The following is a 71,657-nucleotide window of genomic DNA, read 5'->3' as shown; positions in this document are numbered from 1 at the left end:
TCTCCTCTCTCCTTGTCCCACCTACTTCCTGCCTGGCCACTGGCCAACCAGTGTTTTATTTATTGACCAATCAGAGCAATTTGACATATAGACAGTCCCACAGCATATATTTCTAATTGTACTTATACCGTTCATTTAACAATGTAATACAATTTTCTGATCCTTGAATGTTATTACCAACTATTAGGATATAAAGAAAATAAAGTTAGTAGTTAGACATTACAATGGAACTTATAGTCATATTAGGTATGTTTTAAAAATTGAGCAGATATATTTTAGATAGACAGGTCATTTTCAAACCCTTCAGAGATCTACAAAATATGGCATTTAAAATGTTTTAATAACTTAGAAAATTTTTCTTTTTTGAGACATGTCGGCTCCTGGCAGTACCAATCTACTTCAGAAAAAATATGGGCATTAAAGAAACTGCATATGGAGTTAACTTTCATTGTGGCAAAAGTTAGCCACTGGACAACAAAATATCCTCGAATCAACAGGACAAAATGGACAGACAGGACACGAAACAAAGGACTAGTGATTCTTGCCAAAACAAGTGTGGTTATAGCTTTATCAAAAGGCATCTTCTGAGGCCAGAACAACATGGCACCATCCCTAAAGTGGCCTTCGCAATTCGGAAAAGGTACAGTGCTCTTTTCTTCGAAGGCAGCTGAACAGGCAGTGGGCCAATGGCTTCTGATGTGCAATGGAACAGCAACTGAAACAGTTATTCTTGAAGAGTAACTAAGCTCACGCCTCTCAATAGTAGACTGGCATTTGATAGTGGAGAAGAATGGGATGCTGAGATGAAGCCATATATACACAGCCAAGAAGAATGGAGAGCTAAATTAAAAAACCATCAACAATTTCCAGAATTTAAAATCTTGAATCATGACAAGACACTCGTGGAATTCAGGTGTTTCTGGTGCATGGACTGCTCTCACCCAATGTGAAGTTGAACTGTTGAACTTGTGTACATCCTATTTCACAAATGAGTCTGTCAGATACACTAAGCCTATAGGCTAAAGATGATGTCCCAGCACTGCGGAGAAACCTCAGGTGACTGTCTAGGCAGCTGGCTGTTTCTGTCAACTCACAAATTTTTTGAAAGTTGCTTACATGCACTTCCTGTTTTTATTTTTGTTAGCTAATATTATTTCCTCCTTTGGTCTCTGAGGGAGTTGAAGATTAGTTAGTTATAGTTGAAGGTTAGTTAGTTATAGTTAAAGATTAATTAGCATAGAAAGTGAATTAGAAGCCGGGCGGTGGTGGCACACGCCTTTAATCCCAGCACTCGGGAGGCAGAGGCAGGTGGATCTCTGTGAGTTCGAGGCCAGCCTGGGCTACCAAGTGAGTCCCCGGAAAGGCACAAAGCTACACAGAGAAACCCTGTCTCGAAAAACCAAAAAAAAAAAAGAAAAAAAAAAAAAAGAAAGTGAATTAGATACATTTTGGATTTACCAAAATAGGATAATGAAGTTATTTTCTCTGAATTTGTCAAATACAAATGGACTAGTCATTGTTTAGGATTTATTGTTTGTATATATTGTATATAGTTATTATACTTTGGTATATAGTTTTTCTTTTGTTTTTTTTTTTATTAAAATAGAAAAGGGGAAATATGGTGGTATTTTATTTGTACTGAAATGTGATTTTATTTGTATGTTAATAAATAAAGTTGCTTGGGGATCAGAGCTAATAGCAAGCCATTGCAGAGCTGGGCGTTCGTGGCACATGCCTTTAATCCCAGCACTTGGTAGAAGAGCTAGGTAGATATCTGTATGGTCAAGGATACAGCCAGCATTGGAGACACACGCCTTTAATCTCAATACCATAGAAGACCTGGAAGTCTCTACAGACAGGCAGTGATGAGCAGTCATATGTTTGGGTTTACAACCAATGAAAAGGCAGAACAAAAAGACTATATAAAGACAAACACACAGGAAATAGGTCCCTTTCAGAGAGGTCTCTTGGCTTAAGAGGCTAGCTGCAGCAGGTGGTAAGGCTTTTAGCTCTGATCTTTTGGCTTTCTTCTTTGCATTGGTTCTGTGTTTCTTATTTAATAAGATGGTTGGTTACATCTACATATAACAATACACTATAATAAAATGTTACTTAAACATGGTTTCTCTATCTCCCTGCCCATACTTTCTCTCAATATGTTTCCATGTAATATTTTAAGCCTAAAGTTGACCATGGGCAACTGAAACCTCAGAAAGAGAATCCACTTCTGGAAAGTGGATTCCACAGGGGAAATACTATCAGTCTAAAGATAGGAGACATGGAAGGGAGGGGGGAAGGGAGGGTGGGAGGGAGGGAGGGAGGGAGGGAGGGAGGGAAGGGAACAGAAAGAAATGAATGGCAGAGCCATCTGATGGTGTCTATCCCAAGCTGTATCAGGAAACAGATGACTGTATTTTCGTTTCTGTTGTTTTTGTAGGCCCCAACCTAGAAAATGTCACCAGCCTGCGACATCCCAGCCTAAAAAGCGGGCATGCTCTCTCTGTGCACTCTCTTTCTGCACTCTCTCCTTCTGTATTCTCCCCCCTCCGCGTGGTCTCGGTGTCTCTCTCTCTCTCTCTCTCTCTCTCTCTCTCTCTCTCTCTCTCTCTCTCTCTCTCTCCCTCTCCCTCTCCCTCTCCCTCTCCCTCTCCCTCTCCCTCTTCCTCCCTCTCTCCCAATAAAGCTCTAGAAAGGTAACCAGAGCTCCTGACTCTTCCCTCACCAATACATCCAGCACTCTCCTCCATTGGCATGGCTGCTGCGGGTGGTGGCCAGCCATGAGCACAACAGTTTCTAGCCCAGGGAGTGTGCCCATTAAATATGTTTTATTGGTAAATAGCCAGAGACCTGAATGCTGTAAGGACTTCTCAAACCCGCGTGCCGTCCTCCTTTCTCAATTACTAGGGTGCCTAGAGAAAAGCAGAGAAGTGAGCCCCAAACTGGGCCACATGTGCCTTCTCTGGCTGCCCTGGAGTAAGACTGCTGGCCATATCCCTGATGGGCATCTACTCAAGGCCCAGCTTCTGGAACAGAACTCCTAGTGCACCCATTCTGTATCTCTGCCTACTGCAAGTTAGATTTCATTGCCAGAGGTTTAGCTTCCAGCCAACCCAGCCAGCGACCTACAACTAGGGAGGGCAAACACACCCTAGTGCGATGAAAGGACAATAGCCGTGAACTCCAGTTTAAAAGCTATGAGTTGACCATAAAGATTAGCTGCTTCCTCTTTAGGACTTCAGGATGTCTGCCCTGCCCAAAGTCATCCCCTCCCCAAGCCTAGAAAGGTGGTGATGACTTGGGAAGATTTAGTTTAGTCCATACTCAAGAGAACATCTCTGCATTGTCAAACCTGTCTTCACACACCCAGGAGGGCTTAGCCAAGGGAGCCTGGAAAAGAGAAGAGGGAAGGTGGAGAAAGAGCATAGTGTTGCCGCAATCTGATTAAAATGTGATCTTAGTTAACTATATTGGAAGGGAGAGAAACATAAAAAAAAGAAAATTAACATTTTGCCAGAGGGTGTAGCAGTTGGACACTTGTATGTTATACACACAGCCCTGGGTTCCATCCCCAGCATGAAAAAGAGAAATGAGAAAAGAGGAGGGAGGGGGATGATTAGATAGAAAAAGAAAAGAAAAACAAAATCACCACCACCCCATATCCAAGAGACAACCATTTATGAACTGAAGTTCTCAGAGCTGGGATGTAAGAGGTTTTAGTTTTAGCAGCACTCTTACCCTTCGAGAAAAAGTCAACACAACAAAAGCCACTTACAAGAGTTTTATTAAGAAAAGGAGAAAGGGACAGATGTGGTCAGGTCTGCTGAAAAGACACGTGAAGAGGAGGGGGAGGGGACATGGGATCCTGGGATCTGCCTGTTAAGGACTACTCTTGTGCATGCACACACAGGTCCACATGGCTACTCCATGCATGCACATAGATCATGTGGTCATGTGGTCACACAGCACGAAATTTACGTGACCATGCAGCACATGGGTTATATAGGATGTATGACCCGGAAATGACTAAGTGTCGGAACATGCACGATCATGGGGGCGTGGCTGGAATTCCTATCAACAGGTCCAGAGATAAATTATCTTATGCTCTTAGCCGCCTAAATCACCACATCTGAGTTTGACTCGATAGCCTTGTGACATACAGGTAAAAATCACTTTTGGAATGAACAAAGAGACTTCTACCTTCCAGTAACCCTAAGGCTAATAATGTCTTCAGATAACATCCAGGGACCATAGCAGAGGCTTCCCAGCTCTGCTGTAACCACCCACTTGATGTTTCCACCAGTGTGTGTGGAAAGCATCTTGATTCATGATTTTCTTTCTTCCATTCCTATAAAGCTTCTTTATAGGAATTCCTATTACCACATAGGAATGTGGTACTTGGGCACCCAAATCTGTGTTTCTGGGTATAATCATTCACATTTGCTTCCAGTATAAACTCTCTTATGCCCTTTTTGTGTTGACAGTTTTAGATGTCCAATGTGGGGTGCCAAAGAAGACTCATTTTCACTGGAGTGTTCATTCAAGTTGATTCCAGGTACCATCATAGGCCTCTGTTGTCCACCCATCCAGTACTGCCTTGTTGAGTGGATGTTGTAAGTTCTTTCTAGGACTCAGACTTCCTTTGGTTTGATCAATGGTGCATTTTTTTATTCTGATATGGTTGTTAGGATCCTGTTTTGGTATCTTTCATTGGTCCCAAAATGACAGTGCTGGTGACATTGTCTTAAACATAAGGACTTTGGCTGGGTAAACAGAAGGATTGTTATTGGGTGATCAAGTAGATCTCTTAAGGAGGTTTCTGTTCACCAAGAACCACCCTTAATCCTCCAGGAACACCCCTTAACCCTCCCCCACAGATCAACTTCCTCTGGCAAGGGCACCTGGTTCCAGTCAGCCTGTATTAGCTCACTCAGATCACTACCCTACTGGCTGCCAAACAAAATCCGCTTGCTTTTCTGACATTTTGCTCTTCACTCTGACCCCCCAGCCCCTACTCCTGCTGACCCACCCCCACGATATGGTGTTAGTGATAAATCTTTCTTGCTGCCTATAGATTTGTCTACTTTGGCAGTTTCTCTGCACCATCACTTACAGGTTTCAGAGCATTTAGCTTAAGGTGTTTTATTTTGTTTCTTCATTTTATGTGTATGGGTGTTTTCCCTGCCTGTATGTCTGTGCACTACTTTCATACCTGGTGCCTGGAGAGGCCAGAAGAAGGCATTGAATACTCTGAAACTGTAGTTACAGATGACTGTGAGACACCCGGTGTGAGTACTGGGAATTGAACCTTGGTCCTCTGGAACAATCACCGGTGCTCTTAACCAGTGAGCTATCTCTCCAGCCTGGAAATTATCCATTCTGTTTGTTTTCAAGACACACATACAGTTCCATAGCATTTGACTTATTTTTGTTTGTTTTCAAACTACTCGGTTTGTTAATTTGCAATCTTCTGGCCTTTTCCTCCTGCCACTCCGCCAATATCTATTTCAAGGAAGGAGGAAATGGACAAAATGTGCCATTGGTACTCCAGCTGGCTTTATGTTTGATAATTGCGTTAAATCAGCTTACAAGTGTTTGGAAAATGGACATCTAACTAAAGAAAATTTGGCTTTAAAATTCCTTCAATGGAGAAATTTGATCCAAATAGATTCTTTCTTTACACACCAAACTGAAAGACCTAAGCAATAGAATTAAAAAATAGAATCCAAATGAACAGGCAGCCAGCTTTAATTAAAATTTTAAACATCTAAAGAAAAAATGATAAAACTGGCAATTTATAAAATTAATAAGCATTGGAGAAACTAGATCTTAGTTAAAAGGAATGGTAAAACTGAATTGAAAATTAATAAGAAAAACTTAGAGGTTATGTCAGAAGAAAAATAAATTACACACACACACACACACACACATGCATGCATAACTCTTATCAACCACTCTGCTCTCACCTGACCTTGTCTCTTCCTTCTTCATCTCCAAGAAAAACAAAATTCATGTCAAAGGGAAACACTGTCACAACCTGTTCTTGTTCTAGAATAAAACTTAGAAGGGAAAAGGAGATCCTATACTGTATTACAAATGTTCCCTCTGTGAAGGCAAGTCTCTGTTAATTGTTAAATAGGGAACAACAGCAATCTAATTCCACACACCAAGCCTCATCTTTGGCCTTTTCCCTTTCATTAGACCTTTCTTACATCTCAAAGACACAGAAATGTGACATTTCTTTATTTTACTAAGACATACACTCTGGTTGTGTTATATGTGGCATTTCTTTGTTTTAGTAAGATGTAAGTTCTGGTTGTGTTATATGTGCCCATGATAACTATTTTCATATAGAATAAATCTCAATCTGTCTCTAAAATTCCTAAAAGTACCTAAGCAACAAAACACAGAGTCACCTAATTTTACACTTTTTTAAAACTGGTTACCTACTGCAATCACTGTACTTTGTCTAATTTAAGATATGTATTTATATAAATACAGACATTATAGGATAGACTTTACCAATAGATTTAAATATCTTAAGAAGTTTGAATGTGCCATAAGGTCTTTCAGCATTTTTTTAATTTGTTGTTTCTTATCTTTTTTTTGTTTTGTTTTGTTTTTTTGTTTTTTCGAGACAGGGTTTCTCTGTGTAGCTTTGTGCCTTTCCTGGAACTCACTTTGGAGACCAGGCTGGCCTCGAACTCACAGAGATCCGCCTGCCTATGCCTCCCAAGTGCTGGGATTAAAGGCGTGTGCCACCACCCGGCAACATTTTTAATATTAACAGAAACATAGTAATCCAACCGGTTGGGTCCAAGTAATATCTTCCCCCTTATTCTTAGTTGGGAGAAGCTCATTTATTTGGGGCTTTGAAGGTACAGGTTTAAAATGGAGCTGCCTCACAGATGGACCTCCTTTTCATCTTCCTAACATTCTATGTTATAAGACAACATCTGACCTCCTACGTACAAAGTATGATGTATGGCCAACAGGAAAACTGTGAACTGAACTGCCCCCCAGAAGAATTAAGCCACATCTATGATAAATCTTCTACACAGCTGAAAGACTGATGAGCACTTCTGTGATTGTCTGTCACAGGTCCAGACACACATTCTCTTGGGATACCTTAGCCCCCTAAGGAGTTATTTCCTGTCCCCCACTGACTGCCCTAACAGCCTGTGACTATCAGGGAGAGGTTTGGGGTATACCGTAGACCCGTTTCCACCAACTCCCTGTTTTGCTGTGACCAGCCTCTCTGATGCTTCCATCAGTTTATTTGAAAAGTATCTCAATTCGTGATTTTCTTTCTGCTGTTCCTATTAAAACTTCATAAGAGTGTCCCCACCTAGAACATAATATTTGGAAGAACCCAGATCTGTGTCCTGGCCATGGTTTCTGGTACTTGTCATGTTTCTTACCGTCTTCCTTCTATGCTTTCGTCATTTGCTTTGTTGTGATCCTCATCCACAGAAACCGTTCTCAAACTTGTTTCTGTGTCAGATGGAGTACCAGAGCCTGTTTTGGTATCACTAAGTCCATTTTTAAGCAACCACAGGAAAAGGGGAGATTTGATTGATATTGGAGTTACATGGTGGAGAATAAAGACATTCTAGACACCCAGACAAATGTAGTTTGAAATGAAAATTACCTGATTAGGAAAATTAAGAGAAAGATAGGCACTTAGGTATTTCCCATGTGCTGCACTGAATATTTTACTATGTGAAATGTATTATTTTCATAATTCTTGAAACATCTGAAGTGGTTTTTCCACTTCATATATTATGAATAGGTCATTGTTTCAGGGCAAAGAAAAACTGCAGTTATGTTAGTTTTATCATCACTGTGTCAAAATTCCTGAGAAAACTAACTTTTAGGAGGAAAGAATTATTGTGTCCATGTTTTCAGAGACTTCAGTCCACCATGGGGATGGCATGCTGGAGAAGAGCAGTTCACATCACATGGCCAGGAAACAGAGAAGATAAAGACCAAGGACCAGACAAAGTTTTCAAAGGTCATCCCCCAATGAGCTACTCCTTCCAGTAGGCCTTAGCTCCAAAAGTCTCTACCATCTTTCATATTGGCACGAATTAACATACAAATTAACAACCAATCCTGTGGGGGACATTTCATACTCAAACCCTAAGAAAGCCACAGATGGAGTTAGAACTGCTCACTGGCTAATCTGAAGATAGGAAGAGTACACTGGGTTAGGGCAGGCAGGAAGGAGGAGAGCTAGGGAACTGGGAGATGCGAGCAAGGAAGGATGGGCAGAAAGGCAACCACGTTAGGTTTGAAGATAGAGGAAGGACATAGAGACAAACCTACACAGCATCGAGGCAGCATCTCGAAGCCAGAAATAAGTATCTTCCCTGGAGCCTTCAGAAAGGAATGCAGCCTTAGCTCAGTGAGACCAATGTCAGACTTGAGACATAAATAAACCCCCTTGTCACTGCCCTAGAGAGAGGACAGCCACAGACACATGTTGAAAGGCTCTGGCCCTAGCCTTCACCATTGCTATAGTCAAAGGAGCTGCATGCAGTACTAGTAGGAGCAAAGGGAGAACTGTGCCACTGATTCTTTCAAGAGAAATTGCTAACTATATTGCTATTCTGTCTCTAGCTAAGGCCCTGATTTAGTTACAAAGATCCTAGCATAAAGCACATGTGGCCATGTTAGATTCAATTAATGAGGGTAAAGAAAACTGTAAATTGTTGGTGGTTTACTAATGATACCACGTGGGGAAGGAATGTTTTATGTCTTCCTGCCTCAGCATGATGGCTTCTGTTTGCTCCCAAGGCTCAGGGATACTGCAAAAAATTATGCCAATTTGGTGCTGAGGTGATCACAAAGAAACGCTGGATAGATCCTGGTCTATACTCTTTTCAAAGATTAGAAAGAAAGCAAATGGACATTTATTTCATTGATGGCCAATTCCTCTTGCCTGTGCACCTAGAAGGTCAGATATGGTCTGTAGACACCCACACATGGGAATCTGTTCCTCCCTTGCATGCACACTCATGTACAAACACATCGAACACTATAACATGCACACACTGATACATATGCACAACATGAAGTCCACATGTAGATGTACACAGAGGACTCTGCTTTGTATTTGCTCTTTGACTAGCCAGGGGAAAGTTTCCCCCTCTGTGTTTTTTCCACTGAATGAAGCATTCTAATTTTAAAAACACATCAGCTCTGGGGGAATAAACTTAATCTTCAGATTAGTTACTCTGCTGTCAGGAACACAGGACTATACACAATGAAAAAAAAAACCAACTCAATTAGGAAAACACCTTGTGTATTCTGAGGCTCCAAAAAAGTAGCACCCTAAAGGGCCCTGATTGCTGGTGTCTATGATCTCAGAAAAGGGTGTGTGTGTGTAAATGTTCATTGTTCCCACTTGTGAGCTGTGTCAGCATGGGCAAATTACTTTTAAGTACTTTTAAGTACTCTGTGCCTCAGTTTCTCCATTTGCAAGCTGTAGATAACAACAGTTATGGGAAGTTGTTAAGATGAATTACAAATGTGTGTATCTCTCATTTAATAATGTCCTTTATAATTTTTTATTATTTTCTTAGGACTGGGTCTCATTACAGCCCAGGCTGACCTTGAACTCACTATGTAGCTGAGGATGACTTTGGATTCTTCATCAACCTGCCTACACCCCCAATGGCTGGAGTTATAGGCATGTGCAACTACACTCAGCTCTACATTTTGAACACTATTATTCCTAGTTCCATATTCATCTATTATCCACAACACACACACACACACCAGATGAAGGGAAACTATTCACAACTGCCTGTTTGCACAACAGTCTATTTGGAAGCCTACACCCCACATACTAACACACAAGAGAGCTCAAAATGCCCAGCTTTGGTAAGAGTAAACCCTGTGGCACTCTACAATGTGCAAGTGTGTGCACTGAGAAATCATATCTACAGATTTATATGAATAGAGGAAAGTGCCTCAGGCACAAATGAGAAGAGAATACAAAACCTAGACCAGAACTGCAGCAGGAAGCAAGTCAAGGCTCTAACAGTCCCAGGGGTGTTGCCTGGTTATTTTTCCTTCAAATTGATGAAGAAAGTTTTTCAAACTCTTTGTGATGGGACTATATTGATTTTATAACTGAATAAAAACAAGTACATATTGTCCTACAATACCTTCCCTGAGATATGGATTGTTATTGACAAAGCCAGTGTCCCGAGTCCTTTGGCAACACTAAGAAATGGTAACTGTCCCACCTTCTTCTCCCGAGTCAGCTTGTGGAAACAAATGCATGTAGTGGGAAATGAGGAATCTATAGTCAAACACCAGTTGCTGCATTTTCAGTACTTCCTGTTCTGGGAAACTTCCTGTCTCTGAGAGAGGAGAAAGCAGCTGCCTGCTGTCACTGGAAAAGCCAAGTACACAGACGATGCTACCATGATCCCAAGTCAGGCTGACTGAGCATTTCGGCTTAGGCTGCGGCATGGCAGCCTTTCGGCATTGCAGTACAACCTTGTCATCACCAAAGTTCAGGCTCAAGAATCAATCAGTCAAATTATAAAAAAAGAAAGAAAGAAAACCTCAATGTTTTAAGTAAGCTTGGGATTTTGCACTGGGCTGTGTTTATAGCCATCTAGGGCTGCATGCATCCCACAAGCTGCAAGGTGGACGTGCCTAGAGGGCTAGAATGTGTTCTCTGTGCTCATAACTACCTTATAACAAAGGGATTATCCTCTGAATGTCGCTATGAAAATGCTCAGGATAGGCCCCAAACGGGTCATGCAACTTCATAGGGTCACAGCTGGTGACCAGAACTCATGCTTCATTTGTTATTCGCCAAGTCTTCACCAGGCATTGTCTGCCGCTGAGGTGCCATTCTGGTGAACACTGCCAGTGCTCCCTGACGATGTGGAGTCTATGGTGATTAGAAAGAAAATGGCCCCCAAAGGGAGTGGCACTATTAGGAGGTGCCGCCTTATTGGAGTGGGTGTGGCTTTGTTGGAGGAAGTGTGTCACTGTGGGGTGGGCTTTGAGATTTCCTATCCTCAGGATACCTACCACCTAGTGTGACTGTCAGGTGACTTCCTGGTGCCTTCTGGTCAAGATGTAGCCAGCATCATGTGTGCCCGCAAGCTGCTGTGCTCCCCGTTGTGATGATAATGGACTGAACCTCTGAAACTGTAAGCGAGCCACCTCAATGAAATGTTTTCTTTGTAAGAGTTGCCATGGTCATGGTGTCTCTTCACAGCAAGAGCAACCCTAAGGCAAACTCACTTTCTAGTACAGCAGGACAGACAAGTGGAAATCAATGTTGGAGTTCAGAAAACCATACCCCAAAGCTCGATGCTCTGCCATGCTGAGCTGAAGAACAGCCCCAGACACCGGATGTATCCCTTTGGCCTTCTTGCTTCTCCCTGAAATACAGAGTGGGGCCCCTCACTGGTATTCCCCTTCTGAAACAGCTTCTCCTACAGGAAATGCAGTTACTTTAAACTTCTTGGGACTCTATTCCTTGGGAACTGTTAGCATTTCCAGCATCATCTGGCCTACCCCTAGTGTTGTGGGATGGTCTGTAGGTCAAATTGTTCTGATTGGTCAATAAATAAAACACTGATTGGCCAGTGGCCAGGCAGGAAGTAGGTGGCCAGGCAGGAAGTAGGTGGGACAAGGAGAGAGGAGAATTCTGGGAAGCGGAAGGCTGAGGGGAGAGACACCATGACCAGCAGCATGTGAAGTCGCTGGTAAGTCACCAGCCATGTGGCAAGGTATAGATTTATGGAAATGGTTAATTTAAGCTATAAGAACAGTTAGCAAGAAGCCTGCCACGGCCATACAGTTTGTAAGCAATATAAGTCTCTGTGTTTACTTGGTTGGATCTGAACAGCTGTGGGACTGGCGGGTGACAAAGATTTGTCCTGACTGTGGGCAAGGCAGGAAAACTCTAGCTACACCCTAGGGCCCCCAGCTGGAGCCACTAAGAACACCTCCTACGTGCATGCTTTGTCAGTATTCAGGCAGATGTCTAGCCAGCCCAGGGTCCTATGCGCTGCGTGCTGTACAATCTCTGTACGCATGCACTAAGCCCCCTTTAAAAGCGAACTCCTTATATTTTTGGTTGTGAGCCTAGCCTTTAACGGCTGAGCCATCTCTCCAGCCGGGCAGTGGTGGCGCACGCCTTTAATCCCAGCACTCCGGAGGCAGAGCCAGGCGGATCTCGGTGAGTTCGAGGCCAGCCTGGACTGCCAGCCTGGACTACCAAGTGAGTTCCAGGAAAAGGCGCAAAGTTACACAGAGAAACCCTGTCTCGAAAAACCAAAAAAAAAAGAAAAAAAAAAAAAAGAAAAAGAAAAAAAGCGAACTCCATCTGTTCCCCCTCCCTTTCTCCGCCACTTCCCTTTCAGAGGCAAGCGTCCACGAACCCCCTTTCTCCCTTACCCTTTCAATAAACCTTCAACGTAGACTTGTTGTACCTGTGATTCATTCATTCTCCCTGCCACTAAACTACAACAGGAATGATGAACCCTGGGAGAGGAAGCCAAAAGTCATCACCAAACCCAGACAGGCTTTTCCTGGACTCTTCAGAGGACAGCATACCCTGGGAGATTGCCTGGCAGACAATCTGGAGGTGGTGGCGCACACCAGCACGGGAGGCAGAGGCAGGCGGATCTTTGTGAGTTTGAGGCCAGCCTGATCTACAGAGTGAGATCCAGGAAAGGCGCAAAGCTACACAGAGAAACCCTGTCTTGAAAAACAAAAACAAGAGCCCTGCCTGCAGTAAGATCTCTCTTCACCTGTACCACTTACCCCCACATCCATTTTCCTCTTCCCTATGAGGACAAAACGCGTTAGATTCTGACCTTGTGAGTGTTCAAATCGTGGATAGCTCCAGTATGCATGTGCATGATAATATTTTCTCTTGATAATCTGTCTTTTGTTATGAGACTGCCTGCCATGACTTTTTCATGATGGGAAGGAAGGAGGTCACCCCCTTCCTGCCCCTAATGATAGTAATATTTGTTTTTCAGGCCTATGCTTGTGAAGAGTGACTCTAGATGCCCACATCTTGATGCTGCTACCTGTAAATGTGTGCTGTTTCCAAGAAAGGGGGAATAAAAGTCAAAGGTTCAATTTATTTATTCATCTGCTGGTCTGAAGAGAACCTGGATTATTCAGACTGCCCATGTGAGCCCAGGGCAATCACAGGGTTAGTCCTCAAGATGGAAGAGGGAGCAGAGAGTGACTGACGGGATAGAAGGAATAAAGAATGGTCTCTAATTCATCAAGACCAACCCAAACCCAGAGTCTTTCCTCTCCCACCCTGCCTCCCCTCCCACCCTGCCCCCCAGCCTGCCTCCCCCTCCCCATTGACCCTCACCATCTCTTTTACTAACTCACTGTACCTGCCCAACCTCACTCAGACCCTGGAAGATTTATTTCCAATTGAACATTTTTTCTGATTTATTATTTTATTGTTGGTGTTGGGGAGGGGAGAGATTCACCCCCAAGCTGTTGGATCTCACACCCAAGCGTCACCTAGGAAGGCTGGAGCTGCTGTATGTGGAAGAAAACAAGCACAGCCCTGCCCATGCCTAAGCAGACTTTAGCCTCATTTCCTCCCCAGAGAGCTCTAGATTAAACTTCCTCCTTCCTGGTAAGGCTGTTTAATGAGGCACAGGGAGGGTTTATGGCAATCTGTTCCAAGCAGGCAGGCCAGACCATGGGCAGGGCTAAGGAGCAACTGCCCTCCCAAGGAGCCCATGACCTGCCGTGTGACTTCCTCTGGGTAGCTGCATCCAGAGGAGGGCACCTACCGAGGGAAGGCCACAAGCCCTCCAAGAACCAGGAGGTGGCTCTGTCAGCAGCCAGGCCAGGCAGGCAGTTGGTGGGGCCAGGACTGAAGGCATCATCAGCTGATTCATCACCCCTTCTCCACCAAGGTAGGGAAGAGTGAGTCCTGAGCCTCAGGTGCGTACATCTCTGCCAGACTGGAGAGGGCTTTACCTCTTGATCCACATTTTTTAAAGAATGATAGAAGCGGGGGTGGGGGCTGGAAAATGAAGAATAAGCATGCCTGGGAGAGAAAGTAAGAGGAAAAGAAAAAGGAAACTGCATAACTGAAGAAATTTCTGAGACTACACTGAGGAGGGGAATGAATACACTTCATCTGAGAAGGTCTAGCCCAGCTGACAATCAGCCAAGGGGAGAGTTAGGTTAGCACTCAGCGCAGTTCATGCTGTGATTGATTAGTTATGCCTGCTGTGGGTACAAAGATAAGATCTAGGGTTCAAAAGCCTGGGATTTGAAAACCCACACTGTAGATATTACCCATTGACCGCAGAGAATCTCTGCATGTATTAATTCACCTGTGTATACGTGTTTTTAAAAGAGAAAAATATATTCTAGATGAACATCAAGTTCTACAAGTATTTGAATAATGAGTAAAGAGGGGCAGGATGTTCTCTGGCCACAAATTTCATTTATCTCTGAAAAGATTGACCTGAAATGTTAGACAAAGGTACGTGGTCAGGAGAGATTTTCTAGCAATGCATTGTCAGGCTGACCCCTCTACTAAGATCTGTTTTCCTCATCTGTGAAATGGGAGTGAAGGGCTGAATATCTCAGTTCAGTCCCTTCATTTCTTGCCCATTAGACAGACATCTGTGGGAGGAATCGAAAAAGCACAGAACATAGCACCTACCAGCTGCATGCTAAATGTTCTCCGTGTGGTATCCTCTGTGAGGCCATTCCTCATTATTACTCCCACTCTGAAAATGGGGAGCCTAAGCACTGGGAGTCTTCATTCGCCCAAGCAGAGTGGTTGCAAAGTCTGTGCCCTGGAACTATGCTACAGTGCCCGGTGATACAGCAGGGAGTGTCCCTGCAGATAGTTCACTCACAGAATATTTGTTAAGCACTTCCTGCAGGACAGGCAAATACATCACTGTTCCAGCCAGAAAGCAAAAAAACAACCTGCAAGGATCGTCATTATCAAATTTTGTCACATGCTGTACAGATGGCCTGGGAGTTAGGGATGGACTTCTCTCAAGAGGTTACATATGTTAAGGCAGTGTGTAACTCCTGCTCCAGGGGATCTGACACCCTCTTCTGGCCTCCCCATGCATTCTCACACACAAGCACATAAACACAATGATACATAATGCCTTAGTTATGGTTTTTATTGCTGTGATAACATACTGCAATCAAAAGCAACTTGGGGAGGAAAGAGTTTATTTCATCTCATAACTCAAATCGCACTCCATCACTGAGGGAAGCCAGGGCAAAACCTCAAGCAGGGCAGGAACCTGAAGGCAGAAACAAAAGCAGAGGCCATAGAGGAGTGCTGCACATTGACTTGTTTGCACATGACTTTCTCAGCCTGCTTTGCTATGTACCCCAGGACTGTCTGCCCATGGGTGACATCTCCCCCATCAATCACTAAGCAAGAAAAAGGCCCAGAGGCTTACCTACAAGCCAGTCTTATGGAGGTATTTTCTCAATCATGGTTCTCTCTTCTCAGACATGTCTAGATTTGTGTCAAGTTGATAAAAAACCAAGCATTTTTAAAATTTCTCTACAAGACAATAGCAAGGACAGGGTATTATGGGAATAATAAGCGATTTCCTTCCTAAATAAATGTCACTGGGACAAATTGTTCTCACCAGCAGTCTTATTGTTTATGGATTTATTCACTGCATATCTCATCATCAATAATTTCCTGTAAATATCAGTGCATTGGGAGAAGGACTATCCAGGAAAGAATGGTGGCCTCACGCAGGCTATTATTCAGGGTGGACAGAGGTGATTAGAAAATGAAGTATATGGACAACTGGGCCCGGGCCGAGCTTCCTACAGGATCAGCATATGTCCCTCAGTCCCTTAAGAGTCTTAGTTTGCACTCTCAATCCTGTCTCCACCTTGCTCCCATCTTCCTCCCCATGAGCTGTGTCCCCCAGATGCTATCATTGCCCCAGCAAGACTTCTATGTCCCAAAGTGTTCATCCCTAGCAATGAAGCCCTACCTGGCAGGGATGGGAGAACAGGTAGAATCTCCTGCAAGGACAGTGATCTGCAGCCTGTGTGACTCACTCAGTCTGTGAAATGTCCAAGAATGATGTGGAAATAACCAGGACGTAAATTTGCAGAAGCCAAGTGGGTTCTAAAGTCCAGATATGTCCTCTGGGTAGTCTGGCTTGATGGGGAAATGGTAGAAGATAAAAAGAAGGAAGCCATTTGGTGCAGGGAGAAGGCCAGTTTGCAGAAAGCCCTCTCCTTCATTCTCAGCACACCTTCCACACGCCTGGTGCCAGCACTGGGCCATGAATAAAGACTGTCTAGAGGAGCTGCAGGCAGCAGGGGAGCTGGCCAAAAGCTCGGGCCAACCATGAAGCAGTCCAAGAACTTTAATAGAGGGTCCTTGTGATGGCAGAAAGGCTCCAAGAGTCAGGATTTAACAAGTGAAGTTCTCACTTCATTAGTGATGGTGATGAGATGCTCTGACTTGACTTGACTACTCCTTGATAGTTCATCCTCAGCCTAGGGAGAGGCTCTCCTTTCTCTGTCCACCTTGCCTCTAGGTAGATTGTGGTTGGGCTGAAAATCACCTGTGTACAGAGAGCTCAGGAAACAGGAAGAAACTGACATGCTGGATCCTGCGGAGCCTTTCAGAACTGTGGCGATAGAGATTGGGGGTTTAGGGTAGAGCTTAGTATTAAAGCATATGTTTGGCATGCTCAGTGTCCTCGGTTTAATGCCTAACACTGTAAAGAAATAAGGGCAAGGAAATGTCACAAGCAGCCGGCAGAGATGCTGTGGTGATACATTGGTTCCACAAAGAATAAACATCCCTGTGGGAATAATGCCAAGGAGAAACACAAACAGAGCTGAAGAAGTGAGCCCTGTAAGCAAGACAGCATGGTGCTCGCTCTCAGGCCAGCAAAGCCCTCTAGACAGGTTGACCTGCTGCCTGCCCACGTTCACAACAGGCATCACCCCTTTTTCAAAGCCCCAAGAGCTGTATCTAATGAGCCACATGCAGCAAGCCCACGTCTGCCTGACCTAGATGCAGCCTCTTTCTCGGCATCACAAGTTGGCACTGTTTAACTCTTCTATGACCAGGCCTTCACACTGGCCCCACCAGCCCAGACTTATAGAAGCATCTCTTAGCACCTCTCTCCTGACCTCTATATACCCATCAGTAAAGTTTCAGATTGGTCTTGTTTGAGTCACATGCTAACTTCAAAAGCAATCACAAAGGACATAACAAGGCCCCATGTGGCAGGGAAGCATGATGAATGTGCCTCTATCTAGAACAACTTGCAGTCACAGAAGACTTCCCAGGGAAAGTAGATTTACCATAAGCAATTGAGTAAGATTGTTCCAGACTAGACTCTTAGTAACAGTGTTCACACAAAAGACCAGTAAGGGCAAAGTTCAAGGGTGTTTTCGAGTGTGACTTGTCACAGTCATTCCCCTGTCTGGTGCCCAGCCCAGCTTCACACTGATTCTCAGAAAGTGCTTCAGGAATAAAATCCACAATATGCTGTGTGGTCTCTATGAACTTCCACCTCCTTCTCCATGTGGTAGTGGTATCATCCTACCCTTCCAGGACTGTGCAGGGTTTGATTCATCCCATCTCTGAATATATATTGAGCACTCCTCAATGTTCTTGTAGCTCTGGGCCTGCAGGACACAAGGCCTTCTGGAGAGAAGGTGTTTGAGGCTCCTAAATTGATCTGGAGGCAGAAATCAGCAGAGAGTGTGGGAAGGGCAGGACAGTGGGAGAGGCCCAGGACATGGAGGTGCTGGTGGCTCTTGGTCAGGGAGGAAAGGCACAGCTCTCAGCAGCTCAGGCCCTCCTCCCAACCCTTCTTGTATTCCCTCCCCCACACCTTTCCTACCTGCTAGGTATCTAGGCCACCCAGGCCTGGCTGCTTCTAGAACAAGGAGACCTTTCCCCTGCACCTCTGCAACCTGAATGACCAGTTGTGATAAGGAGAAAATGCTTTCCCTCCCTGGGTTACCTGTTCCTGGTATCTTTCCCCTCCCTGCAACCCCCCACCTTCACCAGCAGACCAGTCCTAACCTTTGGCCCCACACGAACGCCTGGCACAGTGCGCACACTGGAGACTCCGGAGACTGAGGAGCTCCTCGGGTGTCAGGTGGGAAGCCAGGGACTCAAGCAGGAGGGACGTTAGGCTGGAGAGCCCATGGCCAAGACACGACCACCCTGCTGCTCCCCACCCCAACCCTGAAGCCAGCTCCTGCCAAGCTTGGTTACCCAGCCAGTCTTCTGTGCCCTGGCCCTCTCTTCTCCTCGAAACATTGCCTGGTTCTTCCGTATCTCGAGGATCCAGTAAGACTCCTTGCTCTTCCCTCTGCCTCCTCCATATCCTTATCACCTTCCATCTCTGCTTCTGCCTCATTTTTTTCCTTCCTCCGCCCACTCCACCCGAATGGGTCAGCTCTGTTTCTTTGCACACTCTGCTACTATTCATGTCTGACCTATTCCAGCCCTACCCTTCTACCCTTTCTGCCCAACATGTACATGGTACTGGGCACAGAATGTCCTTCAGTTCTCATGTGGAAGCCCCTGGGCTACAAGTCACATTCCTAAGGACCCCTTGTCATTATGATATACCTTTTTTTATCTGAAAACAAAGTTGTCATTTGAATCTGAGGGAAGCTAAAGGGTCTACAGAAGCTTTCTTGAGAGGAGATATGGGAGGAAGAAGGGGAGACTACTCAGAAGACCTGGGGGAGGGTAGAGCAGTAGGTGCCCTCCACTGGAGGTTTCCATAGCTGTAACCATTGTTTAAAAGTGAGTACATTCATGAAGACACCAGGGAGGCCAGAGATGCTTGACCTGATACAGAAGGGCATTAGAGCCCTGTGCTGTGTAGCCCTGGCTCACCAAAAAGAGCCTTTGGCAGTTGGACATTGGAGACTGTTGAGTGATGTCTGTTAAGATAGAGTCTTGGGAGAATGAAAATTCTAGGGGGGGAGGGGAGGAGGGCAATGAAATCACAACAGACTTAAAAGCCACTTGCTGCAGGCCTAACACCACCACCCAGCCCTCCCCTCTAATTACCCCTGGCCTCCAGGAAGCTTTCAAAGCTACCACATTACTGGCAACTGTCCAGTGCCTGAGGGCAACACAGGGGGTGTGGGAGTATGACCCAGACCCTGCCTGGGAAGCAAAAGAGAAGAAAATTCTGGTTTAAGCTCTCTTCTGAAACAGAAAGTACTAGAAGTGGGACCCTGAGGGGATGCAGGGGACCCGGTAGCTGCAGCTATGTGTCCAAATCCCTCCTCTCACCTCTCCTGCTGAGTGCCCTTGGGCTTAACCATGTGAGCTGCCCTTACTAGTCCCTGAAAAGATTCTTTTCTCATACAGTGCCGCCTGGCTTGCCTGCAGGATGCCAGGCCAGGCTACTCATGTCTCTATACCTCAACCAAAGTCAATTGTGCTTGTTCCCTATGCTTTTGCTGGCTTGAGAGCCCTGGGTGGGTGGGAAGTCAGGCAGGAGTGGGGAAGAGCTGGAGAAAGGGAGGAAGGCAGGAAGAGGGGTGGGAATAAAGGCCAATCAAGTCTTCCAAGATCCACTTTGTGATCTCTGCATTCACTGGGGGCCTGAGGGAGGGAGGCACAAGGCAGGGGGAGAAAAAGCTGCTCCCCTGCTCAGGAAAGACAAGGATGCCAGACTCAGTTTCAGTACCGTCCCTGATCTTCAGTTTGTAATTGGACTTTCTTCCCTCCACAGGTTAACGCCAACTCCAAGCCATTCTCCTTGGCAGGATGAGAGTGGCAGGTAGGACAGTGCTCTAAGTTCGCTTCTCTATTATCAGTGTGCACCCGTCCCAGCCTGGGGGTGATTCAGTGTCTCCTGTCAAAGGTCCCCAGGAATGCCAGGAGGACAGCATGCAGGAGAGCCTGGGACATCCCTCTGGGTGTGTCCAACCTTTGGACAGTGTGACATAGCATTGTCATCTACAAAGCCCACACTTTAGAACCACTAACGAGTTACTTAAATAAGTAAACAAACAACTAAATAAATAATAAGTGTTGTGTGTATTGTGCATATGTGTGCACAGGCATGCGTAGAGGTCAGAGGTCAATGTCAGATGTTTTCTTGTCAATCTCTACCATATTTTTTGAGACAAGGTCTCTCATTGAACTTGGAGTTTTCCAGATATGGAGCCCCTGGGACCTGCCTGTCTCTGCCCCCCTCCTCCGCTACTGCAGAGGATACAGACACACAGCCCAGCACTGGCTCTGACATATGCTTGGGTCCTTATGCTGGTACTTTACCCACTGAGCCATCTCTCCATTCATTAAAAAAAAAATCTTTAAATGATTTTAACTTTATGATTTTTGTGTTGGGTCACATTCGTAGCCTCTCCTAGGCTGCCTGTGTCCTTAGGACACACCTACAGGCTGAAGGAGCTAAACAGCTACTGCCCAGTGGCCCCATCTGCCTGGATTCCCAGCTTAGAAACACCTGGCTCTGGCCAGAATTCAGACCACGTACCATCCTCAAGGAGGGCTGTTTCAGGCGCTCATACCACAGGCAGCACAGTAAAGCAGAAGTCTTCAGAGCACACCCTCAAATGGACCCCTCTGTACAGGCATTGAAATGGGAGTGTGTGCCATACACATGCCCCACTTATCCTCTCAGGTAACTATGAGAAAGCATGGCACCTGATTTGGGGTCACCTTTCTTGCCTGGGTTCCAAACCTCACTTCTACCAAGTGGTCATGGGAAACATGCGGCTTCAGTTTCCTCACCTGTGAAGTAATACATTAGCAAGCACAAACATTTAATGGGAGCATGAATGGAGACGGTCTGCCTTAAAACTGTCAGTGTAGTACCTGGCACAGAATGAGTGGACTGGGGCCTGAGAAGAATTCTGCTTTGCAAGAATTCTTCTGTACCAGAAGACAAGGAGTATCCCCCAAACCAAATGAAATAATGCGGTTACTCTTTCTGAGCCTTGCAAGGGATGGGTTCTTGGTTCCTTTCCCAGGTAAGGGATTGCTCCCTAGTGATAGGAGCCAGAGTCTGTGAGGCAGGAGAGGCTGGGGAGCTATGCCTGTTCAGAAACTGCTGAACAAGTCCACTGTGTGATTATTTGTGGTGGCTTTGAGATGATTAAAGATATCGAAGACATGCCCAGCTCCCCAAGCCACCAGAATACTACCTACTACTATGACTATAATACCAATAAACTAGGCCATTCATCTACCCATCCATCCATCTATCCACCCACTCATCCATTCTTCTACTCATTCATTATCTATCCATCTATCCACCCACCTGCCATTCCATCCATCCATCTGTTTTTCTTTCATTCATCAAATACTTATTAGTACATGTTCTGTATACAAAATAAAACTCTGGCCTTCAAGAAAGTCACATTTCAGCAAATAGAGTCAAGTAATAACCAAGTAGTGTGATGATGGTATTTGCAAAGAAACAAGATGATGTGAGAGAAGCTAAATGGGGGGGTGGGGTGGAGGCCAGGGACCTCATGGTAAGAGCATTGCCATATTTACTCTTTGGGACTGACAGACTTTAGCTCAGAGAGCATGAACTCCTGCACAGACTCCATGATACATCTCTGTGGGTTCTCTCTAGAAAGCTAACTGGAGCCCAAGGAAGAGCACTTTCAACTCATTCACAATGGCTATTTGGAAAATGCTCACAAAATCTAATCATATGATCTCACTGTCCTACCCCAGCATGGACTCTTATGGACTCAGCACATAGTCTCACAGTGTGGACATGACTTGTACCTACAACAGAGGGTTTTCATAGTGGTATTGTTGCTGGAATATGGCAAGAACTCACATGGACTTTCCACTTGGCTTTGCACTGCAGCCTCCTGTTGGGGTGTGGCGCATGATCAGTCTCTCTACTTGCAGGTCTCATTCGCATCGTGGCCTTCATCTTCACCCTAGTTGCTCTGTGGGTCTTTCTCCGCAGCTATATCAGTTTCAGCAGGAAAACCATTCGTCTGCCACGCTGGCTGGGTAAGTGGAGCTCATGTCCCATAATCTGCAGACCAGGGATAGGGCAACGAACACCTCTCTTCTGGAGTGACCCAAGAGCCAGACAGATGTGCTGAGTTGTGCACTGGCATTGTGCACTGCCAGGAAGTCTGAAGCCATGGGAACACAGAAGTGTTCCAAGGCCCTGGTCTAAGGAAGGACAGAGGAAGAAAAGAAGGAAGTGAAGAAGAAATAATACTGTCTGAGTTTTGAGTGAAGAAGAAATGATACTATCTGAGTTATGAATGGCTTCTCCTACCTGCTGTTCCCTCTGCTTTAAACCCTCTCTGTGCAGGGCCTGCATGACTGCTTCATCTCACCTTCAGCTCTGTGCTCAAACATTACCACTCAAAGGTCTTCCATGACCTTCTCAGCTCCAGCTGTAGCCTGTCCCCTTCATTTACCTCTTCCATGTCAGCCTATTTCTTTCCAAACACCACCTTCTTGTAATTTGTTTCCCTAGTTACTGCCTGACTCTACCTCCTAGAATATAACTTTCCTGAACACAAGGATTTTGTGGCTATGGCAATGCCAATAAGTATTTGATGGGTGAAAGAAAAATGGATGGATGGATGGATCGATGTATGGATGAGTGGATTTGTATGTGGGTGGATAAATGAATAGAAAAATAAATAGTTGAATGGATGGCTATATTATGGTGCACAGATAGATGAATAGGTAGACAAAATGAAAGGGTGGATGTATAGGTGAATGGATAGGTAAGTGAATGAATAGATGAGTGGGTGAGTAGATAGATGGTGGATAGAAGGACAGGAGGGTGGGAAGATCAATAACTGAATGGATAGATGAATAGAATGACAGGTGGGTAAGTGGAAGGATCATTAAGTAAATGGATAGGTGAACTGATGAGTGGATAAAATGGCAAGTAGGTGGATGAGTTAGTGGGTAGATAGGTAAGTAAATGGATAGATGTGTGGGTAGGTGAATGAATGATTGGAGAAGCAAGTATATGGGTAATTTCTTACTGTTTTACCTACTCAGTCTCATTTAAGATGCACAAATACCCTCAGAGAGTGGTCCTTGATATGGTTGTATAATAGACTCAAGCATGATTTGTGGCATGGTTTCATGTGTGTTCTGAGAAAATTGAAAGTCAAGGAGACTTTTGAAACTAACCCAAGTTCTCCCTTAGAGATGTCATAACAGGGATGGAGCCTGGGTATATATATTCAAATCCTTTGAAGAAAGAAGTGAAGGGGTGTATGTTCTTAGATTTGTCTTCTGGGAAACTGAGAACCACTACCATTGACAGAGTTCAAAATGATCTCCAAGGACCAAAATGGCTCCCAACTTCCCAAGACAGTAAGAAAACAGGAACCTCATTTTAGCACAACTCCGAGGTGGAGGGTTTGGATAGCCTTGTGCCATCTGCCTCTTGTCAGCTGAGACACAGAGCCCACACTGAGATTTCATTTATATAGACACTTAGTTGCTGCCATGTCCCTGATCCAAAGATACTTACTGCTTCTACAGACCATTGATGGATTTTGCTGCCTGCTGACCTCAAGGAGATGTGAACCAGGCTATTTTCAGGAGGGTCAAAGTGTCTCATACAGGACAGAGCCACAGTCAGAATGCAGTAGGTAATGCTTGTCGAGATTTCATCCAGTAACTGAACCTTTCAAAGCTCAATTACCTGGGAGCTAACAAACCAGTAACTCACAAGCATCAGGCCGTAAGCTCTGCATAGGATCACAGGGAACCCAAAATAAGGAAGAGGTGACCCCTGCTAACGGTCTAAGACAGAGAAACAGACTTAGTTACAATGCTTCCAAAAAACAGCAGTGTGTTCCCCTAACTCAGAGTCTACAGAAATGCAAGAGGTATGCCCAGTGAGGAAAACAGACAGAAACCCATCATCTGCCCAGATTCATGGGCCAACTTCCCCTCATTTCACAGGCTCCTGCCCTGGGGGACATACCCCTATTTTATGATTTTATGTGCTGATACTAAAGCCTATATATAACAGAACAAATATATCTTATCACTATTATACAGAAAGATGATAATAACTGGTTTCCTTCATAATCCAATCTGGTTTATTTTATGCACTTAATAACTTGAGCTCTGCTGGAGAAGAAAGTGCTAAGTATCCCAAGGGAGTGAGGATGGACTACTCTGAGAAGCTCACCGGCTTTGCCAGGCCACCAAGGCCCACAGTACAGGGATGTGGAGATTAAGAACTCCAGGCTTACCTAGAAAATTAGGCAGGAGACACAGAATCAACTCTAAATAGTTTCAGTATAACAGTGTCTCTTAAGTCTCTTCATTGAGAAGTCAGGTAGAGTTGGTTCCAGGAGTACCACAAAGCCCCATCTTACTCTGTACCCTTGGACTGCTGTGTTTGGAAAACAGTCCCACATAGCCCAGCTTGGCCTCAAAGGGAGAATGACAGTGAGCTTCTGATCCTCCTGGCTTTGCCTCCTGAGTGCTGGGATCACAGATCGGCACCACTGCACCTGGCCTATGGGATGCTAGAAGTTGAACCCAGGGCTTTGTGCATGCTAGGCAAGTACTCTACCAATTGAGCCATATCCCCAGTCCCCTAGGTACTGCCTTCCTTCAATGGGGTAGAAGCTACACTCATGGTCAGCTTCTCTCTAGGACACATGATGGCTACCAGCTGTCCAGATGGCCATATTAGAACTGAAAAAGGCACTTCTTCACACACACACACACACCAGCGCCAAGGGAATACATTAACACAGAGAAGAGCTCTGTCTCCAGAGGATGGATGGTATTGTGGTTGGTTGTTTGCTGGGATAGGACCCAGAAAAGGCACACTCCTTCCCAGACATTTTTGGGTTCTCTGAAGGAACCTGTTCTCTAGGACCCACCACAGTATGGTGGACACCTGACCTAGAAACCCAGAAAGAACTAGGACAAAGTGAGACAAGATACCAGGCAGTAACCAGGATCCCTCAGGCCTAGCACAGATAGGCCTTCAAGAAAGAGATGAGCCAGGGGCCACAGCACCAGCGGCAGCACAATTCTGTCCTTCACTGAGATCCTCAGGGTCTCACTGGATCCTCTCCACAGCCCAGTGAAGATGGATGTGATGCCTTCTATGTGCTGTCAAGTAAACTGAGCCACATAGTGCTTAAATATCACACCCACCAAACACACAGGGTTAAGGCTCATTCTCCAGGTTTCTCACAGCATAGCACAACTTGATTTTAAACATGAATAATTTGTGTCTGTACATATGTATGTTTATGCATGTGTGTTGAATATGCATTTATGTGCATGTATATGCCTGTGCATGCATGAGTGTACATGCATATGCACCAATTTATGAATGGGTGGCAGCACCAAGTAAGAGAAAGCTCCCAGATGTAACAGGAGAGCTAATTCCCATCAGTGGAACCGCATCAAAGTGTGTGTTCCCACTGCCCAGCCCTCAGCCCCCTCCTCCTCCTGCAAGAAGCCTAAGTACCTTTTCACTAACCAGATTCTTTCTCTCAAACAGGGGTGCCCTCCAAGGAGATCCGTGAGTATCTACACAGCCCCATCCCCTCATCTGTCCTCAGGCAGGATGTCCCAAGGTCTCTATTCCCAGTGCTGCAGGCCCCAGAGAAACACAGGTATCCAGAGTCTTCCTAGCCCACTCCTCCAGTGGTGTCAGAAGCAGGGGCAGGGTGGCCCCTCTCAGCCGTTCAGACCAGTAGGAAGGTGGCTCAACGCTTTCCCTTCTGCAATTCCTTCTGGGTAGTCTAGACCAGAGGGCTCCCTGTCTCTTCTAGAATTTCACCCTGTTGTGAGCCAGAATGGAAAGAGGGCTTCAGCAAGGACCAGGGCTCCCAAGGAACAAAGAAGGTAGAGGCAGAGAGCATGGCTGCTACTGACGTTAGCTCGGGTTGAGCCAGATGATGCATTCTGTCCTCACAGGCATCTCATATAAAGCTAACACACCCCCATGCATGTTCCATGAGTGTTTCCCTTTATAAGTAGGAAAACAGGCTCAGGGGAGTGAAATCTAAGGCCAAACAGTTGTAGTGATAAGTAAGGGAGTTAAACACACCCATCCTGCTAGTCCAGAGACCATCTCCCCAACACCTTTTTTTGCATAAGGCCTCCCTGTCAAGTCCCTCAACCCCTAACCCAGCATGGTAACTCCAAAGAGAGCTGAGCTTCAGGGATAGGATTTTATTGACTAAAGAAGGCACAATGCATACAGCATTGCAGAAAGCCAACTACAAGAATGAAGATAAACCATTTAACCCTTGATCTTATCCCTCTGAAGACCCCTTAGTCCAATTCTGAACCAGACCAAAGAGCTATGACATCTTGCAGATATTGTCTACTGAGAGGAATAGAAAACTCAAGCATATATGCTATATTCTACCCTTCCCGATCCCATGGCAGACATTACTAGTCAATTCCCACATCCTCACTCTCCAAACCCATAGCCAGCTTCAAGAGTTTTATCATTAAACCTTTCACAGTAGGTCCAAACTGACATTTAAGAGAAAGCCTTCTGGGGGCTGGAGAGATGGCTCAGAGGTTAAGAGCACTGGCTGCTCTTCCAGAGGTCCTGAGTTCAATTCTCAGCAACCACATGGTGGCTCCCAACCATTTATAATGAAATCTGGTGCCCTCTTCTGGCATGCAGGCATACATGCCAGCAGAACATTGTATATATAATAAATAAATAAACCTTTAGGGAGAGAGAGAGAGAGAAAGAGAGAGAGAGAGAGAGAGAGAGAGAGAGAGAGAGAGAGAGAGAGAGAGCCTGCTAGTCCACTCTGATTGGAACCAACTCCCTGACTTGACAATGACAAAAATAATTGGAGAAGCTTCTAGCAAAGTTACATAGCAGATTGGTGAAAGAGCAGTTTATAGTTCCTGATATTTTCCCTCAACATACACACACACACACACACACACACACACACACACACACACACACACACTCACACAGTACTCCTGGCAGTACCCAGAGCAATGGCACCAGGGTTCAGAACAGCTATGGAGACAGCCCCTTCAGCAAGCAGATCCTGGCTTCCCTGAGATCTCCCCTTGGGCATCACTTCCCTTCATGCAGCAGCCTGATAGTGGAGGCTGGATGGACAGGAAATCATTTCCAGAAAAGCTTACCTAAGCTGTCCTATTGACGCAGAGCTTGTCGGACTTAGCTGCAGTTGGCCAAGCAAGTCCTGGGAATTCCAGCTGTGGTCCCTGGAGCCTAGACTCTTCCCTGATCATGAGGGCCCAGGAAGACCCACAGCTTGCTATCTTACTATCCATATCATCCTTCCCAGCCCAAAGCCAAGCCAATGGGCTCCATATTCAGCCTATGAAGAAGGACCAAAGCCCAGGCACAGAATCGACTGGGGTCATCCAGCAAGGCACGTGCCAGGCTCTCAGCAAGCTCTACAGAAGCAGCCTCTCTTAGAAAGCCCTCAGATTAATTCTGGGGTGGCCAGACCCTCAACTAGAGTGCTGTATATTTGGATGCTATTGGTGGAGGCTCTACAGTGCCCAAAGAAGAACAGAACCCTAAGGCCCAGCCCCCTCCCCTGATGTGAGAACTCTGTGTTACCTTCCCAGGTGCCCCGAAGACCAAGTGTGGGCTCAGCAAGCCCTGCCTAGACAACTTCTTCGCATTTAAAATCAGCAGTGGGGCTGCCAATGTCGTGGGCCCCTCTATGTGCTTTGAAAATGAAATGTAAGTACCCAGGGTGGCTGTGTTTCTTTGCTTACATTCATTCATTCATCCATTTGAAAAGTCCTGTCAGGGCAGGCCTGTGAGGAAGCCCATGCCTTTCCCAGGTCACCTTTGACACCAGGTATATGTCACAAACAGCGGTCAGCCGCAGAGCTCCCAGCTCAGCCATCCTTGCTGTTGTCCACTTCCTTTCCCTGCACAGGTGGCTGAGCTGTTGTTGTCCCTGCTGTTAAAAAGCAAACAAACAAACAAACAAACAAACCAGTGAGGCTCTGTCAGGGTCACCTGCCCAGCTGAAGGCAGGTCTGTCTAACAGACAAGTTGCTGGACTTGTGGTGTAAGGGATGCCCTGTGGGGGAAATCTATGAACCCCTTCCAAGCCTCAACAGTCATGTTTATCCTGCCATGGAGAACAGATGGGTCTTTCCAACACGATGCTGAGCCTATACACAATTTGCTTAGGCAAAATAGGGTCAGTACTGGTCTGTGTAGTTGAAGCCAGAGGTTCAGGGTGAGCAGGATCAAGGAGCTCAAACTGACATCAAGTTTGCACTCACCTCATCCTTGGCTCTGTTTTCTCCTATTGGCTGTTTTTCCTCCACCGAAAATGGGACTTCTCTGTGAATGAAGGCAGCTGCCACACATTCTGACAAATTCACACCACCTTAGCGCCTCATCAGGATGAGAGCATTCCCACACTGGTTCCTTGCTGCCTTGGGAGTGGAAAAATACCATCATCCTGAGAAAGGGGAGAACGCAGAATGTGGAGGCTGAGCTGGTGGGAACCCAGCTGGGCTCCACAGGGGAACCAATCATTCTAGGATGGCAAAATTTCTCCAGTCTCTAATTTCTTGACTCCTGGGGTGGGAGAGCACCCTACCCTAGCATCTCAAAATCCCAGACAGAAACTCTGCCTTTTTATCTGTGCAGACTGGCCCAAATGTGCCATGGACTAATGTGCTACCACACAAAGAACACAGCCCACCACAGCCTTCTGGAAGAAATCCTACAGCCCAAGCCACTACATGTGTTTCCCAGTGTGTAGGGAGTCTTTCTCTCTCCTACCAGCCAGCTCCCGAATCACTACATGGGGACTTATTATTAATTATGAAAGCTTGGCCAATAGCTTAGGCTTGTTTCTAAAAGCTTTTATAACCTAAATTAACCCATATCTTTTAATCTATGTTCTTTTATGTGGCTCAGTAATTTTTACTTTGTATAAAGTCAATGCTGCTTGCTCTATATCCCTGGCATTTCCTCATGACTCTGCCCTTCTTCCCAGAATCCTCTCTGCCCCCAAAATCCTGCCTAACTATTGGCCATTTAGCTTTTTATTAAACCAATCACAGTGGCTATCTTTACACAGTATAATCAAATATCTCGAAACACTAATGCCTCTGACCTGGGCCCCATGGGTAAGCCTTCTCAAGGTCTCATCACAAAAGCAGAGCATTCCTTCTGCTCCTGGGAATACTGGCCTATTTTACTTTCTTTCTTCATCTGCAGTATCATGAGTCCAGTGAGAAACAACGTGGGTAGAGGCCTGAACATTGCTCTGGTGAATGGTAAGTGGCCAGTGTCACACCTGAGACCCAGGAAAGGGACCTGCCACCTGTTGGGTCATCCTGTAGAACTCAGGACAAGGCAAGGCTGGATTGGGAGAGCAGCAGATCAGACAGGCCTGATCACCTAGGCTCCTGCCGAAGAGTTCACTGCTGTGAACCATGGCTCCACCCTCAAGGCCACTCCAGCTTAGACCATCACACATGAAGCCACAGTGCACACGGTGGCAGAGTGAGATCACATGCTGATTACATATCACTCTTCATTCCACAAGTATGAATGCAATCTAGCATGAGCCAGGCCCTGGCTTCATGATCCCTGTGGGTACCACAGTAAGGGAACGGAGATGCAACACATGGGGCAAGTGTAATCACAGAAGGTTCCAGAACAGAGGATGGTCAACTTCAGTTTAAAAAAAAAAAAACAGCAAGGAGAAAAGGAGACACCCCTTCAAGGCAGCAGGGAAGGGAAGAGGGAAGAAAGGTTCCAGACTGGGACTTCCTGTCTGGCCTATCACAAAGCCATCATGTTGAGCATATACTTTATACAACTTGAACCCAGATCTGGCCGACTCCAGCTGGCAGCCTCCTTGGACTGCAGTGTCTCTAGGCAGGTGTATAGATCTGGGCTTCAGGCTCCTCATACATAGTAATTAGCCATAGTTAAACATGGCTGGTTCCCAACCTCTCACTGTGCTGAGTTTCCTTTGAGAAACAGTTCAGACTATGCTGCTCACCTCTACCCTGACTCTAGAAACTCACAAATAAGCATACTCACAGAGACACATGGCCCCTTCTAAAGACCCCATGTAAAGCCCCATACGGCTCTGAGCCTGCGAGGGTTTTTCAGGTGAGCCTGCTCCTATTTACAGGGAGATTTGCCACTAGCCATGGCAAGTGCACCATCGCCAAACCCTCTGCAATACTACCATCTAGTGGTAAAGGTTGAGACCAGTGGCTTTCCTCCAGATCACCAAGGGTATTTGCCCAAAAACCCCAAAAGCAATCCAGACCCCAGAAATCTGAGGACCATTTATAACTGAAAATCCCACAGCCTCCAAAAGTTGGAAGATTTGGCTTGCAGATTTCCCACTTATGTGAGAACAGTTATAAACATGCCACTATTATAATTTTGCAGAAGATATATCTAGTACACTTACTGTTTTAGATATATTCCATTTCAAACTAACAGCCCATTGAATTTATGCAAAAATTAAGGGTAAAATGCTGACTCATGTGTGAGCAGCTGTCATGGCAGAATACAGATTCTGAGTGGCTATATTCTGTTGTGCTCTGGGTGTTCAGCCAGTATGTTCTACCTCTCAAATCAGCCTCAGCCCCAGCCCAGAAATTATTAGGCCCCTATTGTGCCCCTGATGACCTTCACAAGATCCAGTTTCATTCAGTTCTCACTCTGGTTTTAAGCTTTACAGTACCCATGGGCCAGATTCAGCAAAATGACAAGCAAGATGACTCACGATATGGGAAGTAATAACTCTCTCTTTTCACTAGGAACTACAGGACAGGTGCTGAGAAAGGGCAGCTTTGACATGTACTCTGGAGGTAGGCACCTCTGTTGGCACTGAGGTCATGGTGGTGAGCTCCTTCCTGTGGAATGGTCACTTGTGGATGCAAGTATGGGAAGGTTGAGGGTTGTTCTGCTTTAGACACCTTCCTAGGGTCTGAGTTAGACTCAGGCACAGATCCTTAGAAGAGGGTTTGAGTGGCTTATTTAGAAGCTGGTTTCAAGAAATGCCCATGGTGCGTCAAGCAGTAAGACAGAAGAAAAATGAAGCCAGCTGGGGAAATGGAGAGCTGTTGCACACCGCCTTGGATGTAGCCCAGGGGATATGCTTGAAGCACTGGTTCTTCTTCACTTCCTAACAATTTTGACTCTGAGAGGTGCCCTCTTCTCCATCTCTCTGAAGATGTTGCTTCTCCAAATAGATGAGTTTTGGTTTATTTTCTTAAATCTCTGTGCATATATATGGTTGACTGTTAGGACATCACCGCCCCCTTGCCTTAGCACAACAGGCAGAGTAGGTCTCCTTGGGCTGGAATCCATGCATCTGAGTTCCATGAACAGCTTGGCTGATAGTTTGATGCGCTATATTCACAGTTTTTAAATTCTTAACCACTTTGAAATCAATGGCCTTGCATTTTTATTTTGCACTGGACCCCACAAATTATGTATCCAGGTCTGCTAACAATTTATAATTCCATTTAAAGGCATGTATTGTATGCCCCAGATTATCACATGTAAATTTCACAAAGATGCCATAAGCAGAGCTATTGCTCATCCTTGTCAGAAGACCCCAGAGAGCTGTTTTGAGACAGAGCCCCATGTAGCCCAGGGGGACTTCAAACTCATTATGTAGCCAAGGATGAACAGCAGCCTAGACTGTCTGTGGTCATTTAGAAGATGCCATGAGGCCTTGGACAGTAGAGATCTATGAAGTTCTGATCCTCCTGTCTCTACCTCCCAAGTGCTGGGACTGCAGGTGTGTGCCATCACACTAGGTCAAACTCAGACCTTTGTGCATGTCAGGCAAGTGAGCTAAAGCCTAGCCCCATACCCAGGGCACTTAAAATGCCAATGTCTAGTCACATGAATCCAGGTCACATGAATGAAGTCCCCTTATTGTGTTCTCACATTTTCCTGCCCTCAGATAAATGCTGCAGGAAACACTACACCCATCGTATTGCCTCCATCTGACTTCTGAGCTTCCCATCAGCCTGGCCCAGGTCTCCCTGGGTCATTAGGGTAGAAGAGAATAAGAATCCAGCAGCATTTCTCCTAAACACCAGTGCCTTTCTTTTCTTTCTCTCCTAGAACCCAAACTCCTGATGAACTTCCTTGAAGAAATTCCAGATAGCACGCTAGTGCTGGTGGCCTCCTATGATGACCCAGGCACTAAGTAAGTGGGAAACGTCACCTCCACATGGTGATGCAAACCAAATACTTCACACCTGAACACACTCTCCTACTCTTCTGAAAGCCCCGCCCTCCAGCTAATTATCCTGAGAAAAGAATTGAGGAAGTCTGGGAAATAATGTTGTGGGTGGTATGCTGTGACCTATATTACAATGACGGCAAAGTCTCCCCATACAATAGCCATTGGCTGGTTACAGAAATTATAGCATGATGACACATCATATGTGCATATAAGAAGACACATTGCATTGCAAATGATGGCGTGCAAAAATATTAATGACTTGCAAGAATGTTCACTATCTTAGTGTTCTGTTGCTCTGAAGAGACACCATGACCACAGCAACTTTTATAATAGAAAGCATTTGACTGGTGCTGGCTTACAGTTTCAGAGGTTTAGTCCACTATCATTGTGTCAGGGAGCATAGCAGCAGACAGGCAGGCATGGTCCTGGAGAAGTAGCTGAGAGCTACATCCTATTCTGCAGGTAGAAAGAGGGAGAGAATGAGATTGAGCCTGGCATGAGCTTTTGAAATCTCAAAGCCCATCCCCAGTGACACACTTCCTCTAGCAAAGCCACACTTCTTAATTCATATAATCCTTTCAAATAGTTCCACTGTCTGTGACCAAGCATTCAAGTGTATGAGCCTCCCAGAGACCTTCTTATTCAAACCATGACACTCGCCCTCTAGGGCTGAGTGAGCAAAATAAATACATGCATTCATTAGGCTGGTGAGGTGGCTGAATGGATAATGAGCTTTCTGAGTAAGAGTGGAGAGTTGAGTTTAAATTCCCAGAACCAACATCAATAATAGGCAGACATAGTAGCCAGCCTGTAATTCTAGCCTCTGAAAGCAAGACAAAGGATTATCAGAGCAAGCAGGCTAAGCTAGCCAAATCAGTGATCTCTGTGTTTGATTGAGAAACCCTGACTCAAAAGAATAAATTAAAAGAGTGATGAAAATATTCTCAATATCAGCCTTGGTCCACCACATATACACATGCATATGCACATATATACATGTGTGTCCATACACATGCGATCATACATGTACAAATACATGAGAAAAAGAAAAAATCCACTTGGCTACATAGCTTGGTATGACTCACTGTATGGACTCATTAAAATCAGATCATTTAGTAAATGCCTTAGCCAGCTTGGCTTGTGTGAACACACTCTTGGTGTTCACAGACTGAATCAGTGTGATTACCTAACAGCACGTCTCTCAGAACAGATCCCAGTGTTAAACTCGTGGCCATGTTGACACGTTTATGACGATTTCCACAAGGGAGAAGGGTAGACCCACCTTTCAGTTAGTCCTTCTCAATGTCCTGTGTTCTCTGCAAACCAGAGTAGCACTGTCCAAACCCCTCTCCATCCCCCATCCCAATCCAGTGGTTGGAGAGCCTCAGAAGGCAGGTGTTATGTGTGCAGTTGGAGAGGGAGGGAGATAATTGAGAGCCTCACCCTGTTCCCACTCCCTCATCCATGTCCCTCAGTCTCACCCCCCCTGTCCTCTCTGGTCCTCTGCAGAATGAATGACAAAATCAGGACGATCTTCTCCAACTTGGGGAGTTCCTATGCAAATCAGCTGGGCTTCCGGGACAGCTGGGTCTTCTTAGGTGCCAAAGACCTCAAGAATAAAAGCCCCTTTGAGCAGGTGGGTTCCTGGCTGCCCCTGTCTGAGTGAGGGCTAAGTGGACAAGGAGCTGCAGGGGTGGAAGGACAGTCACTCCCATAGGCTATATCATTGGTCAGAAACACCACACAGAACCATCAAGGAGGGCCATCAGGGTAGAGCAAAGCTGCTCGTCTCATGGAGGCCAGAGAGCAGAGAGCAAATGTCCAGGCTAGTAGCTTCTCCTTTTTCCTTTTATCCAGGCCCCTGACCTGTGGATAGGATGACTTGGATTAGTAACTACCTCTTTCATTAATCCTCTCTGGAAATACTCGTACTTTATAGACCTCCTAGCCACTTCTCAGGCCAGCCAATGCGTAATCAAATTAACCATCACCCACATTTAGAAATCAGGCCTAGTTCAAGAGAGACTAGCCTAGGAGAAGAAAGGAGAGAATATCTATGACCTCTGGGTGAGAATGCAGGGCCTGGACTGGGCGCTAGCACACACAGAGGAGTCAGGACACTGAGCAGAGCTAAGCTGCACTGGTCAGACAGGGATTCTTTCTTCCTCCTTGTTGGAAAGGGTACAGATCCATCAAAAGCAGATGGCCATACAGCAAGGCCCCAAAGATATCCTATGTTGCCATACTGGTAACACATTAGAGAAATCACATGAAGAATTTCCCAACTGCGGGAAACATACACAGTGACATTTTCTCTCTATGCCTCAGTTTCCTGCACAGTAGAATAGAACCATAACAGTATGCACTTCCCAGGGCTGCTGTGTACATTAAATACACAAGGCAGCTTGTGATAGTGCCAGGCATGCAACAGATGCTCAATAATTGCTAGGATTCTTCTTTTCTGTGCTTTATTATTGTGATTTGGGACTTAAATGAGGTTAGTGGAGGCTTTGGAGAAGGGTGACAGCTCTCCAACTCTCCCGATCCTTGGTGCCTCCATGGGGCATAATAGGCTCCAACCCTGTTTCTGAGACCTCAAGCAAGCTGTGGTTCTTCTCTGAGCTTCTTGCCCTATCTGTAAAAAGAGGCTATAGCAGAGGTAAGAGAGCCCTCCGAGTGTTGAGGGTCAGTGCAAATGCTTTTTCATGAGTCCTAGACAGCCTTGCCCACTGTCTGAAACATTTCTTTTCTCTCCCTAGTTCTTAAAGAACAATCCAGAAACAAACAAATATGAAGGATGGCCGGAGTTACTAGAGCTGGAGGGTTGTGTGCCACGGAAGGTATTTTAGGGTGGCCATGGCCCTTCCGAGCCAGGGAGCCAAAGAAATGCCCAACTGACTTGAGAGCAGAGCCCAGGATTGGTGGATTTGTGCTGATAGGAGCTGACTAGGAGGAAGAAAGGGAGAAGCCATATGAGATGTGCTGACCATCCTCCCACTCAATGTGACTTACTTCCTCTCTGAGGAAACAACAGCCTCCCAGTACCCCACAAGGACCAGCTTGGAGATGGGCAGCTGCACAGGGCCTATGGAACCAGCTGTGAGTGAGACAAGTGAGACCTTCCAAGACTGTCTGTGGTTGTCTCCAGAAGGACTGGCTGCCTCCACTTGAGCAGGATTAAATTCTATTTTTGCTGAATTTCAACTTTCCAGCCTCTCAAAGTGCTGTGGTTCTCCCTGGGATTGTACAGGTCTAGTCTCAGCATGGGTTCTGGATCTGGATAGGTAGGGGTAGCTCATCTGGCAGCTGGAATGGAGCCTGGTTTCCTGGAATTTCACAAAATGCCAGGCACAAAAAAAACTTGGTTCTCAAGTTGGACAGGAGCAGGAAAGCCTAGGAGACAGGATACACAGACCATCATCTTGATGTGCTCTTTTAAGACAAGCCAGAGGTGACCCAAAGCTGGAGAAAGGGAGGAAGGAAACAGATCTAAGGCAGGGAGATTCTTACATCTGCCTGGCTTTGGAGTTCCCAGAGGCTGAATCTGAAACAAGCATTTGGGGACAGGCATTGTGTCTGAGGAAAGGGACAGCCTCTGAACAGTGGGGGATTCCTCCCAGACCCTGAATTAGGCACAAACCACACCCAAACACCTGTTTTCACAGAGAGATCCTTTATTAAGCCAGGAAGAAAGGTTAAAGTCGCTACTTTCTGACTCAGTCAGAAAACAGCAGCAAATGACCTTGCAGGTGTAGTTTTAAGAGGAGGAAAAGGGGAGGTCTGTGTTAGAATGGGCTAGGATGTGGTGGTAAAGGAGATAGAGGATGAAGGAAAAGGGGAAGGGGACAAGGGAAAGGGAACAGGGTATTTGTCCCAGAGGGACAGAGGACTACCTCTGAATAGAGAGGAGACAGTCATGGCACATAGGCAAATGGAGGTTTATAAAGGTAAAGGGGGAAACCTGTGTTAGGATGAGGTGTTTGATTTTAACTGAGCATGTTAATTAGGTGAGCCAAAGGGGGCTTTTGATTGCTGGGCTTTGGTAGTCAGCCTCAGGAGGAGGAAGTGGCCAAATAAGGGAATAGACCTTGGTAGCTAGCTTTAGGAATATAATCTAATGGTTTTTAGCAAAGCAGGGAGGATGGGAGAGAAAGGTAAGGCCAGCCAGAGCCACATGCTCCAGTGGGCCAGTGTTGCTAACCCAACTACTGGACACTAGAGTGAGATCCCACCAGGAACTTTGGAACTTGTAACAACTATCTAAATTGTCCCCATATAATAAGACATGATAAATCCAAGGACTGACCCTCTCTCCATGTTTTTCCCAAACCATCAGCCCTGGAAATCCCCCTTCTCTCTTCCTGTCCTCTCTAGCAGACCTCCTCAGTCTTCCAAGAACTCTATGGCTAATCCTGGTCACCAGTCATTGTCCTTTGATTCAAAGTGGCTTTATTGCCACAGTGGAATGGTTGTACAGACAATTCTTCTACAACAGGGACTCTGTAGAACACACACCTCAGAGATGGCATTATTCAGATCTGGAGAGGTGGGGTGTTTATATACCAACCCCAGCCAACTATTTGGTGAGGGAAGGCTGCTGCTGTTGGTGTGATGTGCATCCCTAGGCACTTCTTGTCCACTTCACAGTGAGTCATTGGCCAAAAGATGTCAATGTCAGCTGCCAGTAGACTAGTAAGTGCAATGAGAAGAGAAAAAGTCATAAGACATGTCCAGGATCTCTGAGAAGGGTCCAGTTCCCAAGCTCTCAACCAAATCCTAGTAGGGGCTCATAGAAGCATATATGGAGGACGTCAAGTTTATTGGGGGGAAAGCCCCAGTCTCAAGTGGTAAGTTTCTAAGCCCTGAGCACAGGGAGGACTTCACATATGTCCAGGGCCTGGTGGAGAGAAGATAGTTTGGGAACCCTGGACCAGGGGCTTTGGTGGTATGAGACACAGGCTCCAGTGTGAAGCTTTGAGCAAGCTGAGCTGAGGAACTGGAAGATGCCCACTCAGGCAGCCCATTAAACCCCCTCAATCCAGACTAACATAGAATGTCTTCAAAAACAAAGAGGGCCCCATATAAACACCTGTACTCACATGAACACAATGCTTCAGAAATCCACCGTGGGAATTAACATTGGAAGCCAGTTTTCATAAGCACCTTTGTATTCCTGAAAATGTTTATTTACAATGAGCAAAGATACCTTATAAGATTTAAAAGGAGCCAATAAAGACTTCTAAAGTGAGTTCATGGCCAGAGACAGGACTAGGCAGGTAGCTCTTATCAGAGGTCACTATTTTAAAAGGACCTGGGTGGCCATCTGGGTGTAAATGAAGACAGTGTACACACTGAACAGTGTACTAGATAAGGCTGAGAACATGTAACCAGCTCAGAACTGAGGAAAGAGGTTTGGACACCCAGCAGGGGAGGGGAAACAGCAATACTGCACCCAGGTCCCTGCCCCTAGGGTGGCTTCTAACACTACATTATTTTTCTCATTGCTGTGACAGGGTGTATTCCAAAAACAGCTTATGGCAGGAAATGCTTATTTGTGCCACAATCTAATGGGCACAGTCATAGTGGCAGGAGCATAAAGCAGCTGGCCACATGCATCAGCAGTCATGGAGCAGAGACTGATGAATGCTTGCACTCAGCATCCTTTCTCAGTTTTACTCAGTCTGGGACCCCCAACTCATGGAACAATGCTACCCATGTTGAGGTCTCCCTGTCTCAATTAACTCAGAGATGTACCTCACAGACATTCCAGACGGCTGTCTCCTAAATGAGTCTAGACCCTGCCAAATTGACAGGAAGCACCACCACAAATGGTCAGCTTGACCTGTTCCTTAGAGAAAGGCCTTCCCAAAGGCCTGGGTTTCTCTGACCCTCCAAGGGCCCTCAGCTGATCACTGACGGTAGAGATGGAAGGCCAGCTCACTATCTTGGCCTGAGCCCATGGGCTCCATCAGAAGCGGGCACTTAGCCTGGAGTATCCTATCCCTCCTTTCCCTTAGCAGGGTTCCCTAGTTGCCAGGAGACTCTTTGACAGAAAAGCCTGGGGTTCCTGGGTGTGCTAGCTAGGTGAGACTTCATCTGTACCTGGGCTAAGAGATGAGAGTGCCGTTCTGCAGAACAGCTGTGGTTATTGGGTCATTTCTCAGAGTGAGGAGCTGTAGGCAGGGAGCCACAGCTGGTGCTGCCATGTGGCTTCTGCTGTGGGAAGGCCACATGCTGTCCCATGCTGAAAGTACCAAGCAGATGGTGGCTCAAGGTCTACCAATCTCCCCCTCCTTGACAAGGTACAATGCCCCACTGACATATCCTCAGTGTGGAAAATGAACTCAAGTGGCCATCACCTGAGTCTCTGAAGCTCCCAAGAAGACTGATACCGATGGCAGCCTCACAGTCTAGCAGGGGTGAGTGTCACAAATATGACCAACACTGTGAAAGTCAGCATCATTTTCAGGATGTTGCAGCCATGACAAGGATGACATGTTCAGCCCAGGATGGAGGCAGAGAGGACTTGAGTCCAAGAATGTGACTGCAGAGTATTGGGTCCACACCCCTCAAACTCAGCTTCCTCACTCCTCGGTCGTTAATCATCTGCTGGGCTTCTGGAAGCATAAAGGAATGTGGGACCACTGCCTTGTGGAGCGGGGCCACATACACACCAGGATTATCAGTGAGAAGGACCCAAGACACCTGCCCCAGTCTTGGGGCAGGGAAGGCATTGAGAGAAGGTAATATCCACAGGAGCCCCTCCCTCAAGTGCCTAAGGGTCAGCCAGGCAGCAGATGGAACAGAGGTGTGTGGCTGGGTGGCAGACCCATGAGCAAGGCCTGGGAGGGGTGGGGTGGGGAAAAGACTGAATGGGTGGGCTGAGCACTGAACAGTTTTCTGTGCCAGGCAGAGAGCTTGGATCTGGTACAGAGGTGATGTGTTGTTTAAACTAGACACAGAATGATTAGGTCTACTTTTTTTTAAAACTCCTCAATGTTATGTAGAGGTAAGGAGGCCAAGAATAGGATTCTGTGTCATCAAGAGGCAGAAGATGATAGGCTAAGTTAGGAGAGGCCTTGCGGATGGTCTATTTAGAAGGTAAAATGGATGAGACTTGAGGTTGACTTGCTCATTGCTGTAGACAAGCATCCAAGTATCTCTTCATGCTAATGGTGGCCTCAGTACATGAGGCTTGTATCTTCTTCCTGGCTCCCTGTCAATGGACCTGCTGCATGCCCCAGAGCAGAGCTTAGGCCCTGTGTGGCACACAGCATGTATCTGCTCCCTTTCATCTTGATCTCTTAAGAAGCTGAAATTCTGATTCAGCATCACCAGCAGATGGCAGCATGGGAATGAGGGAAGGCAAGACGCCCTAGCCCACCACCTCTTTGGAAAGAGCTTGAACTGGCCATCCGGGTTCACCAACAGGCAGAAAACTTACTGGCCACCCTCATTGACATCATGATAACAGCAACGCCTCACCACTGGAGAACTGCAGACTCCTAGGAGCGAGCCTCACACCATCATCTACCTCACTTCATCCTCAGGACGTCATCAAATAGGAACCATGATGAGAAGGTCCAGATGCACAGAGATGAAGTGCCTCAGAATATGGTCTGGAATTCCAGCCTGCCTCTGTTGCCATTCGAAACTCATGCTTTGGGAGGAGTGGAGACCAGTTGGCTACAGGGTTTGGAGTGTCCTCTTCCAAAGTTCTCCCCCTCTGTGATCCTGACTTCCTGCCACTGGAAAGGAGTAGATATTTATCCCCATTTTGCACATGAATAGCAAGAGGCTATTGAGTGCAGAGCTACCCAGTGAAAAAGTAAAAAGAAGGATGAGGAACACATGATCCTTGGCCCTCCACTTCTCTGGGACTGCTCTCTTACCTCCTGCTCATGTGGAGTGGTCTGAACATTGCACTGCATCCTCTAGAGATAGACTTCTAAGTCCAAGAGAAAGCTCAGACACTAGGTTCCCAGGCAATTCACAAGCCCTATCAGCAGGAGTTCAGGCAGAGGAGGGAAAATATAATAAACATGTGAAACGCTTTCCCTCCCATCCCACCAAGAGCCAGGGAGTTTGACTTCAGGCTGACTGCTCCAGCTGAGCCCAAGCCAGACTATACTAGAGAGAAAGGAGTGAGAAGCAAATGCCTGTCTTCTTCACAGATGTGAGCTGGAGAGGATACATCACAAGAACAATGGAATTCAAATTGTCGTGCAAATGATGTGTAGGGTGTGAGGAGGTGAGGGTGTGTGTTGTGTGTCTGAATATGTGTATGAGTGTTTGACTGAGTGTGAGTGTGTGTGAGAGAATGTGAGTGTTGTGTGAGAGTGTTTGTGAGAGTATGACTTTGAATGTATGTGTTGTGTATGTGAGTGTGTTATGTATGTGAGTGTGTGTGAGTATATGTGAGTGTATGTGAGCATGTGAGTGTGAAAGTGTGTGCATGAGTGTGAGTGTGTGCATGAATGTGAGTGTGTGTGTATTATATGTATGTGTGCATATGGAGGCCAGAGGTTGAGAATAGGATGATGTCCAATGTCACAATCTACTTTGTTTTTTGAGACATGGTCTCTCACTGTATTAGCATTAGAGGAACAGAAGTGATAATGAGTATATCTATGGGAGGATTCATTATAGTGGTTTACAGGCTGTTGTGGCTATTCTTGGTTGTCAACTTGACATCTGGAACTACTTAAAACCCAAAAATGAAGGGGAGCACCTGTGAGGGACTTTTACTTTGAAATGGAAAGATCCACTTCTAATCCAGATGTTGAGATGGGAAGACATGCCTTTATCCAGATGTTTTAAGCTGGGAATCCCCAACTCTAATCTGGGCCAGTCCTCCTACTGGAAGCCTATAAAAGGATGTGGAAAGCAGAAGCTTTTGCTCTTTGCCTGCTTGCTCTTGCCCTCATTAGCAAGCCCATTCCTTCAATAGCAGTAGAGCCTACTTCTTAGGAACTTTGGTGTATCCTGCAAACCAATAAGACATCCAGTCTCATGGACTGAACAACTACTAAATTCTTGGACCTTTGGTTCATAGGCAACCACTGTTAGATTAGCCAGACCACAGCCTCCAAGTCATTCTAATAAATCCCCTTTCTATACACAGAGATTTATTCTATAAGCTTTGTTACTCTAGAGAACCCTGACGAATACAGCTATGTTCTGTTTCATCCAACAACAGCTGTCTCCCAATGGAAAGGTCAAGAATCTAGTAGCTGTTCAGTACATCAGGCTAGATATCTCAGCTGGTCTTCAGTGTATGAAAAAGTAGGTTCTAACACCAGAGAATGAATGCCTCAGCAACAGAGTAGATGACCTTGTCAGCAAGAGTGAGAGCAAACAGGCAAAAACCAAAGTCTTCTTTCTTCCTTGTCCTTTTTTGTAAGCTGCTATCTGAATGGGGTGGGAGGTAGCTACATATTTAGGGTGGGTCTTTGGGCCTCAGATAATTCAATCAAGGAAAATTCCTCAAAGTTGTACCCAGCTGCTTGGGTTGTAGTCGATTTCAGATGTAGTCAAGTTGACAAGAGATTAGCCATCACTCTCTCTGAAGCAGTAACGTGCTATTTCAGCCCCCAGGGTCAGAGGCAGAGGTCATGTGTCCATGTGTACGTGGTGCTGATGCTCCAACTTAGGTCTCCATATGTGTACAGCAAGCACGTTACCCTCTGAGCCCCTCCCTAGCCAATGTTGTTACCTCGGACAGTGAGAGAGGCTGTGTGGAACCCACTTCATACTTAGACTGTTCCAGGAACTCCCGAATCATTGAGTGACATTTGAGCTACCACAATGGGACCAACACTGTCCTAAACCCAGGAAGAAACTAATAAACAGGACAGATCCGTTCCAGACAAGAGAGGTGAGCAAAGACCACAGAAATAATATTTCAGTTGCTAAGTGCTATGAACAAAATACTGAACAGGGAGCTCAGGAGGCTACTTGGCACAGGGGATCAAAGAAAGCTTCTCTAGGGAGGTGATGCCTAACAGCTCAGGGTGTCACAGGCAGGAACCAAAAGATGAGGGGTCGGGAGGAGGGAACGGACAGGAAGAGAAGAGCAAATGCAAATGTCCTGGGGTATAGGGGAGGTACTGTGAACCAGACCCTTGGGGAGGAAGGGGAGTGGGAAGTAAGGTTCTAGAAGCAAGTGTAGCTTGGTAGAACTGCTCTGTAAAACCCAGATTGGGGGGATTTTTATCCTGTTGGTCCTCCACCTCCAAATGCTGCTGTAAAATCGCCTGCATGTATCTCATAAAACCTGCTCCATGGCAGGCTGTGTGTGCCAGAAAAGGGGTGACAGCAGGATTTCCCCTGTCCCACATCCTGGAAGAGCAGCTGCACTTACGGTTCTGGGTACCTGGAACTCACCAGTGGGCACAGAACTCAGCACCGTTGTTATCGGAGCAGCACCAGTGGTGCCTCGATGCTCTGCAGAAGCCTCCTCCAGAGCCCTTCTCCAGGCTACATGCTCCGTCCATCTTCAGCACCACAGGATGGGGACACTGGAGCCTCTCTGATCCAGCATAAGCTTTTATTATTTTATTTGGTTTAGAGAAAGAGCCTCATGTAGCCCAGGCTGGCCTTGAACCCAGTATGTTGTTCAGCATGAACTGATTTTCCCACCTCTACTTCCTGAGTGCTGGGGTTATAAGCACACACCACACCAGTTTCAGTTAGTGCTGGGGCTTGAACGAAGGGCTCTGTGCACTTCAACTACAGCCCCAGCCCAAAGCAGGAGCTTGTAAGCAAGTGGCATGATCCAACTAATGCGTTAGTAAAACAGGAGCTTCAGGTTACATGGATTCACCTACTCATGACCCTGTGGGCACATGAATGGGGAGGAGAGTTGAGTTTCAGAAAAGATAAATCACGTCCCCAAGACTACACTGCTGTGAGGGGCAGAGAAGCATTTAATCTCAAGGTGACTCCTGCCTGAATCTCTACCCCAGGCTGGTGTCAGAGAGGTAAAAAAAAAAAGAGAGGGAGAGTGACTGCTAGGGGCACTTTGAACACTTGGCCTCTGGCCTGGAATCTGGCCTCCAGACATTTTCCTGGCCTGAGCCCAGCCGGCTGCCCTCCAGTCCTCTCACAGCACTGTCCTAGTGAATGATAGAGTCTGCTCTCAAAGTTTCCACTCCAGAAGAGTCCCAGCCCTGTTGTCTTCAGAGATGCCCTATTAATAAGGTTGTCCAGCCTGACACTGGTGTCCCCACACAGGCCCACCCTGCACCCCAGATGCCCTGGAAAGCTCAACTGCTGGCATTTGAGTATACAATGCCTGGCCAGGGGGAGAGGCCAAGCCCTGTGCCCAGCCAGCCTGAGGTCACCTGCCATACCCAGGCTGTGTAACCACTCTGGCACCTGCTTCTCCACCTCCCCAGTTGTCCTCTTTCCTGAGAAAGGCTGGAAGCTGGAAGGTTAGGAGCCTCAGGGACCCAGAAGGCCGAAGCTTCCTAGGAATGTGCATCTCTGCAGCCTGACTGAAGTCATCCAGGCCTTGGAGCAGCTCTGAGAGCCACCTTTGTGCCTGTAAGAATGAGCCATGAAATGACAGGGAGCCCTGGCCCTAGAAGTCTCTGGGGCCCTGGTTTCTGAAATCAGCTCCAGGAGGGAGGGCTTGGACCTAGCTCTGAAGCCCATTTGAGCCTGGTACCCAATTCATGCCATGGGAACAATCCAAGAAAGTGGGGGCCTTTGTGTGTCATCCTGGGACTCGGCATGTGGATAGGGAGACTGGACCCTCCAGAGGAGGGCCTTAGCCACACTCAGGAGCTTCAGCCTCAGGCTCCCTCCAACTCAGGAAGGATTTGCACTGGAAAGCTGGCGGGGTCCAAGACAAAGCCTGGGTCTGATTTCTTCATTTCTGCAGTAACCAAGGTGACTTAGGTTCTCTGGCTCCTTGGCTCCCTCCTGGTGCCAAAGGGAGTGTCTAGCATAGGCAGATAGATGAAAAAAGACAAAGCATAGTGACAATTACAGGCTGATTGCCCAGCTGTCACCAGATGCAGGGCTGTGGACAAGTCATTTAAACTTTCTGTTCATTTCCTTGTGTGTAAGAGTCACCATCTAAGAGGCTCTCTGAGTAATAAGTTAAATTATGTGAAGTGTTTAGAACGGCACCTTCATGTGTAGGCTGTGTGCCAACGTTGCTCTGTTGTTAGAATTGTGTTCAATTCACTATGCATCGTCCATTATCTTTCTGGGTTCTGGGCTGAGTCTCCAGGGGGCTCAGTCCATGCAGTGCAGTGTTCCTACCTATAACACTGACAGATGCCACTTCACAAAATGCAAGGAAAAACAAGAAGAAGAAAGAGAAGGAAGAAGAACAGTCTCCCAGCTGCAGTTCTATGCTCCCCAGCCCAGAGCATCTGCAGCCACTTGGGGGACAGCCACTGCCTCCATGCCTGCCGGAGCTCCCTCGTATGGTCTTTGGTCCTGAAGCTTTCTGGACTCCACATGCCTGACACAGAGCCACATTATCCACCCATTTTCCTCAAGCAAACTTCACTAGCATCCACAAGTGAGATCTGCCCTCATCCCCATTTCACAATTCAGGACACTGAGGCTCAGGGCCCATCAGCAAAAAGCAGCAGGACAGAGCTGCCCTGCAATCTTTGCGAGCAGAAAGCAGTGCTCAGGCCAGGCACACTGCATCTTCACCTAAAGTCCCCAGCACCTGCCCCCAGTGCAGGAGAGGAAACAGCTTAGGAGTTGACATTCCTTGGAAATCAGGGAATGTGACGTCAAACATCCTCACAGGCTGGCTGAACTTCAGACCTCAGTTTCCTGTCATGTAAAGTGAAGATAAAAACACACATTTGGTATTGTCGCATGTAAAAATCAGTATCTTAGATGCATTCCTCCCCTTCGGGTCTCAGTTCTCCATCTGGGAACTGGAAAGGGCAAGTGAATTCACTCCCATGCCCTTCAACCCTGGTAGAAATGACAAACTCCAAGTATGCTGCAGGAGTAGGTGGGTGCCTTTCTGAACCTTTCCACTGGAGGCCACCGAGGATGGTCGGAGCACTGGCCTTTCACTGTGCTTAGCAGGACCAGTGCAGAGTGCATGTGTAAGCCTCTTGTCCAAAAATTACCAAGAATCTCAGACAACAGAGGACCAGTCGAGTGGGCCCTACCCTTCCAAGCAGCAGAGCCCCTGCAACTGCATCAGGCACATGCCCAGAAAGAAGTAATGCCAGCCAAGGAGACATCCATGTGTGGGAACCATACCCAGGCTAGGGAGTGGCCATGACCCTGCAGACTCTGGACTTTGCCATCCATTCCAGACTCCCTCACCACTTCATCTGCTCGGTCTCTGGATCTGGCAGCCCCTAGATATTTGTCCCTGGCCTGAGCACAGGGGTCAACATGTTGTTGCTTCACTGTGAATGATCTTCCGACATTAAGCTTCAGCATGGCCCTGGGCTGCAACTCTTGGAACACAGATCAAAAATGCTGGGGACCAAGGGGATTGGATCCTGGCAGTTACTGAAAGGGTCATTTGAAAGCAGATAGTGACCTTAGGAGACAGGAAAACTGAACAGTTTGCTTGTCAAGGCTTCTCAGTGGGGCTTTTCTTATCTTCTGTCCCTGGCCTTCTTCAAGCTGGGTTCAGAAGTTGAATGTCCAGGCTTGCTTCAGACACATGGACAGCTGGGCACTGCACAAAGTCATCCAGTTGATGGATCACTTACCGGTGGTGGAAATCCAGCTGCTCTCTGCTAGCAGAGGCTAGTGCCTCGGTGCTGGCTTTGGCCGTTAGAGGAAAGGATACTGCCTTGTAATTCCTCAGTGCTATCACACACAACCTTGTGATCCTTATGGATGACCCCTAATCTCAGGAAAAAAATATTTTTAAAAAGGGGAGGTTGTGAGGGAGAAAAAAATTGGAGGAAAAAGGTTGCCCCCTCAGATGCTGCCCCCCAGGAAGCCCTCTCTAGATGGCGCTAGTGTTCACAGGGCAAAGAGCTTCCATAGAGAAAGCAGAACCAGTGCTGGTGTGGGAGCAGCCTGGAATGGGACCCCATAGCAACTGCCATTCTCCTGACTACTACCCTAGGCCAGGGCAAATCTGGGCACATTCTCAAAACTCTCTGAAGTCCACAGTGCTGACTACATCATCTCTGACCCTGTAATTTATCATAGAAGGAAGAGAGAGAGTGTTTGACTCATGGGTTACCACTGTGTCCCCAGCCCCTAGCACATAGAAGAAATTCAATAAATTGAGGGAGGTAGAGAAGGGAGAGGAAAGGACTGGTTTCTCATGAAGGACTCAAGGGCAAGTTGAAGGTCAACTTCACAGAGGATCCAGGTTGATATTCCGGGTTCTGTACTTCATTAGTTACTGTGATGAGACTCTGACAAAAACAACTTCAGGAAGAAAGCGTTTGTTTTGGTGCCTCATTGACCAGCCAGGTCCCTCACGGTGGGAAGTCACAGCAGCAGGGCACCAGGCAGCTGGTCACATTGCACCTGCAGTCAGGAAGCAGAGAGAGGAAGATGAACACTGCTGTTCAACTCGATTCTCCTTTTTTTCTTCATTCTGGGTCCCCATCCCACAGGATGGTGCCAACTTCATTTAAGGTAAGGCCTCTCACCTCAATTTATCCAATATAGAAAATCTCCCTTGCCCAGAGGTTTATCTCTTAGATTATTCTAAATCCTGTCACCTACTGAGTCCAGATAACCAGGCCCTAGAGATAAGCCACTGGGAAGAACTGGGTACAGACACCAGCCGATGAGGAACCAACCCCAAGAGGTTCTGGTAAATGCTGGGAACTCTGAGAAGGGCAACACGAAGACTGGGCACTGGTGGACCCCAGGAGGAGCAGGAGTGAGGCCCTGGTACCCTGGTTCATCTAGGTATCAAAGACTGATCAGTCAGGGGAAGAAATGGATTCCAGGAGAATCTACGTAGGCCCGTGGTATGAGATCCTACACCCTGTTCCAGGGGACAAAGAGCTTCTAGCTTCCCAGCTCCTCTGCAAGAGCCTGGTGGGCTCTTGTGGCCAGCTTAGCTTCCTGGCCCCACTCCTGACCAATGAGATTTTTTTAACTTGAGTTAAATTTATCCCACCCCTCTTAATAGTCATTCATTGCCCACCTCTGAGTGTGACCTAACATCATAACTGTAAGGATGTACAAGCAGACCCCTGTCTTCCACCAACCCCAAGATCTTGAGATTATCAACAGATATCATCAAAGCCTGGAGTAGAGATTCCCTGCTTCACTGTCACTAGTCTGCCTGCTGCTTCCAACAAGGCATTAAAATTAAAATGCCTTGATTTGTAATTTTCTTTCTTGTGTTATTGTAAGCCCTTCATAAAACTGCGGCCACATTGAAATGTGGTATTTGGGGTGGCCTGAATCTGCACTCCCAAGCCATGGCCACTCACATTTGGCATCAGAATAAACTACACCTTACTCCCTTTGAGGTGAGAACTTTGTTTGTACATCAGTCCTAGGCAAGTACTCTACCAACTGAGCTACATCTCCAACCCTGTTATGTGTGTGTGTTGTTTTGTGTTGTTTTGTTTTGTTTGGTCTGTTATTTAAGACAGAGCTGAGAGAGAAAGATAAAAAAGCAGATGAAGAAATGTAAAACAACAAATGAAAATTCTTAGCCTAGACCAGTGAATATCCTCTGAGTGAGTTCACCCGGGCCTCTTCTCTTTCCATGAGTTTCATTACCTCAGAGGAAGTGGGTAGAAGAGCCCAAGATGGATGCTTCAAGCTGTGGGTAAATCATGCTTCCTCCATGGAAGAATTACTTAATTAATTTCCCTTGCTTCATCTACCTTTTCTTCATCTTGTGAGCTCTAGCCACTAACATGAAAAATACTTTCACCTAAGATGAGTTACTCTGGGCAAGACAGTACCTGTCTTTGGGCTCCATCTTTCCTCTTGTGTGGCTAGACAATGGGTTAAAGGTTATGATGGTTTGACTAGAAATGGTCCCCATAGACTCATGTATTTGAATGCTTGGTCATTAGGGAGTGGTACTATTAAGAAGCATGTCCTTGTTAGGGTAGGTGTGGCCTTGTTGGAGAAAGAGTGTCACTTTGGTGTTTCAGGTGCTCAAGCCAGGCCCAGTGTCTCTGCTGATCCAGATGTAGAACTCAGCTCCTTCTCCATCACCATATCTGCCTACATGCCACCATGCTTCCTGCCATGAGCATAATGGACTAAACCTCTGAACTATAAGCCAGCCCCAATGAAATGTTTCCCTTTACAAGCATTGCCATGGCCATGGTGTCTCTTCACAGGAATAGAACATTGACTAAGACGGGGGTTGGGAGGCAGGGGAGAAAATAGGAGGTGGAAATAAACACTTCCTTAAGAGCTACTCTGCCCCAGGTGCACAGCAGGAACTGTGAAGCACATCAAACAGCCCTGTCCCCAGCCTGGGACTCAGACTCTTCCCACAAAAACCAAAGTCCAGGTCTCCCAGAATTATGCACAGCCCAGCCAGCCTGTCCCTGAACTCTGGCTCTGGGGTTTGCCCTTCTCATCCATAATATGGATACTTCAAAAAGACAAAATAAGAATGCCTGGGGCTAGAGAAAAATAGTTCAGTTAGTAAAGTGAAGGCCTGAGTTTTTGCCCTAGAATCCACCTGAAAAAGCTGGGCGTGGCGGTGTGTGCTTGCAATCTCAGTGATGGGACAGATTGGTCTCTGGGGTCTGCTGGCCAGCCAGCCTAACCAGGGAGAAACCTTATCTCAACCAATAAAGAGAAATGAAGTGGACAGCACCAGAGGAACAGCACCTGAGGTTGGCCTCTGGCCTACACACACACCACACACATGTATCTGCCATACATGCATGCACGTACATGCGTGTGCACACAGACACCCCTCTACCCCCCCCCCACACACACGGTGGCATGGGGGGGGCAGTAATGCTAGGATGCTTTCTAACTATTAAACTGCTACAAAATCGCTCTACATAACAAAGGAACCCAAGCCCAGATTTCAGCAAACCCAAAGAACAGGCTCTAAGGGATAAAATTTGCTGTTCACCACCAGTTCAGGAATGAAACTTGCATACAAGGGATCCCACAGGCAACATTTTCAATTTCCCAAGCATTAGGATTGAAGCCATTCTAGGATCAAAATAAAACTTCACTTTGCCAGGGGAAAGTAACAGCACCCCCGGGACCCTCAGTGAATAGGGTCCTAAAGTTCAGAAATATCACATTTCTTTCTGGGAGTGGAACAGGAGAGGCCAAACCAAAGGGTAGCTTTCCTGTAGGCTGCAACCCAAATCACAGCTCCCTGACTGGGCCAGGACCCATTCTCAGATAACAGGGAGTCTACCATACTGCCTGAATAAGATGCTTTGTTCAGGGAGAAATCAGATCGCAGAGCCTGGGGCCCAGGCAACAGCCAGGCTGGGGACTTTCTTTTGCCTGGGCGGCCTGGGCAGCTGGATGAGCTTCACTTGATCATCCTGATATCTTGCTCCTAAGGAAGCTTGGAATAGGGCCTGGGGTGTCCCAAGGGAATAGCACACCAGAACCTGCAAGGACTGTTCCAGAACAGGGCTGGGATGGTGTCTGTCATTCTGAAGGATAAGGAAGGGTTTTCTCTACCTGCCCAGCCTCTTAGGAATGACTTGGGTGTTGGGGAGACACGATGTGACAGATATTTCTGGGGGTCCTGTGGGCTTCCAGACAAACAGCGTCTGCAGTGGTGGTGACGCTGTGACCCCAGCTAAGCGCTGGGTGGTGACATGTTAGTTCTTTCAGGCTACTGTAAAAAAAAAAAAAAATGACCTGCAACTGGCTGGTTCCAGTTGCCACTGGAATGGTTCCAGCATCTAGAACAAACAGCAGTATTTTTCTCTCCAGTTCTAGAGCAGAAGTTAAAGTATTGTCAGGGTACATCCCCAGAAGGCTCTAGGGATCCATTCCGTGTCTTCCCTACCTCTGCTGTGGCCAGTAATAGAGATCCTCAGCTGGTACATGTACAACTCCACCCGGTCTCTGACCCCGGCTTCCCCATCCTCAGGGTAGATTGTCCCTGTGTGTCTGTATCCCTTCTTAGAAGGAGCTTGGGAGATGGTCCAACCAGCACCTAATGAGTCTGGGTTCCCAAATACCCACATAAAAGCCGGAGTCAGAGGCATGACTATAACCCCAGCACTGGGGATAGACAAAGTGGAGATCACTGGAGCAATGGCTAGCCCCATGAGCTCCAGATTCAGCAAAAGACCTGTCTCAAAAGTAAGCTAGAAAGGGATAGAGGAAGACACTAGACATGGACATTTGGTCTCTACAGGCATTGTTTTTCATAAACACTATGTACACACATGTATAGCAAATATGGATATAGGTACAGATATTGATATATATCAAAATATACACACACACACACAGAGAGAGAGAGAGAGACAGAGAGAGAGAGAATGAATCAGACAAGGGCCCACTCTAAAGATCAGACAGTAGACATGAATGAAAGAGTGAGCCTGTGGCTGCCATAGAGGGAGCTTGCTCATTTATTCTGAGAAATCGTTCTGAGGCATGGAGAAGACTCCAACTCAGCCTCAGGGTCACCTGGTGGTCATAATCAGCTCAAGAAGATTCATAGTATAAGCTGAGTGTCCAAGCACTGGGAAAGATCATGCTTCCTCCTCAGGCTTCCCTTACTTTGCAGAACATCATAAATTCAAACTCTACCGGTTACCATGATGAAGGTTGGAGGCCAGCACGGATATGCCTCAAAGGACCAGCTGCCCCTTCTGTATGTCTGAGCTCATTCTCCAGGCCCTCCACCCTCAATAATCCTGGGGTGAAGGAGACAAAGATCTCAGAGTGGTAGCTGTGGAGTCTTTGATGCTTTCTGGAGACCTGAGTTGAAATTTAGGTTCTATGAGAAAGGAGATCAAAAAGAAACTTCCGGCTTTTCAGGGAGGCATGTCCCAGGAGCTCACACATCCAGAACTAGCATCACTAAAAGGAGAAAACCTTCCCTTCAGGTCCCAGAGTCAGCATGTCCCCCACCAAGTATGCTCTAAAAGCCACAGCCATCCTGCCTTTAGAAGCCTCGTTTAGAATTACTCACTGATCATCCTGAGGCCAAGGGAAGATTCCCTAGAAACCCCAGCTTTGGTCCTTCCCCTAGGAGGTCAGTCATTTTCTTTCTGGTAACATCCCCACATGAGTCCTTTTAGGTGACTAGATACAAGATTCCAGGACTGACCAGAGGATAAACAACACACTGGTCCTTTGCAAGTCTGTTTCTTTCTTCCTCAAAGATTATTTGTGGGTGAGTAAAGTCTAAAATGTTTCATTATAATTGTAAAATTTTTTCAATTATTCTAATAATTAAGAACTTACAAAAGACTATCTGGAAAGCGTATAAGTACACAAGGTGCAACAAAAAGCATGGACCCAACCACCTGCTAAAGCAAGTAGCTGACTGTGGCCTGGAAAGACACCTGTGCCCTGGTGACCTTTCCTCCCAGTCACCATCAAGTATCACCACTCTCCTGGCCATTGTCACATAATCCCAGAGCTCTACCCTCTTTCCATTCCAGCTTAACATAAATGCAACCAATGGGCGCTGCTTCCCACAGTTTGCTTTCTCACTTAACATCATATTCCTGAGATTCTTCAGTGTTGTGCTATGTGTTTGGGACAGATCTTCAAGCACTCCACAGTGTAACCTGCCCATACCATAGTTGTCAGACATTTGGGAGTTCTTAGAACATTATGTGTGAGCTTTCTTGCACACATTTCCGAGTCTCTCAGGTAAGATTCTAGAAGCCTGAGGGCACATCCCTTCTCACTTGTACCTGAACCCAAACTGGTTATAAAACATCCAAATCCACCATCCATGACCACATCACTGACAGCCCACATCCTTACTCACATTTTGTACTATTTTTGTGAACCTGGTGGTTATGTTACTGGGGTCTCATTGTGAGTTTTTTTCTTTATTTTTTTAAGTAGCATGCTTGATTTAAAAGGTTTGCTTTGGCCAGGCAGTGGTGGTGCACGCCTTTAATCCCAGCACTCAGGAGGCAGAGGCAGGCGGATCTTTGTGAGTTCGAGGCCAGCCTGGTCTACAGAGCAAGATCCCGGAAAGGCGCAAAGCTACACAGAGAAACCCTGTCTCGAAAAACAAAATAAAATAAAATAAAATAAAATAAAAGGTTTGCTTTGAAGCCTCTAGATTGTTTTTTTCTAATACCAGTAGAGTATTTACAAATGTTGACCATATCATAGGTTACAAAACAAACCTAGATACCTAAGATTCAAGATTATTCATTCATACCATAGTGTCTGTTTATAGCACGAGTAAACATTAGTAAGAAACAAATAAAAAAGAAACAAGAGCAAGGACATACACTTGGAAAACATGAAACATTTAAAAATTAACCAAAGAAGCTGGGCAGTGGTAGCACACACCTTTAATCCCAGCACTCTGAAGGCAGAGGCAGGCAGATCTCTGAGAGTTCAAAGCCAGCCTGGTCTACAGAGTGAGTTCCAAGAGAACCAGAGCTACACAGAGAAAACTTGGCTAGAAATGCTCCCCTGCAAAAGGAACTAACCAAAGGAGATGTCAAGAAAATCTTTAGGTTGAATAACAATAAAATTGTTCTACATTGAAACTTTTAGGATTTGGCTGCAATAGTACTAAAGGGGAAGTTTATAGCTTTAAATTAATATAGAAAAGAAATCTGAAATGTAATGAATGAGGTAAGTATAAAAGTAAGAAGTTAGCATAAATGAATGAATGATGAATAAATAAATAAATACATACATACATTCATAAATGAGTGGCAAGCATGGCCACTCAAACAGCAAGCACTGTAGAAACTAAAGCAATGGAAAGTAAGCATGGTGATGAGAAAGGTCTCGTTATGTAGCCCTGGCTGTCCTGGAGCTTGCTATGTAGACCAGACTATGTGGAGGGTCCTTTATGGATGGCAGGAAAACAATCCAGGTAAGGTAAGAAGAAAACTTGGTTCAGTATGACTTAGTCAGCCATCACTGGTCCAAACTTTGAGAGTCTGACACCAGGTCATTTACTTTAGCCATATTCAAGCACAGAACACTCTTAGAAAAAGTTTTCTGGTAACAATTAACTCAATCTCAATTGCACAACAAATTGCAGACATGTTTACATTGAAATTTTTTACAAAGTACATCTGGCTTCTTTCACACAGATGGATACTGTTGGCTCAGAGATAGTGCCCACAATTTAGAGTCTAGGGAAAATGACCGAGGTGAACATAATGCCGGTGGGCGTCAGCATTGGCCTGGTCCTAAGATAACACAGAAGTCACTTAGGCTGTTGTAAAGTACAGGTGTGGTACTGAAATTACTTCTAGTCTAGATACCTGTCTCCAACACAGTCTCTCTATGTCTGCACCAGTTAGCAAGCTCAGCGTTGAAGTTCAGGGGTCTATTTGTCCAGAAGCCAGGGGGTACTCTTTCCAGGACTGCCTTTGGAGAGGGAAAGCCCTGGTGACTTCTCAAGTTTGGGCCACCCACTGCAGCCAGTGGGCACTCCTCTGGCTGGGCCACGAGGAGTCATAGCACCTCGAGCAAGGACTGTTTGAGGATGTCTGTGACCTGTAGACTTAAGCAGGCTGCAAGAACCAATGCTTTCTTCTAGCTAGCCAAGTCTCTGAAGTATTCCAAGGCAAAGACTTGTCAGCCCTAAAGGCCAAGCTTCTGGGTGCTAGGTGGGGATGGTCTCTCCGAGAGACCTTCAGCTCAACCCTTCCATGGAGGTAATGACTTACAGTTCTTACCTAGTCTTGGGGAGAGGTCATCAAGAAATGTTCCTAGAGGAGTGCCCGTCTCAACAACATTCTAGAAGAATAAGCCAGACAGTCCAGGTGAGGGGAGCTTTCAGTACCAAAGCTGAGGAAAAAAGCTTTGATGCCATTCTGGGCACCTTGAGCAGCTCAACCAGGAGGCAGTGGCTGAGGCATGCTGTAGGAGGGGGCACAGGGATCAGAGCTGGACAGAAACTGGGGCACAGGCCAGAAGCTGGCATGAGAGCCTCAAGGCTAGACTTGTTTCAGGATAGCATCAGGAACCTGTTCCTATCATCAGACACACTTCCGCTGTGGAAGCCTTGTGACCTTGGCCACCTCTTTGAGTCCTCAACCTCAGCCTCAGCCTCCTCCTTTGTAAGTGGTTAGTTAGTAGAACCCACCAAGAACAAAATAGGGCACCCAGCAGGAACTCCACAGACAGTTACTATTTTGTTGTTATTTTTATCTGGCCAAGCAGCTCACTGGCTGGAGTTCAGGGAGGATCCTGGCTGTGTGAACAATAAAGATCACTTGGTAATGAGAACAATGGAGGGAAACAGAGGAGACAAAGGAAGACAGTGTGTTTTACTACTTTGCAAAGCCAGACGTCTGCCCAGAGTGGTGGGCATGCTGATTGAGCACAGCAGACAGCTTTTCTAGTCCTGAATCAGGTCCCTTCCTCCTTTTCCTCATTGGCTGAGTGATCAGAAGGGTACAGTTTTTCACATCATCTAGGTCTCATGTTCCCTCCACCACTTAACATCTGCCAATTTCTCAACAAAGTCCGTATGTGTGTTCATCTCTACGCCATTAAAGCTTACCAAGCACGTGACCTTGGCACATCTGCAGGTCATTAGGCAAGCCTCTCTAAACTTCAGATTTGGGCAGGGGGGTAACTAATTTAGCAGGCTACCATCAGGGCCTAGCTTTTCTTATTTATCTGTAATTGGACTTGTGTGAACTGTAAGATTTTATTTCTTATAGCAGGCAATGTGACCCTGCCAATCTACAATAGGACTCATCTAGAAAGAGGTCAGCTGAGACTTGGGAAATGGCTTAGCCAGTAACATGCTTGTCTCATAAGCACGAAGACCAAGTTTGAGCCCCAGGACACATGTAGAAATACTGGGCACAGGGCTGTGTTGCACACCTGTAATCTCAGGACTAAGAAGATAAAAGCCAAGAAGATCCCTGGGTCTCAGTGGTTAGCCAGTCTAGCTTAATTGGCTAGCTCTAGGCCAGGGAGAGACCCTGTCTAAAAGAATGAAGGAGCAACAGTGAAGGAGTCTTCTAGGGTCAGGACACATCTTCCTGTCTGGGATGGCAGCACCGCACCCGCTCAATGGCACTCTCTGGACACACAATACCAGCCTGCTGTCCAGGTTTTGCGGGCCTCACTCCCACCTCCTCATATAGGGCCTGAATGATAGCCTGGACCTACGCAGCCTTACCTGTGTAGAAGAATGTTCCAAATGCCAGAGAAAGCAGGACTTCCTAGATAGAACCTGTTAGAATTCTGCCCTCACTCCAGCTACATGACTGCACAGGCACAGTTCCAGGTCTTGCATCTTACATCATCAATGGACGCTGGTGACTATGTATGTGCAGTGTGGTCGCACAATCTGCACCTTAAAAGCCAGATGCAGACCTTCTGCTCCCTCTGCTCTCTCTGCTCTGCTCTGCTCTCCCCCCACCCCCCCATCTTGCTCTCTTTCCATGCCTGGCTCTCCTCTCCCCCTCCCCATTTTCCTCCTAATAAAGCTCTGAAAACTAATACTGGGTTCTGTCATGACCTTTTCCATGGGTAACCAGTGCCGCCAGCACCGCCATCATACCGCCGCCAGAGCCATTTATCATCCTTTCAATACCAGCCCCACCCCTGCCTGGTAGAAAGCAGGCTAGCCTTCGGAAACACTCCAGTCCTCCACTGATGAGAACAACTTTCAAGAGCTGGTTTTCTGTGCACTTCCCGCACACCAAGACTTTAAGAGAGCAATCCAGTTGGCAGCACTGCATTAGCCCATTTTACGAATGTGATGCTGAGGTCTGTCTGGAGAAGCAGAGAGAATGACAGAGCTAGGAATGGTCCTGCCATGATCTACACTAACACAGGCTGAGCCCAGAACCACAGACTCCTCCCTAACCATTAGCACCCAAAGAATTTCAGAAAGTTACCAATGGCACTCTCCCACAGGACAGGGCTCTGGGGACAGGGGCTAGCTCTTCTTCATTCCAACAGGCTGAATGCTGTAGAATATTATTTTAAGATGTGTTACTTTTGTTTGTTTCATTTGTTTAATTCTATGAAGCTGTGTTACTGTGCCTGTCTAGAACACCTAATGGTCTAATAAAGAGCTGAGTGGCCAATAGCAAGGCAGAAGAAAGGATAGGCAGGGCTGGCAGGCAGAGGAGAAATCTGGGAGGAGATCTAGGAGTAGCCAGAGAAGGAAAAGGACATCAGGGGCCAGCCACCCAGCTACACAAAAAGCCACAGAGTAAGAGTAAGATTTACAGAAGTAAGAGAATGGGAAAAGCCCAGAGGCATAAGGGTGACAGGATAATTTAAGATAAGAAAATCCACTAAACTGAGCAGTAGTGGTGCACGTCTTTAATCACAGCACTCAGGAGGCAGAGTCAGATCTCTCTGAGAGTTCTAGGCCAGTCTGGTTTATAGAGTGAGTTCCAAGACAGGCTCCAAAGCTACACAGAGAAACCCTGTCTCAAAAAAAAAAAAAAAAAAAAGAAAAAAAGAAAAAAGAAAAAAAAGAAGAAGGAAAGAAAACCTGACTAGAAACAAGTCAAGCTAAGGCCAAGCATTTATAATTAATAATAAGCCTCCATGTGTGCTTTATTTGGGAGCTGGGTAGCAGGCCCCCCAAAAGAGCAAAAACAACCAACAATAGCTGTGCTTCCTGGACAGAGTCAGACATTCCATGAGGACAAACCTGAGAACAAGTTCCGGTTGTGTAACTGCAGCTGGGTGGCCTTAGGAAAATCATATACCTCCTCTGAGCTTTGGTTTTATTCCTTATGAAAGGGACTGAGGACAGGCATTCTACTGCTGTGCCTGTGGGCCGCAGAGCCAGCGATCAGCACTGTTAGTATATCCTGCCTGTTGGGGATTCCTAAGGCTCATTTCCAGTTGGGTTCCAAATCAGAGTTGGCCTCAGGCCAACCACAGTTGGTGATAACCACAATGTCTGGGACCCATGTGTAATCCACATGCTAAGAGTTAGCATGGTAGCCTTTTAATACATTAACTAGTCCCAAAGTAACCCAAGAGAAGCTCCAGGAAGCAAAGATGAGCTACAGCTTCCCAGGCCAACTGACAGGGCAGGGGGCACAGACACCCTGTCATCAGGGCCCAGGCCCTGGATTTGCCTCACTAAATGGCTTTTTTTCACCCCATCCTCTCTATGGCTCTGAATGAAGCCAGAGGTTGGAGGATGTTGTGGGGACTGGACGAGAAAAACAGAAGTTATGGGGTGCTGGGGTCACCTGCATCCAGGTGAAGCTTCGGTGGTTAACTGAGGGCTGCCTGTGGGTTGCAAGTGCTGACCCACCACAAAGCATGGTAGCTGGCGGGTCTGGACTAGCCATCTCCCCATGTGTGCCTAGAGGAAGCTTGGGTTGGCCTTAATCCTAGCCTTGTTAACTGAGAAAGATGAAGGGGTCAGGATGGAATGTTCATTTTATATCCTTCTTCCTGTTCTGTCTCTTCATCATTTACAATGAGTGAGTATTAATATCATAATCAAGAGAAAGGGTTTTCTGTGAGTTCAGGATTCTTTTTCAGAAGACATGAAATGCCCAGAGGAGTGAAACCATTTGCTCAAGGCCACACAGCTGGAAAAATGGCCTTAACTCTAGCACCTGATCCTGTTTGAACCAGGGGCCCTCATTTTCTTGTAGACTAAAGCCATGCCTCCCTCCCCTTTCACTGGGACCAAGCCCTGAAGGTGCACCCACTCTAACTTGACATTGGCTCCAGCTCCTCAGAGAACTAAGAGGCACGGGTCCCTGAAGATCTTCGAAAAGCAGCCAGTGGAAAGAGGTGCAGGCAACACCAGCCCCATGCCAACTCCACCAACTCACTGCTTATTCATTAATAAAAGAATGTCCAGGCTATTTGGGGCACCTGTAATTTTCTACTTGAATAACCAGGGAAGTGGCTGCCTGCCCATTCCTCTGCCCTGCTCATGGCTCCAGAATGGAGGAAACATGATCTCGCTTGATGTAACAGAATCTGGGCAGAGCTTCACGGATGATTTTCCTGCCTTTGCCCCATTCTAGAGGACCCATTGTCCCCCATACCTCACCCAAAGGAGCTCTGAGTGACAGAGAAGCACCCAAGTTTGGATGCTGAAGAAGAGGTGGATTCTTCCAGGCACAGGAAGCAAATGCAGCTTGGCTATTTGCCAACTGTGAGCCTTTGGGCAGATGACACAGTCTCTGAGCCACAGGCTCTCCCTTTGGAAAGCAAGAACAATCACTCCCCAGGCAGGTTCAGAAGCTAAGGGGTACCTGGTGCTTCAGGTCACTAACCTGTTACTGTTGCTGCTCATTTCAAGGATAAGAAAGGGGTCGTTCTGGAATGTTTAGGGCTAGTAGAGGTCATGTGACCCAGATAAGCCCCTGTAGCTGGTAAATGAGGCAGAAAACAAACATGGACCTGGAGCCAGGAGGGTGGCTCCCTTGCTAAGTGCCTGCTCTGTACCAGTTAAGTCCTCAGACCCATGTTTCAACCAAAATCTTGGCCTGGAGGTACATATTTGTAATCCCAGGAGACTAAGGTGGTTGGATCCTTGGGGCTCATTAGCCAGCCAGCTTAGCTTACTGGGTAAGCTCCAGGTCAATGAGAGACTCTGTCTCAAAAAAATAATAAACAAAAAAAATAGATGGTGCCTGTGGAATAACATCTGAAATTGTCCTCTGACCTTCACATGTACCCCACACACATACAGGGACATTAGTTAAACATACACAAAAGGAGGTCATCTGAAGAATCTATAGGGGCCCACATGACCCACAAGGTCTTGCCTAGGGCACAGGTGAGCCCAGCTGAGATTGACTAGAGATAAGCAGTTAGGAGGCTGAGGTGACCTGAGATACTGAAGGTCAGGCAGTGGAGACAGACATGAGGACATTGCTCACAGGCACCCAGCTAAGCCACCAGAAAGGCTGCACCAGAAATGAACAGGGCATGCTGCAGGGAGAGGCCTCTCCTGCCCTCTAAAGAAGCTGACACCAAATCCCTCAGGATCCTCAGAAGAGAAAGCTCGCTGAGGAGCCAGCCAAGTCTGAAGAACTTGAGAAATAGCCAGTGCTTTGCAGAAATCCTCCCCAAACAAAGAGCAAAACCAGCTCTATTCCCTATTAGATAAATGGGAAAACAGCCCATGGAAGTACTAAGGAATTACCTAGAAATTTTACTGCCTGCTAAGACAATACTTAACATTTTTCTCAGGAAGAAAACAGAATCCAGAATCTAAACCATGTCCAATATACAGTCAATCTTTTCTAGACACACAGAGAGGCAGGATAAGATGACCCTTCATCCGAAAACAGAAGCTGCTAGACACTGGTGTTAAAATGACCTTGAGGCCAGAGTCTGCATATGAAGATCCTAAAGATGTGGCCCAGGGCCTGGCTCAGCCATTGAAGACTAGGTTCACAACAAAAAAGACAAGACCTAGCCCAGTGTTTGACACATCATAGATGCCCAATAAATGTCAGCTGCTCATTTCCACATAAGCAAAATACCTGTCTGCTCCTCTGACCACTTTGAAATGCTTCCCATACTGAGTTCCTGCTGACTGCACAAGGCCTGTGGGAGCCACCACGTGCCATGATGAGAGAGAAGCCAGTCTCGCAGTACCAGTCCCTCAGCCGTGCCTTGCTTTCCTCATTTGTGAAGTGGGGGTGCAGGCAGATCCCCTCAAAGGGTGCTTTCTTTTGAGGAGTCTGAGTGTGTTAGCACATCCTAAGATGAGCTCTGAGCTAGGACCAGAAAGAAGCAGTTTGAGAAGGGATTGCATCTGCTGCCAACACCTTGTGGGGAACACATAATGGGATGTTCTTCTCTGGGTATAACAATACTGGGTTACGGGCAAAGCCCGGGCTCATTTTCCAAAGGAAACTTTCTGAGGAAATGTCTCCTAGCAACCAGTTCCTCCAATGAAGCTACTTTCAGGGCCCTTACAGAGCACAAAAGCCTTTCCTCCGAAGCCCTCCTGGCAACCACTTATCAACTGAGGTGCTTGTGAGACTAGAGCAATAGCGCAAGCTCACCTGGTACAGCGCCAGTGCAGCGCATGGGGTAGGTTGCAAACACTGGGAGGATCTCCACCCACACCTGCCACTTCCCTTCCTTCCATGAAATAAGAAGCAATCTAGCCTCGGGCTGGTGGTATGGCTTCAGATCTGAACCCCAAACCCAGTCCTTAGTAGGGGTGGCTTTGGGCAAGTTACCTCAGCCTCTCTGGGTCACAGACGGAGCAATCTCCCAGCCCCAGTCCTGTTCTTGTGAACAATGCTGGCTGGTGACCATCCTTGACCATGTATGTTTCTCTGTACATAGCTCGAGTCTTTAAACCAAGCTCTTAGAAATAGAAGAGCACAAGTATTGGGATGCTGACTCCTGGGGCTTTTCCCACATTTCCGGCAGGTGGCCACACATTCCATATTCCCTCCTGGAGCAGAGCAGAATGCCCACTCCCTCTCCAACACTGGGGGGTTGTTATGTCTTCATATTTGCCAGTCTGATAGGAGGAAGATAATGTTCTACTGTTGCTAGAGTGTGTATTTTCCTTCGGTTTCTGAGGAGGCCAAGTATCTCTTCTTACACTTGTGGGATGTTTTAGGTTTTGCCTGCTGAGAACTGCCCTTGTCCTGCATTGGCAAGGCCCCTCTGGGTATCTCTTCCCTTCTCTCCTCCCCGTCCCGAGCTATGGGCTCAGTAGCTCTCTGGGGTGTTGTTTCATAACCTTGCAGAGCTCTGTTTCCTGCTGGATAGGTGCCCAGGCAGGGGTTTTCAGCTCAGCCCTGAAGCCCTCCTGAGCTAGGATTAGTGGGGATTCAGTTGCTTGGCCTCCAAGCACCTCTCACCAAGCACCTCACCCCATCGACATGCCTACCCCATAGGGATGGCAGAAACCAGACCTGGTTAAAGAAGAAAAACAATCTGTTTTCTCCCAAATTCCAAATCCACCCAACAAACACATTCCAGAAGTGATGATTAGCATGACTGGAGGAATCTTTTCATAACTTACCAGAACATTGCTTTTAAGTCCAGCTCCTAAGAGGTTTAAAATAAGCCTATACTCACAGTTGGAAACCCTCCAGCCATTGGCCCAGGAATTCCACTGGGTAACAGTCTCCCTCTGGGTGGGTACAATTGCCCATATGCAGTAAGACACGTGTCAGATTCATGACTGAAAAATAAGCAGAAGGCCAGCCTCTCCTTCCACAGAGTCAGGTGTGGAGTGGGGGCTCTGAACCTAGCCTCATCTGTGGCAGTAAGAGCCTGCCAGGGTGGACTTGGGACTCTGGAAGTCTGTCTGCACAGGTGCAGCTTTAGTTCTAAGTAATATATAACCTTACCTATCAGTGAATGAATGGACCCAACTCCAGCCTCAGGCTAAGGCAGCTGGCAGATCACTGGACGCAAGCTTGGTACAGGAGTCTGAATCTAGTGTTCCCTTAAACTGGGATCCCTCAGCCAAATAGCTGCTTCTGGTAGGTTTTCAAAGTCATTAAAGGAATTGCTGAGATCCACAAAGTATTGGCCAGATGTGTGCGTGGGGGAGGTAGAAAACCTTGAAAGAACGAAAGCAAGTGACTTTTCCTGCCTTTCCACAGTTAACACTGTGCTGCAAGCCTGGCAGCTCCATTGCAGCTCAAGAAGGGAAGTGGGGGAAGGGGTGGATATGAGAAAGAAGGAGGTGGAGGAGGTGGAGGAGGAGGTGGAGGAGGAGGAGGAGAAGGAAGAGGAAGAGGAAGGCAACATATTTGAAGGAAAAAGTGAACACAGCCCAGAGGGAGGGAGGGAGGGAGGGAAGGAGGGAGGCAGGGAGGCAGGGAGGCAGGGAGGCAGGGAGGGGCCCTGTGACATAAAAGGCAAGCCCTAGACCTGGGTATGATGCACTGTGAGCATTTGGAGGCTAAGTCAGGATTGGGAATTCTAGGCCAGCCTTGGCTATACAATAAGATTCTGTCTTTGTGGAGTAGAAGTCGGGGCTCTTGAGTTAAAAACATTCAACCTTGCTGGGCGCTAGTGGCGCACGCCTTTAATCCCAGCACTTGAGAGGCAGAGCCAGGCAGATCTCTGTGAGTTCAAGGCCAGCCTGGTCTACAGAGTGAGATCCAGAACAGACACCAAAACTACACAGAGAAACCCTGTCTTGAAAAAACAAACAAACAAACAAAAAATTCAACCTTTAAGATTAGCTTAGTGGGAAGAATGTCTCTACTGCAGGGAGGTGGTCCTGCAATCCCAGTGCACAGGAAGCTGAGGCAGGAAGATAGTAAGTCCCAGGCCAACCTGAGAGTCTACTTCAAGGTGGGACTGGTGAGGTGGCTCAGTGGGTAAAAGTGTTTGCCCCCAAGCCTGGTAACTTGAGTTCAAGGTGGTGGTATGCATCTGTCCCCTCACCTCCATCATATATATGGTGAGATGGGACAGAGACAGAATTGTGTAGAAGCATGCAGGCCAGATAGCCTGAAGGACACAACATGGCTGAAACAATAGCAACCCTGACTCAAAACAAGGTGATAAACCAGAATCAACAACAAAAAGTTGTCCTCTGACCTCCATGCTCAAATACTCACACACCTTATTACATATGGTATGGAGGTGGGGGGTGGGGCGCTACCCTGAGTCAAATTGTCTTGAAATTGCCACAAAGTTCAACTTGTCCAAAGACTAGCTTCCTTCCTGGGGACTTAACCAGGACTCTCACTCCCCTTCCTCAAAGGACTGTTATTCTGCTTAGATGAGGCCTTACTAATGCAGATGTATCAGGAGCCTGGTGCCAGCCTGGGGTCACAGATGCTGCTACAGTTATTAAATTATCAATGTGAAGCATGGGAGACCCATTCCTCAGCAAGCTTAGTCTCTGCTCTCTTGATGTTTATAGTCTAATGAAAAATGGCAGTTTAAAAAAGAAAATGCACCCATAAGCATAGTGCTCCCTCCAGGTGTCAAGAAAAAAAAACACCCTGAAGTCCTACCCTTCTCTCCAAGTTCAGAACTGAGACCACTTGTGTTTATCTAAGGTGAAATTCTGCTCATGCCTCTGTGATGAATTTTGGTGCTTAACTTACACAGTGTATAATCATTTGGGAAGAATTTCAGTAAGGGATTTTCTGGATCAGATTGGCCTGTAGGCATGTCTGTGGGGGACTGTCTTGATCACATTACTTGATGTGGGAACACCCAGCCTAAAAGTGGGCAGCACCACCCACTGGTGAGCTGAGGTGTGAGTATGCATGTGTTTGTTCCCTTCTGTTCCTTGATGTGATGTGACCAACTCTCTCTGCAACTTCGCTGCCATGGATACTACATGTGATGATATATTGTGTTCCCTAAAATATTGTGTACTCTAATAAAACTTATTTGGGGTCAGAGAACAGAACAGCCACTAGATTAGACATAGAGGCCAGTCAGTGGTAGCATATGCCTTTAATCCTATCATTTGGGAGGTAGAGATCCATCAGGATTTCTGTGAGTTCAAGACCATACTGGAAACAGCCAGGCATGGTGACACATACCTTTAATCCCAGGAAGTGATGGCAGGAAGCAGAAAGGTATATAAGGCGTGAGGACCAGGAACTAGAGGCTTTTAAACTTTTAGGCTTTTAGCAGCAGTTCAGCGGGGATCCATTCAGATGAGGACTCAGAGGCTTCCAGTTTGAGGAAACAGGATCGACTGAGAAGTTGGTGAGGTTAACTGTGGCCTGTTCTGCTTCTCTGATCTTTCAGATTTCACCCCAATATCTGGCTCTGAGTTTTCTATTAATAAGACCTTTTAAGATTCATCTTACAACTACAACCTGGAACTGTGAATTGAAACAAACCTTCTTCCCCAAGTTGCTTCTGTCAGAATATTTTATCACAGTAACAGGAAAAGCAACCCCTCTCCCAGCAATCTAACACTTTATGCACAGACACATGCTCAAATGTAAAGACAAAGAAAAAGCATTTCTCTAGTGAAGATGTCAAAGCACAGCCCATAAATGGCTGCAATTGCCCTTGGCAGTGGTCTGCCTCCCTTAAAGGCCAGCAGCTCCACAGGCAGGTGTCTGCCTGACCAATGTGAGCACTCAGTTACCCACCATAGAAGTTATCCACATTAACAGGTATTTTTAGTACTGTCCAAAAGTCACAAAGCAGTTACCAAAGAAGCTAGAATCCACTCAGCAACAAAGAGGAATGGACTAGAAATGTGACTACATACTCAAACTGTGATAGAAAGAAGTCAACCCATATAGCAAATTATACAGTGCCTTTTTAAAGACAGGGATTCATGTATCCAAGGCTGGCCTAGAGGATGACTTTAACCATCTGATCCTCTAGCCTCTACCTCCTGAGTGCAGGGATCATTAGCATGCACTAAGCCAAGTTCATGTGGTGCTGGAGATCAAACTCTGCATGCTAGGCAAGCACTTTACCAACTGATGCCCACCCCCAGCCCCATACATGTCTGTGTGCAATGCTGGAGCCAGAGAATCAAGGCCACAGTACAGAGGGTATAACTGTGCCTCCTGGAGTAGAGAGACAGCATTCCCCCAAGAGGCTCCTTTACATCCCAATCCTGGAAGTGATTATAAATGAGCACACACAAAAGTTCACTGAGCTAGCAATCAACACTAACTTCTCTGCGGGTGCATGCTGAACCTCAATTTTTAAGTATTTAAAAGAAAATAAAATGTTGAATGTAGTGATATTCACCTTTAATCTCAGCACTCAGAAGCAGAGGCAAGAGGGGCTCTGTGAGTTCAACAAAGAGAGATTCCAGGCCAGCCAGGGCTACGCAATGAGGCCATGCTTCAAAAGAGAAAAGACAAAGAAAGGAAAAACCAAGAGTTCCCTAAGTGTCTCTTGCTGAGGGGCAAGTCTGTGGGGATGCATTTTGCGTGTCTGCTACCTTTGACATTGTCATACTGAGACATTAGCCTCTAGGGAAACACAATGTGGCAGAGTGGAAAGGGGAGACTTTGGAGGAAAGGACCATTAAGGTCACCAGCCACCAACCCCTAGAGATTCTCAGCAATCAGGGCATGGGAAGGAAACAGATGGTGGCCTCAGGAGATACATCAGAAATGCAAACATCCTTCTTCAGCCAAGGCAGAGCTGTGGTCAGGAGTGTTTAGATATTTTGCATGCTGGGCAAAAGCACTGTCTCTGACCATCATGGGTGGAACTGACACCTGCCAACCTGCCAGGTGTTAATGGCTGAGTGAAGGAGAGTTGGCTGCATTAATCAGCACAGTCCTGGTCGAAGGCAATGAGTTACCATGACTGCATCAGCAAAGACACAGGTGGCCATTTCTGAGCCACCTTGCTTTGTCAGTGCCTGTGAGTGTGGAGCCCACTCAGTAAACTGGCACCTCCAACCCTGGCAACTTTGCTCCATGGGGCACAGGTTAGCCTTATTCCTGACAGGCCCTCCATTTAGAAAGTTTGGCAGGTGTACCAAAGGTGTTTTAAACTCATGTCTGGGAGCTGCACTGTCTTTGTAAGGCTAGGGCTGTTTGTGAGCCCCAGCCTGCTTCCCAGCTCTGTGTGGAGAGACACAGGGGAAGGCTTGGGTGTCCTTCCAACTCTCTGGAGTAGGTCCTTTTTCTATGTCCCAGAATTTCCTCCCACAGATGACGTTACTTGTGCCCTCAATCCTTTTGTGAAGGCAGACAAAAAAGCAGCCTGACCATTCCCCCAAACACTGTCCCTCTTCTCTATCCTCCTTGGTGGCAATGCTCAAGATGGGAGGCCCCTGGGGACCCCCCCCCCCCGCCCATCCACCCCAGCAATGCCACACAAGGAACAGATGGGCCTCTCTTGATTTGTCTGTGGAATTACCCAGCATGTAAGCACAGGAGAACATGGGTCTCCAGTAACTTTAAAAACTGTGAAGGTCACAGCCAAGGGGAGCCTAGAGAACAACACAACAGACTATGTAGTATCCTGGAGGGGTTCTGGGACTGAGAAGGGCATTTACTAAAAACTGCACAACTATGAATAAAGTATGAACTTCAGTTAGCAAAAGTATATAAAATCTGTTCATTCATTTTAAGAAACCTATTATGGCATAGACACTCATCTACATACATTTGATTATATTTATTTACTTATTTATTTGTGGGAGGGTATGCATGCCATAGCATGTTTGTAGAGATGAGTTGGCAACCAGTAGGACCATGTAGGTCCCAGGGATTGAATTCAGGTCCTCAAGCCTGACTTCAAGTGCCATTGCCTGCTGACTCATCTTGCTGCCCTAACATTATGATGTTAAGGACAGGGGACACTTAGTATGGAACACAAGAAACTCTTTGTACTATCTTCTTAACTTTCTTCTAAACCTAAAACTGTTATTTAAGGAAAGAAAGAAACGGAAAGGGAAATGCATTGTTCTGGTTTGGATGTGAAGTGTCCCCATGCACCTCTGCAAAGGCTCTGCACCAAACACTTGATCACATGGTAGTAGCACTGGAGGAAGGACTGGGGCAGTGATTAGATCATGGGGACTCAGACTTCATGGGTGGGTTAATCTAGTGATAGACTCCTAATTTGGTGACATTATTGGAAAGTAGAAGGTGGAAAATTGGAGGAAGTGGTTCATTGGTGGTGTATCCTTGGGTGCTATAACTCATCAATGGTCCTTCTATTCTTTCTGCTTCCTGATGGCCACAAGGCCAAGCTTTGTTATAACATGCACTTCCCCTGGGATACTCCGCCTTACCAAGCAAGATGGTGCCAAAGGAATGTAGATTGTGCCTCTGAAACTATGAGCCAAAATCAATCCTCCTTCCTTTAAATTGTTTGCCTTGGGTGCTTTGTCACAGCAGAAGAAAGCTAACATATTTTTTTAAGGAGTGTAAGTACGGCTTGGGGAGATGACTTCAGCTAAGATTACTTGTACTTGCAGGGGGCCAGTTTTCAATTCCCACCACTCACATAGGATGGCTCACACTGGCCTTATCTCCAGGGGATCTGACACCCTCTTCTGGACTCCACAGATGCACACACACACACACACACACACACACACACACACATTCATGCATGCATGCACGTGTGCACATAAATGAAAATAAAATAACTCTTTAAATGAGCGTAAGTCTTCACACACACATTCAAAACAATATAGTGATTTCCCTAGGAAGACTTTCACCCTGACCAGTCCTCTCTGTGGCCAGCCGTAGCACATGCAGAGGTCAGAGGACAACTTGTATGAGTTGATTATCTCCTTCCACCATGTGAGTCCCTAGGATCAAACTTACCCAGTCAGACTCGGCTGCAAGCACCTTTACTAACTGAGCTATCTCAGGAATCTCACTGAACCTGGAACTCACTGACTCAACTAGACGAACTAGCTAGCAAGACCAACAAATCTCTGCCTCCACCTCCCTGGCACTGGGATTGCAATGCATGTCACTACACCCAGATTTATGTGGGTTCTGGGAATCCAAACTCAGGCCCTCATGCCTGTGTAGCAAGAACTTTATGATCTGAGTCATGTCCTCTGCCCAAAGCTCAGGGACTTTATGAAAATGTCATCACCCTTGCCTTCCCAGAGGAGCCCATTACTTCCTCAGTCCCTCTTTCTGTTCACAGAATATTTTCCCTGAGCCAGATCCCATGGTGAAAATGGCATGTATAAACTAAATGAACTAGATGAGTCTGGCCTATCTGCGATTTACCAGGGCCAAACCAGAGTCATCTTTCCACACACTCACCAAATGTACATGCCTCGATTACTCTTTTCCTCTCTCTCTCTCTCTCTCTCTCTCTCTCTCTCTCTCTCTCTCTCTCTCTCTCCTCAACAGGTGGCTTGTTCTATCCATGGCAGCAAATCGCAGGGCCATCTACATTCAGATCCCAGCTCTGCTACTCACCAGTGAAGTGATCCAAGTCCCTTGAGCCTGTGCTCCTAATTTCCCAGAGGGACAGTTTGATCACAGAGCTACTGAGTGGCTCCAGTGAGATGAACTGTAAGTTGGCTACAGTTCTATTCCCTGAAGAAAAGATATGACAGTAAAGTCATGCCTGGTGCTGATAACAAACATGTTCAGCCAGGCCAATCAGTGAGGCTCCTGAAGGTCAGGGTCACCTTGAGATCCTGTAAGATGTATGAAGTGTGTCAGATGCACCCTGGGACACTGAATGGTGCCTGAAGAGCAGAGTACCAAGGACTTCTGGCACAAAAGCTGTGCTTGGGCAGTGATTGTGGGTCAACTAAAGAGGTTTTAGCCAGCAGGGGAGCAAGAAGGCCAGACAGCAGAGAGCATGCAGAGGTGAAGTGAACTATGGTGGTAGGGCCAAGTCCCCAACAGCCAACTCATCATTTCTTGGCCTACCGAGGCACAGTCTTGAACCATCCAGTACCCTAGACAGCTCCCATGGTTTCAGACACAAATTCCATGGATCAAGAACTGGATGGACCTTAAGTGTGTAGGTATGGCCAAGCCACTTCACCTGCTAAATCTCAGTGAATTCATCCCTAAACTGGAGGGAAGATTCACCCTTTAGGACTGCTCTGAAGAGTGACTTCAATAACAGAGGCAGTGGAGAAGAATTGGTGTATAGGGTCAGACCATCTGAATTTGTGTCCTAACTCCATGCTGAGTGACTTCAGAGCAATAGATTAGCCTCTGAGTTTCTGTTTCCTCTCCTTTGTAAAATCAGAATGCTAAGAGACACAGCTTAGTAGGATTAAAGATCAAATGAACTATAACACAAGTAGTGCATAATTTATATTCTCTTCTTTTAGATGCTGTGTAGCCCAGTGCAGGCAGAGTGGGTAACCAAAGCTGTGGACATCTCACGTATTCCACAACTGCCTGGTGGATGTTGCCCCATCAGTCTTCAGACTCTTCCACTGGTCTTCTCCTCTGGCTGCTTAAGGAACCACAAGGCCAGAGAAATCAGTCTTGTGGCATCCTACCAACTTTCCCCTTCAGCTTCCCCCTACCCCAGCAAAGACCCTATCTCTCAGTACCACTTGAATCTTTGGGGTATGTTTATTTGTTTGTGTTTTGAGACACCTCTCACATAGCCCAGTCTGGTCTCAAACGAGCTATGTAGCTGAGGATGACCTTGAACTCCTGATCCTCCTACTTCCATTTCCTAAACTCTAGGATTACAGGTATGCACCACCCTCCCAGGTTTGACGCCATGTTGGATCTCGAACCCAGGACTTCGTTTAAAGCACTCTACCAACTCAGCAACATCCTCGAGTCAAAAGTACCAGTGCACAGTTTGCTCCACGCCCACCAGGTTCTAATCACTTGACACGTATGCCTGCCAAGCCTCACCTTATAACTGGGCGAAAGACTATGGGCTTCTCTTCACCAGCCGTATTGGAAATGGATCCCAGGAATGGCGCTTCCGAATCCCATACCTGCTGCTTGCAGCCTTCACAGAAGCCAGCGGCCGAGAACTGGGAGAGGTGGGCAAGAGGCCAAGCTGGAAAGAAGCCGGCTTCGCTCGGTGCGATGCTGCAAGGTTGTCCAGATGCCCGCTGTGCCGACTGCTCCGGGCACAGAGACTGTCTGCCCCCAGCCCTCTTACACTACCAGTGTCTCAGAAGCCTACTGTAACCAGATCCCCGGGCCGGCGGGTGGAGCAGCCTGGCGCGTCACTATCACTGAGACGCTGCTCAGGCACTCAGTCCAGGCTCAGCAGTGGGGACACTCAGCTCAGGGCATGGCGCAGAAGCTGGGCGAGCGGACCAAGGCCCCCGCCGAGGCTACCGGGCTGTACCGGGCGATGCTGCTCAGGTCGGGTAAGTGGGAACCACTCCACCACCGGAACCATCCCATGCAGACCGCAGCGCCTCTGTTCGTTCCTTCCTTGGTGCCCAGGTTTTTTCCTTCCAATCATCTCAAAGCTTCGATGTTTCTCCATCACTCCTTGCTCTGTCCTTCTTTTTCTTCTCTCTCGTTTTTTCTTCCATCTATTGCCCTCTTCCTGGTGTGGAAACACACGAGCGTGCACAAATGTAAACTCGTCCTTACACCCCACGTCCTGCCTGCAGAGGTTCTGAGAGGTCCCTGTCGGGGTTGGTGCCCGGCAGTGTCCCCAAGAGCGTGCAGCATGCAGCCTGGTTAGGAGGTAGGTCTGACAGCAAAGCGGGAATTCTGCTGAGGAAGAAAGCCCTGAGCCTTGACCACCAACGAGGGAGTCCTGATGTCACGTAGGTGGTTGCCCATGATGAGGGGACAGCATGGTCCAGGCAGTTCAGAAAGCATTTGCTAAATGTGGGCATGTAACAATTGGGAAGGAGACGTGCCGTGACCTTTTGGATTTTGAGGATGTTGTTGAATGATAGGTGTTCATCTCTAAACTTTTTGTTTGCTTATGTGCGGATGAGCACTGTATTTTCTACTCAGGACACTTTAAAGGCCTTTTATTCAAATAATAAAATAAATGAATATATGATCAGCATGAAAATAATTTGGGTAAACGACGGGATATAGAAAAAAAAAAAAAAGGGAGAAAATGCCCTTGATGGGGGCTTAGGATGTTTCCTTCTGGAACTGAACTCCAGGGAGGGTTTGGGAAAAGGTAAAAATTGAAAGTCACTGGGACCCCTGCCCTCCTGGGGAAGTGATTTGAAAATGTCAAATGACTTGGCTCCTTGGCCAGCTGCCTTCTTTCTTGGCAACCAGCGGGTCTCAACCAGTAATCGACCTGAAGACTACAAGGCCAAAAGTGCTAAGGCGCCCATAGGCCAGACATTTTGCTGTAGTGGCGCCACCCGGTCCGCCTAGAACTCTAGGGACCAGGGTTGCTGTGCCCTGCTCCTGCCGCGGGAGATATCGCCGCCCAGTTACCGGTTGAGAACATTTGAACAAGGGTTCCCTTAAGTCCCCAAACAAAGACTGGCCATGGTTTCAGGGCCAACAGCGCCTTCTGGAGGAGGGGGGGTCTCAACCCCACCCGCATAAAGCCAGCAACCCCCAAGCAAAGAATCAGATTTCAAACCTCAAAGTTCTCTGTTGAGGTGTCAGTTCTAAAGCTGGCAGAAAGTTTCCCTAATCCCGAACTTGCACTTCCTCCAGCTGGAGTGCTGCTGTGAACTGCCTTTCTCAACTTTGAGTGCATCTACACAGCAGATAAGTCAGAGAGCCAGGATCACAGGCTCATCTCCTAACCACCACACATAAGCCAGGAAGGAGACAGAGGTCTCCCTGAGGACTGGGTACTTACTGATAGAGCACTCACTAGAAACATCAAATGTTGTCTAGGTCCACCTTCACAATTCTGCCACGACCCACTAACCATCCTCTCTGTTTAGTGAGTAAGTAGACAGCTCCAAGGAGCTGCAACAGCATCCCACAGTCTGCTAAGGAATCTTCCACCCACCCCAGAGGCAGAAAACACTTTGAAAC

The 71,657-nt window shown here is 46.7% G+C and overlaps 2 protein-coding genes across 6 annotated transcripts in view; both read left to right on the top strand.

The window, feature by feature from the left end:
* The first annotated feature begins 13,664 nt into the window (after positions 1-13,664).
* Positions 13,665-35,457, top strand: Fam3d (FAM3 metabolism regulating signaling molecule D). Of its 5 annotated transcripts, none has more exons than XM_037208661.1 (10): positions 13,665-13,962; positions 19,758-19,805; positions 21,920-22,027; positions 25,536-25,556; positions 27,617-27,734; positions 29,241-29,299; positions 30,809-30,859; positions 32,130-32,214; positions 33,763-33,889; positions 35,013-35,457. In XM_037208661.1, the coding sequence occupies exons 2-10, from the start codon at positions 19,793-19,795 to the stop codon at positions 35,100-35,102; spliced, it is 672 nt and encodes a 223-aa protein (XP_037064556.1). In that variant the 5' UTR covers positions 13,665-13,962; positions 19,758-19,792; the 3' UTR covers positions 35,103-35,457. The 5 variants fall into 5 exon arrangements, with proteins under 5 accessions (XP_037064556.1, XP_028709645.1, XP_037064555.1 ...); XM_028853812.2 differs by having other exon boundaries at positions 13,666-13,934; XM_037208660.1 differs by lacking the exon at positions 13,665-13,962 and adding an exon at positions 19,012-19,237.
* Positions 35,458-69,603: 34,146 nt separating this feature from the next.
* Positions 69,604-71,657, top strand: part of Fam107a (family with sequence similarity 107 member A) — a 19,496-nt gene continuing 17,442 nt past the window's right edge. The window contains exon 1 of the mRNA XM_028853809.2: positions 69,604-70,048. Coding sequence (XP_028709642.1) covers positions 69,643-70,048 — 406 coding nt within the window. The 5' untranslated portion in view covers positions 69,604-69,642. The remainder of the gene's footprint in view (positions 70,049-71,657) is intronic.

This window comes from Peromyscus leucopus, chromosome 9 (genome assembly GCF_004664715.2).
Source record: "Peromyscus leucopus breed LL Stock chromosome 9, UCI_PerLeu_2.1, whole genome shotgun sequence".
NCBI classification, from domain to species: domain Eukaryota; kingdom Metazoa; phylum Chordata; class Mammalia; order Rodentia; family Cricetidae; genus Peromyscus; species Peromyscus leucopus.
This window is presented reverse-complemented; position numbering and strand designations above follow the sequence as displayed.

Coding starts and splice junctions, on each gene's coding strand:
- Fam3d (XM_037208661.1), top strand. Junction 27,735..29,240: donor ATGTGCTTTGAAAATGAAAT/GTAAGTACCCAG, acceptor CTTCATCTGCAG/TATCATGAGTCCAGTGAGAA. Junction 30,860..32,129: donor CTTTGACATGTACTCTGGAG/GTAGGCACCTCT, acceptor TTTCTCTCCTAG/AACCCAAACTCCTGATGAAC.